Source organism: Papaver somniferum, chromosome 1 (genome assembly GCF_003573695.1).
Source record: "Papaver somniferum cultivar HN1 chromosome 1, ASM357369v1, whole genome shotgun sequence".
Lineage (NCBI taxonomy): Eukaryota > Viridiplantae > Streptophyta > Magnoliopsida > Ranunculales > Papaveraceae > Papaver > Papaver somniferum.
Window position 1 is genome coordinate 13334268 of NC_039358.1, and position 72089 is coordinate 13406356.

General features: G+C 35.8%; 2 protein-coding genes across 13 annotated transcripts; both read right to left on the reverse strand.

The window, feature by feature from the left end:
• Positions 1-20328: 20328 nt before the first annotated feature.
• LOC113279401 (vacuolar-processing enzyme-like) lies at positions 20329-28543 on the reverse strand. Of its 9 annotated transcripts, XM_026528098.1 has the most exons (13): positions 28172-28543; positions 27739-27891; positions 27424-27491; positions 25769-25846; positions 24766-24843; positions 24460-24666; positions 24009-24371; positions 23821-23853; positions 22258-22750; positions 21991-22155; positions 21206-21889; positions 20870-21079; positions 20329-20682 (listed from the first exon to the last, which is right to left on the reverse strand). In XM_026528098.1, the coding sequence occupies exons 8-13, from the start codon at positions 23823-23825 to the stop codon at positions 20515-20517; spliced, it is 1725 nt and encodes a 574-aa protein (XP_026383883.1). In that variant the 5' UTR covers positions 23826-23853; positions 24009-24371; positions 24460-24666; positions 24766-24843; positions 25769-25846; positions 27424-27491; positions 27739-27891; positions 28172-28543; the 3' UTR covers positions 20329-20514. The 9 variants fall into 9 exon arrangements, with proteins under 9 accessions (XP_026383883.1, XP_026383900.1, XP_026383904.1 ...); XM_026528115.1 differs by lacking the exon at positions 27739-27891; XM_026528119.1 differs by lacking the exon at positions 24766-24843 and having other exon boundaries at positions 24460-24659.
• A 10213-nt stretch (positions 28544-38756) lies between these two features.
• On the reverse strand, positions 38757-43029 carry LOC113279436. 4 transcript variants are annotated; one of them, XM_026528133.1, is made up of 7 exons: positions 41632-41668; positions 40979-41504; positions 40123-40879; positions 39909-40016; positions 39597-39763; positions 39446-39508; positions 38757-39332 (listed from the first exon to the last, which is right to left on the reverse strand). In XM_026528133.1, the coding sequence occupies exons 5-7, from the start codon at positions 39681-39683 to the stop codon at positions 38976-38978; spliced, it is 507 nt and encodes a 168-aa protein (XP_026383918.1). In that variant the 5' UTR covers positions 39684-39763; positions 39909-40016; positions 40123-40879; positions 40979-41504; positions 41632-41668; the 3' UTR covers positions 38757-38975. The 4 variants fall into 4 exon arrangements, 1 of the variants encoding a protein (XP_026383918.1); XR_003325659.1 differs by lacking the exons at positions 38757-39332; positions 39446-39508 and adding exons at positions 41777-41852; positions 42723-43029 and having other exon boundaries at positions 39596-39763; positions 40979-41528; positions 41632-41682; XR_003325660.1 differs by lacking the exons at positions 38757-39332; positions 39446-39508 and adding exons at positions 41777-41852; positions 42723-43028 and having other exon boundaries at positions 39596-39763; positions 40979-41501; positions 41632-41682.
• Positions 43030-72089: the final 29060 nt, after the last annotated feature.

A 72089-nucleotide genomic window follows, 5' to 3' on the forward strand; every position in this document is an offset into this window, starting at 1 on the left:
TATCATCTTGAACCTAACTTTCACCATCCTTGCCATCGTCCACAACTCTGAGCTTCGTTCTCCATCATCATCTCTGTGTTTAAAATCTCGAGCTGAACTCCATCGTAACCACCAGAAACAATCACAGCTTCATCAACTCATTACCAGCAGCATCGAAATCATCACGAACATCAGCATCATCAAATCAGGATTCTACCCAAGTTTTCCATCATCTCCATGAACCCAGTGATGTATTCAAATATCACTTCCGCCAAAATCCACCACCTTCATGATCATCAAGATCCGACTGCAATTGCATGTGTGCTGTTTAGGAATAGAGAAGAGGAAGTGCCCTGAGTAATAAGTCAGGTGCCTTTAGTATTATTTAAACTTCGGAAGCTCCTATTGTAAAAGACCTAATTGCCTCTAGAACTTCCCTTTAAAAATGACCATTTTATCCTTTTAGTCTTCTTAGAAATTGCTCAAAATGACTCCGTTATTTCGCTATTGTCTTTGTTTTCTCGTCCTCTACAAAATGAAAAGTAGATATCTTGTACTTGAACGAGTTCGACCACTTGGTCTTTGGCCCTTCTCCACTTGTACCTAGATTCTTTTATTGCACAATTAAGTGCCAATTCACTTCTTTTGGATGATTCACCTAATAAAACACAAATAAGAGAAAACAAGCGTAATATACAATAATTTGGAAGAAAACCAACAAATACCAGTATGAAATTGACACCAAATACATGTGAAATATGCACTTACCAATATACTGTGTTATATCCAATCATGGTTAATTTTTTCTAAACTCTCATTTCAATCATTGTAATATTCTTAGAAGACGGGAATAACTGTCTCACACAAATTATTAACTTCGAAGCAATTTTCAAGTGATCGAATGATCAATACGAAATATTTCGAGTCTACATCAAATGACCGTCTCACACAAATCATGTAAGATGTTACCAGGCGATTTTCACATCATCATCTTTTGACTTTCTTCAAGAATATAAGACGAACTTGGTTAAAGCGAAAGCTTACTGACACATATTTCGAGAAATATGTAAGCGAGTTAAACTCAGCTCGAAATATCAAATGTGTATAAATGAAGTATATATAGCTATACGAATTTTGTCTCAAATAGGAGATAGAGTAGATATACTTTTGAGTGATAGATGAGTTCAGTTCTCCACATACCTTTTGTTGATGAAGTTCCACAAGCTCCACTTACTAGTTCTTCGTCTTCAATCAATGAACGTCGTTAATTCTAAAGCTCAACTACACTTTCTATCCTAATCCGAGACTTAGCTATAAGTAGACTAGAAATCAATGCATATAGTTTTGGCAACTAAACTTGACAAACAAGCTTGAGATAAAAACGCTTGAGAGTTCGAATGACTAGTGCTCTAACAATCTCCCTGTTTGTCAATTTTAGTGACAAAACTATCAATACGTATGGATTACAAAATAAATAAACTTTGTAGCTTCTAATCAAAATGCTTGATTTCCTTGGTTCTTCAATATTACTCAAAATATTCGTCACTTCGAAGTACTCCAGTGATTTTGAACGTGTTCAACTGAACATCAGTGTTGTTGAAGATTCGTAGCCATAACAATGAGAAAATAGTAGCTCTCAATCATTGTTATACTGTGTCATAGTATTATTACACAGCATCAAAGTCCAACTGTATCACAACTTTGACAACAATACTACGGTGATATGTATCCTCTCCCTTAGTCAATACTTCATCTCACAATGAAAACCACTCCCCCTTACATAATGATTTGTAAACCATATGTACTTGTAGTGTGAACTACACATTAATTCTCCCCATTTTTGTCAATATAAATTGGCAAAGATACGAAAACTAGTGGATCATAATGAAATTCTCATAGAGATACTTCAAAACTAAAAGAGAACATATCAACTTTGTTTCGATGATTTCACATAATCGAAACTTAGTGTATTCATCAAGGAGTTTATAAAGATACAGGAAAACTCCTACAATATTCCACAGTCGTACTCTCCATAAAGATTTGGCAATTAAGCACAAGTTCAATTAAGAACTCTCCCCCATATAATGTCACTCCCGAAAGAACAACAAGAACGACCTTAATTTTACAATAAAAGAAGGGTTTCTTTGGACATTAACAAATTACATGAAACATGAATTTGTATCCAGAAAACTCAATTAAATTAACCACAAGAGAACCCATGATTAATTTAATCGGAGATGCTTAACATAAGATAACCTACGGAGCCGCATCATGGTCCTGACTTGCACCAAAGGGCTAAATGAATAACCTCGCTAAATGTATTAATGACTAAAAAGATTTGGGTCCTTAAAGGCCCTATGTAAATATAAATGAATATGAACTAAATTTCATATAAAAGATACATACAAACAAAGCAAAATACTTCATCTAATAAACAATTTTCTTATAAGAAGTCATTTCTTCTCAAGAAACTCATCTAGAGTTGATTCTTATTTCCTTACACCTAAACTGAAATACCACTTGTCCTTATAAGAAGTCATTTCTACTCGTATTGTAGTAAAAACTATTTTATAATGATTACTGCTTGAAATGCCTCTTTTGGTTACATATTTGGTATGACACTAGCTACATCACCTAATTCAGGATCATTCTCATAATTTACTACAAACTCCTTCGTCCACATGAGATTTCATAACCATGACATTCTCATTAAAGTAGTTCAAAAAATATTCGACATACGGTCACATTTCTATTGCGTAAGTGAGTAATGATGGGTTTTTAAATGTGGTTATAGTGATAGTGGTAAGGGATTCGTTTCATACTTGTGAAGGAAATGGAATTTTAGACTTAGTAAAATTATATACAAAAATTATAAACAATGGGCGAGAGGTACTAGTACTAAGGATTTGGCCGATTTCACTATACAAGGTTCATTCATATATTCTTTGACAATTAAAACTCAATAAAATTAATATGGACTCTGATTTTACCAAGATAGATTCTCAAAACATTGATTGTAAGTCCTAAGCATGATGTATGAAAACACCTAAGCTAAGCATACATCTTCAAATTAAATAACAACCAATTAATTCAAATCATATTTCAATTTTAAATTAATGCAAAAGTCACAAAAAGAATAAAATAGATTTACCCATGTATGCAATTCACCCTCCTCCGTTGTCCCGGTGTTGGGTTTAGCTCATCATGGTAAATACACGCTCAAAATATTTATTTATTGCTCAAATGGTGTTTACAATGGAGAGAAAAAAGATAAAATAGTGTAAAACAGGATTTTGCGACCCACAAAAGGCGTCACAAAATGAACGATAACAGATAAGTGTTGTTGGCACTATTCCGCAGTCGCCAGAAAGGTTTTGCAAACTGTCGCTTATATGCGACAGTTTCCAACAACTTTCTGAGACGGGTCGTTGTTCTTCGTGTTCTTCTTCACCACCAGAACTGTTTCATCTCTGCAACTCGATTTTTCTCCATCCATAACCCTTTGTTCGCTCCCCAAACTCTCGACACGCACTCTATGACTCTCGAGCATCCTTTTTATACCCAACAGACCCATCGAATATCTCCATAACTCCACAAATATTTTCTTTTACTCGGTAATATTTTCTTTCCCTTTTTTATAGCAGCACATGAATTCTTCTCCCCTCATGCGTCTGCTAGTACCCAACACACTCCAAACACGCTGAAATCTCTTCTAAGACTGATTCCAACTCGTCGAAGGCATATATATCCACGTATCTTTCAGTAGAATATCGAGTTTTTCTCACGAAATATTACACGTCCCTGTTTTTCCTCCATAACATTATCCAGCCCAACTAAACTCATAGAACACCCATAACGGCATTGTTTAGACATATCCCGTTCATCCCGATCGAAACCAGTGGTTGAGTCTCACTGAAACTCCTCCAAAAATCCGACAGAAAATTACGCAGATGAAAGAACAGTTTCCCGCCAAAACTCGTTTTTGCTGTTTTGCTCCAAATCGCTCACTGTAGCCAAATTCGATCCAATTCAAAGACCTTACCAAGCCTGTTTAACCCAAAGGAAGATACCCATTCAATTTCAGCCATTAAGTCTCACTCGAACACCTCCAAAAGCCCAACCCTAATTCTGCCACCATTTTCCCCACCAAAATTGAAAATTCAAACGAAGAGGATGAATTGCCCTGATCCAAAACTCGAGTGCCTTCATCCACTGGGTTGCCTGGGGGTTCCCTTATCCAAAATGAGGGTGCCTTTAACGCCTTTTCTGGGGTGTTTCCAACACATTTCTGGGACGTCTTCGGTGCATTTCTGGGGTGTCTTTAGTACTTTATCCTGGGGTGTAAAACACCATTTTTCGAGCCAATTTGCCGTATGAGCTTATTTCTCTAAAAATACCTACAAAGACATAAAATAACAAAATAAATCTAAAATCGAGCACTATCAATACATATAATTGAGAAATATTAGACACATAAATGTGTCTATAAAGTAATGACATTAGTTAATTTTTAAATATTTTCTTCTTATTCACCAATTTTGATTCGAAAACATCATAATTATATAAATAAAATACTAAACATATTATCTAAATAAATAAATGACCTCGTAAAACGAATAATTTTTGCGGTCCCCAGTATGTTCATTAATCGAGGTTAGACCGTAAAACCTTGTAATTATGGGTGTCACACCGAAAAACATTATGGGCCTCATAATAAGAGTAACAAATGTCGTTTTTGGGCTTAGTCTAGTTCCCTTGAGATCATTCCATTGCCCAAACTAGCCAGGGTAATAAAAGGTTTTCAAATTCGGTTATTGAAGAAAATCTCTTGCGAATTTTAGCTATCTTTTCATAATTTCCTATCTAGAAGAAGACGATCTGATATCGTTAACCTCTCCCGGATCCTATTCTAGGTAATTTCGCTCTGTGTTGATGTTAGAATGAACAAGTTAGAGTTTGATCAGAACACGTTAACCTATAATGGTTTTAGGAAAAACCTAGGTTAAAGGAGAATTGGTATGTATACTTTCATATATCCATATTTTTAGTAGTTCTATATTTCTCTCTAAATCAATTCGAAACATTCCCAAATAACATCAATGACATATATCACTTTTCCAGACTGTTTTTGAATGATAATCTTGAATCACGATTTAGATTATGAACAATAAATTGTTCTTAACCGAAATTCATTTAGTATGAACAAATGTTCATTAAGCTTAGTCATGTATATTTAGAGAACGAATTACCAAGATAAACTTGACTCGAAATTTTTTATATGCTTGCAATAGTCTAATTAGTCCTGCAACAACCTCTCATAGATAGAAGGATGAATGTAACTTGAGAAATAGGTGGTTCATTATTCACTTACCTTTTGTAGATAAGTTCTTTAAAAGCTTTGGTTGATTTTCGCCTTTAAATGGTAAAACTCAGTGATATCTGATTCTCAACTACACACTTTTATCCCAATCCGAGACTTGACTAATTGTAGACTAGAAATCAAGATATAGTTTTGATCAACTAAATTTGACAACAAGCTTGATATAGCAACACTTGTGAGTTCGACCGAGCAATGCTCTAACAAAATCACTTAATGTCAAATAGATTACCTTTATGAGAAATATTTAGGTACCCCTGTATTTATATATGTAGGTATAAATAATTCTTTTAATGATCCGTTTGATAAGATAGTTGAAAAATAGAAAGGTAAACAATTGAATAAAGCAGGTTGATCTGTGTAGTCTAGCAGTTGTTCAAGCCTAAAGGCTTCGCCCATCTATCAGATGAACACTTTACTATTCCTGATAACATATTATCCACCAAATGGATTAATCCCAAAGGGATTTATGGTATGGTAAAATCAAACCCTGCAGTGTCTACTTGAAGCAGTGGAAAAATATTTGTTCTTATTAACTTCAAGGAGGTCCATGATACCATTGCAAAAATAACGTCCATATAGTTGCCCAAGGCCGGTAGAATTATTTTTTTGTACAAATAGTGCCACCAAATACTACATAATTTCAAAATATATCAGTAAAACTAAAATTTTCTTATTTTACAGTATTTTTTTATTGGCCCAATATTTCTGTTTTTCATTAATATGTTTTTTTTTTGTTTTTCTTGACAAAAAAGTTGAAGTCACTTAAGAAAGAAAAGATACAAATTACCACCACTTTGGGAAAACCTCCCAATGGAATAGGTAGGATGCTTGAAATCAAGATCAGGTGTTTGTATTTGATAGACAAAGTTCAAGCAAATATTAAACATACATTAAGTACATACCAAACTTCAATCTTTAATGAAATATATCGTATATCTTTCTCATGATAGATGTACTTGTAACCTGTTCAACATATCATATCCTATAGCAGCTACACTTGTGAAGATATACATCCCTTATAAATAGCATAATATTCTTATCTTGTAAATAAGATTTATTGGATATAATAGTTAGGAATGGTACATATATTCTTTGCTGCCACATAGGCATATCAATGGATATCCGCTAGCCGTATCTGAATATCCGGAAACCATTAGGTTAACATCCGACATATCGTTAATCGGATATCCGAATCCGATAATATATCGGATATTTTTTTCTTAACGCAACGGTACCGGTTGAGGGAGTTTCCATTAGGTTAATATTTGATATATCATTAACGTATAAACCCAATGTTTCGTTATACCTTTAGCCCATTCACATACTTCATACCCATCAACACAAACTAAGAAGTACGATAGGAAAGTAACGTATTGCTCCAGTCTCACAGTTTGTATATTCTCCTTCTAAATCTTCTTCTTCTGGATCTTCTTATACTCTCATCTCTTCTCTAGTATTAGAAAATGAGTGTTTGTATTATATTTTGTATTGCTATAATGAATCAATCGATGTTTAATTGTTCAATTTCGGGTTCTGTTTAATTGTTCAAATCCTTTGTTATTTCAATTGTTTGTTCTGATTTTCTTATTCAATCGTAATCAATTCAAATTTCAAACCCTTAATGAATCGACCAACTAATTGGTTAATTTTATAAAGCCCCACCAATTTGAGCTTTAATCCTCTGATTGAAGAATTTTGTTAATCACGGGTGTTTTCTTTTCCCAAGTCACTACATATAATGTTCTGCATGTGTTCCTTTTGCTGTAATTTGAGATTTTGAAGATACGGGTATCGCGCAGATTGTGAATCCAGTAGAAGACATGGTTGTTGATCGAAATTGGGGAAGCCAAGTTAGAGTTGGATAAGTTAACAGAAATTAGCAGAAAATATTCGATATCCGACATGTCCAACGTAAAGTTAACATGTATAACAGTGGTATCTATCCTCTCTTTGTGGGAGAGATGTCGGGGGTCAATCGCTAGTAGTGTAGTTTAAGGGGTAGGCGGGTTGGTTTAGGCAGTGGGGACGACCCGACTGACTAGTTTTCGTCGCCGGAGACAACATAAATGAAGGTTTCGTCGTTGGAGAACATCCCTAACCCACATTAATAACCAAGAACCGCCATTAAACCGTAGATAAACCTTCAAAAAGGAGATAAAACCACCATAATGGTGTATATAACTAAAAAACATGATAACAACTAAATTAAACTTGCTAACTAACCTAGAAAGCAAGAAAATAAAGAAATCTGCTCAGATCTAGCCCAAAACAGACTAGATCTGAGCAGAGAGAGAGTTGGAAGATGTGTTTTGCTGGAGAAGAAGAAAGGTGAGAGAAAGGAGATAGTGGATGGTAAATGTGAAATATAATCAGTAATCGAATTTGAGGGTAAATCTGAGAGAGTCGGCAATATACGTGCTTGGTTTTTTCCTTTTGATATTTGAATGAGATTAAATTTGGCCACTAAAAAGTTCATATGCATACGCATCATCTCATCTGGTTTTAGTTGTACATTGATGTAACATTTTCATCTAATTAGGTTCATCCAGGTCCACGCATGTATAACAGTGGTACCTATCCTCTCTTTGTGGGAGAGACGTCGGGGGTCAATCGCTAGTAGTGTTTGTGTGGTTTGGGGTAGGCGGGTCGGTTTGGGAAGTGGGGCCGACCGACTGAGTAGGTTTTGGTGGGCGAAAATTGTTGGATGGTCCAAAAAAACCCAGTCCTACTTATCTTATAGTCCACTCGGAAAAAACAAGTTATCATATAGTCCAAAGCATTTTGAAAACTTAAAATTACTTCTTTATCCATGACCATTCACGTGTGAGAATATCCACATCTTTTCTAAATCAATTTCTTCTTTATAGTTTAGGAACTACTCTGAAAATCAAAACCAACGGCGATAAAAAAAACTAGGGCACGGATTATAATCGAAAAATCAAAAATCAAAACATGAAAATGCATGGGTTCCAAAATACACCACCACCTTTTTCTTAGGAAACCTGTATGAACTAAACCTAAACATAACTCCGAGAGTTCAACTTAATGAATCTCAATCAAGGAATAATATTCAGAGTTATATCTCGATCTCCCACAATTAGAAAGTCTATAGAGGAAAGTCCGTGAACCTGATTTCGAGTCTCGCTCCCTTGATAACATAACACCTTTATCGCCTATATTCTCGAACCTAGAAGGGACGATCTCAGGCCTGACATCAATAGGAGCTTACTTTGTTAGTCAAAGAAAAATTCATGACACATCCATTTATGTTCTTGGTTCTAAGGAACTACTTTAGATTCTTACTACAATATTAGTTCATCCAATATGGGAAGCCAACTATGCTAATCCATCAGATGCTCACTTTAACTAGCTCAAATACTTCACACTGCAAAAGGAGAATACCATGTGTAGAGTACTTGGACCATTCCACAAATAAATATCCAAGAAATATATGTGAATCATGTGAAACATATTCGACTTGGTTTGTATGTGTACAAAGTACGTATACTAGAACCAATTCATGAACGTAATGCCATGGTTTTCAAACCGAGTTCGCATACCTTAAAAGCATTAAGAATTCAGGGACTTTAGTTCTCAAACTGAGTTCGCAAATGAACCTGAGTTCATGAGTATAAACAATTTAGTTTGCATACAGAGTATGCGAACAAGTTGTCATAACTGCCGATTTTAGAACGTAACCACTGAGTTCGCAAACCACAGTTACGGACCCATACAGATAAAACCATTCGCAAACAAGAGTTCCAGACCCATACAGATAAACTCGTTCGCAAGCACAGTTCGCAAACAAGAATTCCGGACCCAACTAGTATTTCACAGTTCGCATACTGGGTACGTATATTGTGTTATATCCATACTTTGGTAGTAGTTCTAAAACTCTAGATAATTAATTTGAAACATCCTTAGAAGAACGAAAATGGTAATATTACACATACCACTAGCATATCAACTTTACTTTAGATGATATCACATAGTCGAAACATAGTGTCTTCATCAAGGAGTTTATTAAGATACAAGTTAACCCCTATATATTCCAAAATCGCTCTCCCCACAAAGATGTAGAAATTAAGCAAAGTTCATTTAAGAACTCTCCCCCATTTGATGTCATTCCCAAGAGAACAACATGAGCGACCTTACTTTTACAAGAAAAAAAGGATCTCTTAATACTTTGATGTTTCACTGATCTATATATATGAAGGATCATTAGGTAGACATATTAAATAACACATGTAATAATACAACTATCAGAAATAAATGCGGAATTTAAAATTTACTGGAATTCAAGCTTTATTTCCCAAAAGACATAGATAAACCCAGGGGCAAAATGCTATCTTAAGTTAATGAACCTAAACAACACCAATAAACTGCCGAAGGTGTTGGAACGTTGTGGTGTCTAGAGGTTTTGTGAGAATGTCGGCCAATTGTTGTTCAGAAGGCACAAATTCCATGTTAATAATACCATTTTCGAAGAGCTATCTTATAAAGTGGTACATTATGTCTATTTGGTTAATTCTTTAGTGCTCAACGGGATTCTAAGTGACTTGAATTGCACTTGAGTTATCACTGAAGATTGTCGTTGTACCAATGTCAATTCCATAATCAGCAAGCATTTTTTTTCATCCATAAAAATTGAGTACAATACGAACCTGTAGGAATGTATTTTGCTTCACATTTCGAAAGAAATTATGAGTTTTGTTCGTTGCTATGCCATGCCACATGATTCAATCCTACATGATTAAAATCCCCCTGATGTGCTTTTTATATATTCCACACATCCTTCCCAATCAGCATCTGAATAAGCAGTAAGATCAGTATTAGTATCATAAGTATAAGATAGAATATAACCAATCGTAGGTTGAATATATCGCATGATCCGTTTTGCAGCAGCAAGATGATATTCCTTGGGATTATCCTGAAATCTAGCACATCAACCAACACTAAAAGAAATATCAGGTCTAGTTGAAGTAAGATATAAAATACTTCCAATGATCGATCGATAAAGTTTCTGATCCACACTGGTTCCATTTAGTACAAAAAATATTTACATTAGAGGGACAGGGTACGAGTTCCCATACATCTTGTATTTGGAATTAATTTAAATCTTCATGCATTGTATTCATCCAGAAGGGATCGCTAAGATCTTCGTCAGTGTTTTTCGGTTCCACTTGCGATAGATAACATCCAAAGTTGCAAATATTTTGAACTTGTCCTCTCGTCTTAGCAGTAGAATTTGTTCCTCCAATAATATTGTTAGTATCGTGATTCCTTTGAACCCATAGATGTCGTGGAGGGACACGTTCAACAGGAATAACCTGATTAGGGATTTTCTCCTCGTCACTAGAGATATCAGGATCTGTAACCGTTGTTATAATTTATACTGATTCTGAAATTTCTTTGACTTTCTCAATTGTCTCCGTTGGAGGCAATTCACTAGGAGGGTGATCATGACGAAAACCTCTCAGATCGTCAATAATAACATTTGTTGATTCCATCATAACATGGGTCCTGAGATTGTATGCTCTAAAACCACGACTGTCAGATGCATAGCCGAGAAAAATGTCTTCATCGCTCTTGGAATCAAATTTTCCTTTTCTGTTCTCGATCTTTTAGAATGTAGCACTTACTACCAAACACTCTGAGATAATGTAAGTTTGGTTTCTTACTGTACCGCACCTCATAAGGAGTATTTAGGGTTTCTAGACCGTAAATAAACACGATTGATCAAATAGCATGCTGTAAAAACAGCTTCTCCCCAAAACTTTAACGATAAGTTTTTGTTATGGAGCATTACCCTTTCCATCTCCTGAATATTCCTATTCTTTCTTTCTGCAACTCCATTTTCTTGTGGAGTAATAGGTGGTGAATATTACAGAATAATCCCCATCTTATCACAGAATTCAAACACTTTGGTTCCCTAGAACTCAGTTCCACGATCGCATCTAAATTTGTTTAGCTTGCGACCTTGTTCATTCTGGATTCCATTAACAATAATCTTAAACTCACTTAAGGTTTCATTTTTCTGAGATAAAAATGAGACCCAAGTGAATTTGGTGTAATCATATACCATAACTAATGCTTACTTCTTTCCAGCAACAATGGGTTGTTGAATGAGATCGAAGACATCCATATGAATTAAATCAAGTGGAACTTTAGTACGAATATCTCGATATGATTTATGTGGAACTCTCGTTTGTTTATCCTTATGACAGGCACCACATACACCATCAATCTTAGCATTTATTTTAGGAACGCCTCTAACAAGTTATTAGTTAATGATCTTAGTTAGAAGACGATAATTGATGTGACCAAAATGCCCATGCCAAAGATGTGTAGACTCCACCTTAATCAAATTGCAACAATTATTAAACTGCGCATCCAAAAGATATCAGTTATTTTTACCACAAATTTCCTGAAAAGTTATTTTTCCAGTATTTTTTATATCACATCCTTCTGCACTGAAGACAACTTTATGGCCTTTGTCACAAGTTTGACTAACAGAAAGAAGATTAGCAGTCATACCTTTTACATATACGACATCATAAATTTTTAAGAACACCGGGTAGTTTGATCATCCCCTTTTTGTTGATATAGCAACAACTCCCATCTCCGAATGTTACAGGTTCTCCTTCAAAATCTTTGTATTCACAAACCATGAAAGGTCACCTACCATATGCCAGATACATCCACTATCAAGAAACCATTGAAAAAGTGATGTTGATTTTAAGGAAAAAGCTCCCATACTAACATTACTTTCCCGTGTGGATTTTCCTGTTAGTTTTGCAAGCCTTTAAGACTAGTAAAAAGTTGATCAACTCTCTTTCATAGAGTACTAGCAACCTTTAAACGTTTCTTAAAGAGTATGCATGTATGTTGATAACGGTCACAAGAGCTACAAAACATACATGAATCAACATATTTAAATTTATTAGAACAATTCTAAGTCACAATAGGTTTTACAAAGACTAAACCTCGTTTATCTCCTGTCCAACGACAATTCTTAAAGGAAGAACTAAAGGAGTTTTTCAAATCCATTGAAGATTCTTTTACAAATTTCAATTTCTTATATTGTGCCGTAGTAGAACTAAATATTGCAATATTTGTAACAAGATTAGTATTGATCTAGATTTGTTCATCTAACTTTTTCTAGAGATCAACTGCCTTCTCAGAGCATTCTTGAAGATCAGAGTCTTTGATGTAACTTTCATAATGAATTCCATCGATTTTCCTTATCAATCGTTGTTTCCGTCAACAAATATTATTGATGATCTTCTTTAGATCAAAACACTCAACATTATCGATGTTTTCTAGAATACACTCGGAATAGGGTAGATTTAAAACTGGTGAAGTGTTGTCAGAAATATAATTGTCCATAATGATCGAATTGCTTCAAACATAAACTTATGAGGTCTTAGCGTGTTTGCCAGCTCTGATACCAATTGAAAACACGGGGGTACAACAACCACACCCAAATTTTTTGTTCGGCAATCTGTATGGACTAAAATCTAATATAATTCTGAGAGTAACAACTTAATGAAAGTAGTAGATCGGGGAAAGATCAATACTGCGGAATTTCTCAAAAAATTCATTCTCTCTTTCCATCATTATATGCATAAAGACATAATAGACTTAATTTTTGGGAACATACGAGAGAATAACACAGTTCACGAACGTAAAGGCACATATATCTCATAAACAATTGCAATATATAAAACCAATAAGATTCAATACTGCAAGTTCATCTTCCAAAAACTTAGAATTTAAATAAATAAATCTAAAAACATTGCAAGATGAAAATTGTTGGAAATAGCTATGTGTAATCACAATATTTTCTATACCAAACCCTAGTTATCCTTCTTAAACATAGGAATAAATTCTCAAAAATAAGTTTCATAGACATTGTACAGCTTTCTCAAGGCATCTACAAAAAATTCCATTATTGAAGAGTTCATTGATGATGATATCATTCAATTCTTCTAAGTCTTCAGATATGTTAGTTAACTCACTAAGCTCTATTCTAAGGTCACACAAGGTGTTCTTTGTCAGAGATAACATTTGTTCATAGTGAGTTATCCTTTCCAGGGATAAAATAATTAGATATTTTAAATCATTTATTTGGATGATAGGATCCTTCACAGCAGACCTAAAGTCATTATGATGATAACAAACAGATAAAAAACAATTAGGGGAAGAACCTTGTTCATCATTTTAAGACTTCTCCTTTTTCTTTCTTCAAGACTTGATTCCTTCACATAGATATACATTAACTGCTTCTACTGCATCCGTTTTTGTGGTACCTATGGTTACAGGAACCATGATTTTGTATCTTTCAGAGGATAAAGAGTGAAAGACATTTTTCACACGAAGAAGGAATATAAATGGAACGACGAAAACAGTAAAAACCCTAAGAAGGTTTTTCGTAAAGGAACCTTGAAAAAGTATTCACGGTACATGATCCATTACTTTGTTTTTGATAATATATTCATTATACAAAACTTAGCTTACATGTATTTATTTAAATTTCTCATGAATGTAGTTTATAAATATCAACATAAGTAAGAACTTATTCTTAGCTAAAGAAACAGAGTTTAAAGCACAAGATATGTTGACACACACATCAAGTCTTTCGGACTGGAACGATGTGCATTATAGTAAGAGTAATACACAACTTTATATATGATTTTGAATATTTGGAGTTCAGCAAACACGTCTTACTGATTATCCATTCATGAGAACACTTAAAGGAATTTCAAGATATATCAAATAAATAAACAAGAAATAAACAAAACTTGAGAAACCTTGATGCAATCCTCATATTCTCAAGTTAATAACGAGGATGCAAACGTCGCTACAATTAGGTAGCAACTGAGTGAGCAGAATGCTCACTTTTTGTGTCATAAGGTGACGTGACAAGTTTTATTGTATAAATTGACCTCTTACCACGTATGGTTCTGATTCTTCGCGAATTCTTCTTGACCTCTATGATTCTATGTTGGTTGCTTAAGGCCAGATTCATCCTCTGCATGCCATTCTGAAGCTTGGCAATTCTTTTTGTTATTCTTCTTGAATTTCCAACACTTACTTTGAACATGATCAGTATTTCCATAAAACAAGCAATTCAGAGAGTATTCTTGTTTTGGCTATTGGCCTCCTGTTTATCACAGCATACTGCATCTACCTTTCCATAATCGGCTGGAACAAAAGAATTGTTTGTCACCACAGTATTTTTTTTGAATCCAATACCATTTATGTTTCCAAAGGATTTCTGACCAAATAACATTACGGAGATCTTGTTAGAATATCACAGGTTGTGCATAAGTTCAATCACAGTTGTTAATTCCGACCTTGATTGTTGGATATTGACTTGATTGACACTTGGACATTGGTCTTTGGTACCATCCAAGTTATTCTCATAACAATCAGTTCATGGATTTCTATCTGTTTGAGTCACTGATTGAATTTAGAAAGAGATAAAGCTCCTTTATATAATTTCTGATTGAGCTCAGTAACTTGGTGCTCTCAATAATTGTATTAGAGTTTGATCCCTACAGATTTCCAAATGAAATAGTTGGGTGTGGTTGTTGTACCCCCCGAGTTTTTAATATAGCAGGCAAACACGATAAGACCTCATAAGTCTATGTTTATAGCAATCTGACTATATGGACAGGAGTGATATATCTGATAAAACGCATCACCAGGAAGAAAAGCGTTGTTTGTATGGAATCTACCAAAGAGAAATATTTTTCTGGCTCTCATATATATGACCATCATGTTCCCGTGAAACAGACCAATATTGATAAGTGTTATCCTTTTTATCTTATTGACGAGTATAAATCTGAAGTAGAAAAGGCCAGCATCTTGTATAATTTGTAAAACGGTTTATGATGAGGGAGTTTAGGTTGGTGTGGGTTGTTAATAAGACGAGATAAATGGTTGTTCCAGGTAGTAGCTGTTGTTGGGCAGTGAAGAAGCATGTACTCTGCTGTTTATGGTTTTGCGTTTCATCAGGGACATTCGTTGGAATTGGTGAGGTTGATACGGTGTAAAATAGAAAAGGTCGGGAGACCTTCATTTATAGCTTTCCACAACAAAAGCTGAATTTTTGGTGGATAGGGTAATTTCCACAAGAATTTGGTGGGTGGGACGGGGTTTAGGTTATAGTGGTTGTCTTGTTGTATCAGAAAATTGTAGCGGTGGCAGCGGTGTATATTTTGGACTTTGAGTGTGGCCATAGGATTTTGTCCGGAGGCAATTTTTGGGGAAGGTGGATGTTTATGATATGTTGGACATCAGCAGGTGGTAATTGATTCGCTTGTTCATGATTCCAAGTATGGGTGAAAGGTTCAATGAGTTCGGCTACTGATTGGATTGGTAGCATTGTGTTGGGTCAAGGTTTTGGGCATGAAGTATCCGATTTTCCTTGATAAGAGTGTCTAAACCGTTTCTGATGCTATAGAAGATGAGTTGTTGTAGGGTAGGTATTAGGGAGGCCATTTGTTTTCATTGTGGTATGGATGAGGAAGGAATGAGTGTATTTTCCTGGAAGATCGGTTTATTTTGAAGACATTTCTCATTATATAATTTGGTGAAAATGGAATTAGGTTGGTCGTGTATGTTCCAGATTCTTTTCACAAGCAAGGCTTTATTGTGATGGCTATTTTTTCTCATAATGAGACCTCCTTTTGATATTGGTTTATTTAGTTTGGTCCATCATAATGGGTGGAGTTTTTAACTGATAAATTGTGGCACCTGAAAAATTCCTAGCGTTCAAATCTGTCTGTTTGTGTATATAGACGGGGAATAACTGTGTTTGCATGAGGGATTTGAGGTTGAAATTAAAGATATTTTTATGAGTACTAACCTTACTACTTGCTTAAGGCATTTGGTCATCCATCCTTGAGCCTTTCGCGCTAACCGATGAAGCAATGATTCAATGGGTGTGATATCACTCTATTTGGAAATTCACAAAGTTTTCTTGGTTCTGTTCTTTATATATGTACGCCAAATCCATCATTAGTTTTCTCGACTTTTCTTCAATGAAGATATGTATAACTCTGTTCATGTCTAAGAATTGATCAATTATCAAGTGTATAAAGACTAGAGCCTTATCAGCTCTAGTATGACATTTATTTACAACCGTCACTAGCACTAGTTGTTCTTTGTTATAGTTAGTTTCGGTTATTTCCCTTCTGCATTTTATTTGTTTCTATTTGTATTGACACCAGTCAGTCATTAGTCTTGGTACATGTTAGTACATGTTACTATTTTGTATTTCATATAAGTGTCTTGTCCTGTAACAACAACTGTATATTTTCTATTCTAAATATCAAAATTTTGTTAACACAAGTTTTCTCATGGTATCAGTCTATTTTTGATTCGCAAAATAATTTCCAGAAACTTTTTTTTATGCAACCTAATCTCACCTTTTAGAAATCACTATTTCTGTAATTTATATTTCCAGAAAGTTTCCTTTATTAAGATATCAAATACTTGGTTATTTGTCGGCTATGGTTCTCAAACATCTACAAAAGGAGGAGGTTATCAAGATATCTACTTCTGAAGGCACTCCTTATTCCCTCCATGTCCATTAGGTAAGCATACTAAACTTCCTTTAGTGTTTCCACTATAATTACTTATAAACCTCTAGAAATTATACATTGTGATACTTGGGGTCTTTCACAAGTACTCTCATGTTCAGGATATAAGTTTTAACGGATATAATTGGATGTATCCTATAAAACTTAGGACAAAAAGTTTAGTTTGCTTCATGTATTTTAAGTCGATTGCATAAAAATTGTTGTCTACTACATTCAAGACCTTTCAAGTTGATGGTGCTTTGGTACTTATCAAGGATTAGTCAGGTGCTTATTTAGATGAATGTGGGATTCTAGTTGCTTTTTCCTGTCCAAAAATACCCCAACAAAATGGTGTGGCTGAAAGGAAACATAGACATGAACATTATAGCCACGGTTCGCAAAAGATTGTATTCTTTAATATATAAATGTATTAGTTCATGAACAAACCGATTTTAGAATATAACCTACTCAAGTATACAAACGGGTACACATACCAAGTGGCCGCACTAAGTTTGGGTTCTCCAGTATGTGAATGGGTACGCATACCTTCCAAACTCAGTTGAATCCCAGAACTTAAAACTCACGTTGGTACGCATGTCGATATGCATACAAAGTTCCCGGAATTTCATTAACCAACCAGTACGCATACGGGTATACATACTATGGTTCCCGGACTTGTAATAACTTGCAACATTTAGCATACAAGTATGCATGTTGTGATATATCCAATCATGGTTATTTGTTCTAAACACCCATTTTAATCATTGAAACATTCTTAGAAGACGACAATAGCTGTCTCACACAAACTATTAGCTTCGAAGCAATTTTCAAGTGATCAAATGATCAATATGAAACATTCCGAGTCTACATCAAATGACTTTCTCACATAAATCATTAAGATGTTACTAGGCGATTTTCACATGATCATCTTTTGTCTTTCGTTAAGAATATAAGATGAACTTGGTTAAACGAAAGCTTACCAACACATATTCGAGAAATATGTAAGCGAGTTAAACTCAGCTTGAAATATCAAATGTTTATAATAGAAGTCTATATAGCTATACGACTTTTGTCTCAAATAGGAGATATAGTAGATAGACTTTTGAGTGATAGATGAGTTCAAGTCTCCACACACCTTTTGTTGATGAAGTTACACAAGCTCCCCTTAGTAGTTCTTCGTCTAAAATTGATGAACGTCGTGGATTCTAATGCTCAACTACACTTTTTATCCTAATCCGAGACTTAGCTATAAGTAGACTATAAATCAAGACTTATAGTTTTGACAACAAGCTTGAGATAGCAACGCTTGCGAGTTCGACCGACCAGTGCTCTAATAGTACACATACCTAAGTATCAGACTTGGTCTGGGTTCGCCAATATGAGAACGGGTGCGCATACCGTCGTACACAACCAAACTCAGTTGAATTCCCAGACTTGAATTGTTACGTCGGTACGCATACGGGTATGCATACTAAGTTCTCAGACTTCAACTATCAAACCAGTACGCATACGTGTATGCATACTATGGTTCCCGGACTTGGAATAACTTGCAACAATTAGCATACAAGTACGCGTATTGTGTTATATCCATTGTTCTAAACTCCCATTTCACTCATTGGAATAGCTGTCTCACACAAACTATTAGATTCAAAGCAATTTTTAAGTGATCGAATGATCAATACGAAACATTTTGAGTCTATATCAAATGACCGTCTTACACAAATCATGTAAGATGTTACCAGGCGATTTTCACATGATCATCTTTTGACTTTCATCAAGAATAAAGATGAAATTAGTTAAAGCGAAAGCTTACCAACACATATTTCTCGAAATATGTAAGTGGGTTAAACTCAGCTCGAAATATCAAATATGTATAAAGTAAAGTCTATATAGCTATACAACTTTTGTCTCAATTGGAGATAGAATAGAAATAGACTTCTGAGCGATAGATGAGTTCAAGTCTCCACATACCTTTTGTTGATGAAGTTCCACAAGCTCTCCTTAGTAGTTCTTCGTCTTCAATCGATGAATGCCGGGAAGTCTAAAGCTTAACTACACATTTTATCCTAATCTGATACATAGCTATAAGTAGACTAGAAATCAACACTTATAGTTTTGACAACTAAAATTGGCAAACAAGCTTGAGATAACAACGCTTGCGAGTTCGAACGAGCAGTGCTCTAACAGCTAGCCTTACAAGTCTACCCATGAGAAACTTCGCCTTTCCTAGGCCAAGGAAAATAAACCTTCTTGTGAGACTATATCATGTAAGCTCATTGGTGTAAGTATTGGTTAGAAAGATGGAAAATTATCTACCGAAAATCTTTGGGAAAATTGAGATTTCCTTATCTAATTGATAGGATTTGTAGATCCTTCAAGATTGCTCTAATTGGTATTTCTCTTGGTACTCCAACTCCCATTTTCAAGTCTACCTTTCGAAGGTTAAGAATGAACGATTACAAAAGGAAAAGAAGCCATTTCCCTTCATCAATGAGTTCTTATGATCCTACCTCATTGAGCCTTTTTCAAGAAGTTTTCAAGAATATTAAAAGGATGGATAACAAGGTAAAGTGTGTGCAGCAACATTTGAGTTCGCTTGCTACAAAATTCCTGAGATCAAGAATGATATGGAAAACATTCAAGCAACATGCATTGACTCTAAAAGTGAAAACGATGCCTGAGTAACATTTATGGAAGTATAGAAATGTCATTATTTTGATATATTTCAAAATATACACCGGATTTTTGTAAAATTTATAGAGAGTCGAAAAACTCTTCGAATTATCTATGTAACACGTACATATAAGAATAGATATTTTTATTTTACGCAAAACGTTTCATTATTTTTACATTGTGTTATTAAATAAGCTCAATGTAAGAAGACATTCATAACAATCGGTATTTATCAGACGTTTGTCAGCCGGTCAATAATTTACTAGAACTTCTTTTCGAATGAGCAACAATCCTAATGTAACCCACTGATTGCTCTTATCCCTACCATCAGGACATGACCTACTACAAGTTGGCAGTAGCGGCCGTTCAAAAGAATGTGCAGCTAATTTGTTGGCCATTCAATCAGTTGAGCCAAACAAATATCAACACCAGTGCCTCAGTGGAAGCTGATCGCAGTTCATTAGTCTTTTGTGCTGATTGCAATAATATCTATGGAACAATGTGTCATCAGGAGAGTCTGGAAACAATAACGAGTCTAAAAATACAATAACTGTGATCAAGCAATTGTGAATTCATATCACGGAAGCAACCATAATGAAGCGCAAAGCATGCCCACGAAACACAATCAAGCACAAAGCAAATGGTGACGACTGAGTAACGACAAGATACTTGAGTATTAAAGAACATTAGCATGTAACAATAACATTAGCATCAAAAGATATAGAGTATTAGCATTAGCACGGTAAGAGTATTAAAAGATATAGCATTAGCATGTAACTAATGCTAACAATAACATTAGCATCAAAAGATATAGAGTATTAAAGAACAGAAGCAGTTACATACCAAGGCAAATCACGGTATTACAAATTTATAAAACACTAAAATTCCTCACTAGATCTCGAGCTGAAGAGGTCTCTTACCAAGGATACTACAAGCATATTCTGCAGCTTTCGCCAAATCTTCTGGCTTAACACCTGCATTACATATGGTTGCTAAAGCACGCAAATCTTCAAGTCCATATGGCGAAAATGGTCCACAAATTTTCTCATACGTTTCCACCTAATAAACACAACAAATAGATGTATATCAGTTCCCAAATATCACCTTGAAACATACCCATTTAAGAAAGGAATGTAAGACAAAGCTCGTGAGACTTGAGTGGACAGTTGAGGATGTCACTTCACGCTTACGATAACCCAATAATTGTACACAGATGACAACCCCCTCAGAATTTAAGATATCTTACCATTGTCTGGTAGCAGTTCCAGTCATCCACAATAGGTTGTCCAGCAGGCCTTACAGCTTCCACCGCAGTAGTAGCTTTCTCCGTTGTACCAAATAAAAACTCACCAATAAGGTCCATACTGGCTTCTATATATATTCTTTGTAGCAGGCCATTTTGGTAAGTTCGCCAAGCTTCTGCTCTTAGTTTGGTTCCCAAGCTATCATTTTGATACTACAAAATTAGGATAGAATGAACATACATGAACCCACAGACAAAGCATAAGAAAATTTAGCTCAATTAACATACATGAACCCACGGGTAAAGCATAAGAAGAGTTGAAGAATCAGTCAACCAAACCTGTTGTTGAAAATATGCGAGACCAATATCAATTCGATTGATATAATTGTGTGAATCTGCTTCATGGCCAGTTTTTGATGAATAATGTACACCACTTCTTGTACTTTTCCCGCCAATATACGTAGACATACTTTGATCACCCAGTTTCTCGATATCGCCGTATCTCGTCACAGAAACTTCTTGATACCGACTTGTTTCTTCTCTGTCGAATTCATAGTGATTATTCAAAGTAACAGTAGTCATGTCAGATATGTGACAGTGCCTCATCCAGATAGCACTATAGAAGTCAGCTACACATATTCCGTATTCGGGAAGCGAAAAACATCCAAAAGACTTTCCAGTTGGATCAGAGGCAGTTGTTGCGTACACATTTAATCCAGGTTTTAAGTGGGTTTGAAACATAGCACCCGCGTAACAAGCTTCAATGTATATCAACATACTTTTATAGCCCTTCGAATAATGCTTAATTTGGAGAGCAAGATTAAACGCCTCTGCGTCTAATCCATCGTCTGGGGAAGGCATACTAAGGCGACTTGGCGCACCATGATCAGCATAATATATAAAAATCGTATCATTTGGGCCGCTAGCCACAACTTTACCGCTTCCCGTCCCAGCTAAAGCATTCTTGTTCCCAAGTAATACATCCCAAAAATTGCTGGAATTTACGTCCTCTCCGACGTAATCCTGAAAAGCATGTCTACGAATAAGAAAACATTTCTGTGGAAACCCTTGACAAATTATAACTTTGATGAAAAGGCAAACTGTTTATATATACCAATGGTTACCTTAGGAACGCCTTGGTAAACATCAGGACCGTTGGGCTCATTAATGAGAATACCAGGTGTAGGATTATTCTCGTCATAGACGATATCACCATACATCATTACCACTATGTTTTCATCATTCAAACCGCCGTCCTTCAGTATCTGGTATGCATGGCACACCGCAGCCTATAGATAAAAATTAACAAGAAAAAAATCCATTTATGAATCAGTTGAAATACAAGTATTAACTATTAAGCGAAGTCAGCTACAAAATAAGCTTGTCATTACCTGATGCCTGTAGTTACCGTAACCTTTCGAACCAGCAATGAGAATAGCCCATCTGGTTCCTTCAGTAGCACCAACCACGGCATCCTGTTTCTTCTCAGGATTTGATTCACATACGTCCCCTGAGACAGCAGGAACAGCTTCAATTCCTCCTTGTTCTTCATAAACGTTCACCAAGACACCACCAATCTTTCTCTCATGTTCTATAACCTCAACCTCGCCACTGGAATTATCAGTCGAATCTTTTCTGATACCACCAAATGATTCAGTAAACACTCCTTCTGTTCCCCATCTTCTGATATTCTCCACTTTCTTGTAAGACCCAAATTTATTAACAATAGACTGCTGAACAAGCATTGGTTTCTTTTCACCTGACTTCAGGATAGCCTCCTCAAAACTAGCATTAACAACTAGTCTAGACACCATGAGCCTGTTAGACTGCCCAATTCGAAGTGCTTGGTTCATTGCTTTATTATCAGCATGTGGAAGAAAACATCTATTCATTGAAGTAGAAGCCATCATAATTACATAAAAGAAAACCAAAAGACACTTTTTGAGTTATAATCAAATAAACCATTAAAAGAAACCAAGAACAGGGAAAGATACTAAAGTAACCCAAACAACAATTTCTATATTATTCTATCCAACTCTGAATATTTAACCAAGCCTTATATAACTTTCACCACAAGGGTTTTTCATGTTTGCATCAGAGATAAGATGGGTTTTGATTTGGGAAAAAAAAGGGGTTGCATCAGAGATAAGAGGGGTTTTGATTTGGGGAAAAAAGGGGGTTTATGATCAAATAAAGTCAAGAAAACACAGGGAAAGAAACTAAGTAACCCAAACAACAAATTCTATCCCATTCAAACTAGTTATGGATATTCAACCAAGCCTTTAATCACATTACATAACTTTCAGCAGCAAGGGTTTTTCATGTTTGCATCAAAAAGGGGTTCAATCATACAACAGGGGTTTTGATTTAGGGTTTATGATAAAATAAAAACAAGAAAATACAGGAAAAGAAACTAAAGTAACTCAAACGAAAAAAACTTTGCTATTCAAACTGAATCTATCTGTTTATCACGAATTTCAAACATAACTTTTTTGATTTTCAAACTTACAAATGCAAGATTAATAACTCTTTAGATCTATTTGATATAGCAAAATCAGAAAAACAAAAAGACTGACCTTAACCATTAATCAATATCCACATTACCTTATCAGAAAGAGAAATGATTCAAACCTTTCTAATCCGAGATAAGAGGGTTTTTGAATCAGAGGTAAGAGGGTTTTTGGTCAGGGAAGAAAAAGGGTGTGTGATTTGGAGAAGAAAGAGAGTTTATGATATGAAAAAGAAAAGAGGCGTTTAGGATTTAAGGAAAAGAGGGGTTTGACACTTTAGTTTGACTTGACTATGTTTGACAACAAATGCCCCTTCTGTTTTCACTCAGGTGCAAGGGAAACTACATATTCCCTGAGGCTGAGACTTTTAAACATTAGCCAGTCAGTTTAATGAGCACTTGAACTGGTGGGATACATGTGGATCTATTAAAAAAGGGAGAGCACCTCATCTACGTCATTGAAACGATCCTTGTATCCCTGAAACAATTGACAACCAGAATTTTTAGCCTAAAACAACTTCTTCCAAGATAAGCAGAGGGCCACATTTAGAGCACATATAATTATGGTAACACTACCAGCAAATATCCACGTGTTAAAATACCATAATTTGATGAATGAAGGAGATTACACACCGGTCACGAAGGTCTGAGCATAACTCCTCAAATTTTTGCCCTTATAAGAGCGGGCTCGATATGCTTGAGCCCGTCAGTTTTTAAGTTGCAAAAAGTTCTCCATGAAACAAACACAGTGTCCATGGCAAATGAGCGCAGGCCACTTATTATCGAATAATGACCATTGATCTTCAGAGAAACCACCGCTTTATCATCTCTGTGTGGGCCTCCCACGAGGCTAAATGTCTTAGCAACATCTCCTGAGGTGGTTGAAACAAAGAGTAAAGGATCTGAGGAATGGAAATGGTAAACTTATTCTTCAAGAGAGAGTAAAAGAACAAAACCCATGAAATAGATGATAAGAGGTCATTCCCCACTCAGTGTCTGAAAGAACAAAAGAAGAATATGTAACAATCAAAATTATATCACAAGTGTCAAAACATTGCAAATTTGCTAAAGATAACACACTCACAGATGCAGATGCTAACACGACCAATGAACGGATAAGCTCACAGAGATGTTCTTGCCTCCCCAGCGTTGCTGCTATTGCCTGCTCTTGTGCTTCTCTAGCAGTTGGCCCGGTCATCTCTTGCAAAGCCAAGTCTTCCTGGCTAGACGTAAATTCGCTCTTCATAGCTTGGCAAGTCCTCGATGTGTAACGACTGATTATACCTGTAAACTAAGATGAGATGAAGTATTTGATGTCATGTCCCTTTTAACCATAACAGAAACCTTGGATGAGCATTTACTATGAAGGAACTTGTGGCCAAATCCATACCAAAACGATCAGGTTTTGCTGTTAAGTTTACACACTATGTTCTGCCAGGATTTTCAGCAATCTCACACTCCGGTTACACTGATTGAAAAAGATGGTTCAAAATAGTTCAGAATATTCTACTGAAGCAAGTGAGAGAAATACAAAACCTAAGATTTTGGTGTGGTAAACGTTCTGACCAAAAAAATCAGCAAAAACATCACCCTCATGTAAGACTTACATGGACCAAGTTTATTTATTATTGGAGCTTGTTTATTAATACTGGTGCAGATGATTGTCTAGTGACATACATACTCTTTGTTAAATCTAAGGAAGGTGATCATAATACTTGGCCCTGGTTGATATTAGGTGAATATATTCAAATATAATTCTAGAATGTCTAAATGAAAGGACAATGAAATCCAATTATATTATCTTCAAATTACCTCACCATGAATCATAGTTTGAAAGAAATATAGTGTGAGTAACCTATCCTAATGCCCAATGATAATAGAAGAAGTCCTATTAGATTCACCATTCGTGACAAGTTCAATAAGATATCCGGGAGTTGTTTTGGAAGATTCACAAGTTCAATTATCGGCCATCTTAAGCATATTTCACCATTATTGTTTGTAAGATCATGATACCAAATAATAATAATGGTATATGGATCATAAAATGTCTTTACCTATGATGATACCATAATCAGACAGAAATAATATGAAATAGATGATTAAACAAAAAGGTTCCTTTCAATATTTTTTTGTTTAGAATTTAAATCTAGAGATGTTCGGAATTATGGAAAAGCCCTAAAACTTCGTATCTGACAGGAAATCGAATTTCACCAGTAAGAAAAAATTAAGTTTTTATTCATGAAAAAGGAAAATCTTAAGAACAAGAAACACATAATTACGACGGAAAATTAGTTAGTAATGAAAACAGGAAACTAACATAGTTTAGGAATCTATTTAAAAAAGAATTGCTTCCAATGAAATTATACATTCACAAATTCAGATTAAAAACAAACCTGTTAAGGGCGAAAGTACAAAAGTTTAGCAGCTATAATAGGAAACTGTCTTCAGCTTAACTTTTACAGAGTAGATTTCTGCAGAGGTATACAAAGATGACGAAGCTCGTTAGGGTTTGGTTAGGTTGTACGATTCCTTTCCTTATTTCCTGAAGAGAGAGAAGAAAATGAGCAAAGCTCCGATCCAATTGGTTGCCTTTCTCCAAAAAAAAAAAAAGTTACTACCAAATTTACCCTCGCTCTGACAATAGCCTAGTTGCCTTGTTTACTGTCAATAGTCAAGTTACTACCAAATTTACCCTCGCTCTGACAATAGCCTAGTTGCCTTGTTTACTGTCAATAGTCTTGGGCAGTTCATTTTTCAAAAATGAATAAGTTACGGCTTTTGAGGCATTACTGCACTACTTTGTCGTGGTGCTAAAATTTTGGCTCCTTTTAATAGATTAAATTTGACCTCTTTCTCTTAGTAATATTAGGATAACACGGATGTGCCGTTGGGCCTGCCATTTCATTCAATAAAACATATCAAACTCTTCATTCAGTAATTTTTCGTTCATATATAAAGAATGTGTTTTTACTCTATATTTTTCATTCATATATTAGTGAAACCGCACGCACATGGATACACGAAAATATGATAAAGCAGCTTCACATCGACACTGTTTTTTCCTTTCAAGGTCTGCTTTTGTTTCATCTGGGTTCTCTTTCATATTAGGTCCTTCAACTTTGTTTGAGGTATGTTGTGGGTCCATACCATGTAGATATTTCTTTTTTCATCCATTTCTCATGTCATAGCTCTGGGCTTCTACATGGTCATATTGTTGACTTCAGTTGTAAGTACCCATCAACTGACGAAGTCGGGCTTGCTAGGATACTCAGGAAAGCAACAGATTCACCGTTGCTAACATACCAAGAGAATCAAAAGGAAACCAAGGAAACAGAGAGTGAAGAAAAAGTCACATACCAAACGATGAAAATAACAACATTAAATTTGTCCATTCAAGTACTGTAATGCATCTTTTCTGATTTCCAAGTAGTTAAAACCTATAATTGACTATGAACTTAGATGGAATTTGAGAAAATATGAGCCATATTACCTGTTTGAAAGTAATTTTCCTGCTGCACTCATATTAGAAGCTTGTCTTTTTAAGAATACTCAATTTCAAAGTGTGTACTAAAGCATGTTTGAACTTAACCCGTATCTAAACTGCAGTTTACTAAGAGCACCCATACTACATAAACTGCCTATAACCTCATGTCCTTAAGTAAACTCAAGTAACAACAAAGGTGCCAAACAACAAAAAAGTAGTCTCGCCTCATCAACCACTACACGACTCAAATGAACCATATCACAAGTAGCCACAAACAAATTAACAATGCTTATACTAAGCAGCCTTATATCATCATCTTGACAATTCTAAAACTAAGTCAACTAACTTCCAGCTTGAACATGGTATAAGTTTTAGCAAATTATCATTAAAGTTCAGGTCCTAAACTTAAGCTTCTAAACACCTAGTTTACAAAGAGTACCAATATGATAAACATCCTAATGCTTCGATGTCGTCAGCACAAACAAAATCCAGCAATCCTCGAAGAAACTATCAAAACCATACAACAAAAAGGCAAGACGACAAAATATTGAAAGAACCTCTAACCTAATCACCATCATCAAGGACCGTCTTGAACAAAAAATCCATTCCGGTTAATCAACAGCTTTGGAAACCTAGCAAACAACAAAATAAACCCTTCAAAATCTAAGAAACCCGAGAATTAGTTAACCAAATTATTGGTAAATTCAAAATGGATACATAACAATTGATTTGCAACATTTGCTAAACAACACTACAGAACATGAAATTTATCATCTGGATATTCATTAAATACAATTATCGATCATAATGACAACAAATTTCTACATGCTTTAAGAATCAAGGAAAATAAAATATCTAGAGAAGTGATTAAACCCTCACTTTAGTGGATGGTAACATGCAACTTATAATGTAATGAAGCTGCAAAGAGTAGCAGCTTTTCCAAACCTTCGTAGACAACACAGATCCACCTGATCAAGTTAGCAACAACTCTTTCCTCCTTGTTTGGAGGGGGGGGGGTTGAAGTCCTGCAATCTACAATTATTCCACATCACAAAACTGGCATGTTCTTAAGTGGTCCACAAAATTATTCCTTCAGCACTAATGTTCTCATGTGGTCCGAAATACCAATTGTTTTTGCACAATAATGGTAGATCATTTTCTAATTTTGCAAACAGTCGAATTATAGTTCAAAGTTTTTCAATGGGGAATTAGTTTCAAGTTCATGTAGAAGAAGATGCAATTGAAACCATTCTATGTCATTCCTGCAATTGAAACAATTCTAAAGGACATGGTAAAGAAAATAAATTTGCACCTGTATTTGTTCGCCAACTTTTAGAAAATTGAACAAATCTTCAGATTATTCCATAAACAGAGTTACCGAGATTTCAATTGGAGGCCTAAGTATTAAATTTAGGCTGGGTGTAAAGTATTTCAACTAAAATTTTGATCGAAACTCTTATGTATTAAACTGATTATTGGATTATTGATTTTCGGGTTTTGTGTGCTGTTAGATTTAGGGATAACGAAGAAAGAAGACAAAATAATTATTGATTCTGGGGTTTTCTGTGTTTGATTTAGGGACGACGAAGAAAGAAGAGGAAATTTTAATTGAAACCCTATCTCCCGAGTTTCTCTGTTGTTCAGTTTTGGATAAAGAAGAAAGAAGAGAAAAGAGATAGGCGGAGAAAACATGAAGTTGTAATTTAGCCCTACTTTTTCTGAAATTAACGAAAAAACCGATGCAGTCCTTAAAAGCAAGGGAGGATTACTTAGTCATTTAATTGTCAACCGGAGAAAAGACGTGTTTTCTTTATATTAGTAAGATTTATAGCTCACAAACTGGGTTAGTGAGTTTGAAAATGCGTGACTTAATGACCCCAAAAGAAACATTTTGTACGTCGTTCTAATAGAATCTTTTTCTTTTTAAAAGGGAAAATCCTCTGCTTTATCAGTTTCTCATTAGACCGGGTCTTACGGGCATGCCCAAGCCCTTCTCATCCAAGAAAAGCGTGCCAAAGGTGGGTCTTCCCGTAAGGGTTTCCTAGTGTGCGGGAATTCCAGCGAAAAAACTCTGGATACGGCTAACCGTTAACCGTTTTGAAAAAGTAGAAAACGGTCAATCATTAACCGTTCTTCTTCATCATAACGGGCAATCGATGTTCGCTCCAACGGCTAATCATCGACCGTTTTTTCTTTCATAGAACGGTTAATAGATGACCTTTTCTTGACCTTTTATCGTTTAAACTCCATGTACACTCATTTGCAATTTATTTTTTGTTTTACAATTAATGGTTACACTCTATTTAAATTCAAGGGATAAATTTTTTTGAGATTTGTTGGAGTAATATTTATATTTATTTTCATTTGTGTTGGATGTACATGTGTAAAGGTGCTTTTACTCACATACGAATCACATTTATTTAAACAAATGTAAAACTACAACTTGTTTACACTCAGACGCAATGTTAGCCTCGGATTCTTATCATTATCAATGCACTGTTATCCTCGGATTCTTATCATTATCAACGCACTGTTAGCATCAGATTCTTATCTTTTATTGATATCTCATTCAGATGGATATCACTTTATCTTTATCAATATCGGGGAAATCTATTATAAATTCAAAAAAAAAATCATACAAATACAATTCATTAACAATTCAAAGAAACACCTACCTTGAAGCATAAAACAATACTCGAAATATACCGAGTCACGAATGAATTCTATCCGCAAAGGAAAACTGATAGTATGTGTTGAGGCAAAACCAAATTTGTCCACTATGTTTTCTCGATGACCATTCTGCAATGTAGTGCCCTTGGATGTATTCCAAGTGCCCACAGAGAGGTTGTACGGGCATCAAAGTGTTACTCGAAACGGAACCAGGACAGAGTAGGTACTTGCGTTGACAATTCGATAATTGTCGTGAAAAAGCACAGTGGTTGGAAGATGCAATCAAGGAAAAAGATGATAGAAAGGTAAAGGAACTCTACAAAAACTTCAAAGACAAAGGGATAATTAAGGTTGAACACGAAAAGGTTGTTGCATGCCCAATCCCTGATTGTAATTTTCTTATGAAACTCTACCGTTCTAAAGATAAGAACACCTACGGTGAACATTTCTGAAAATGTCCCGGGTGTGAGTTGGTGAAATGGGCTGAGTAAGTTTTAATTATGTTTCTATATAATTTTTTTGGGTAGTTATTATATGTTTATGATGTAATTTTTAATTATGTGTTTTAGCTTGTTCAATTCTAGTTTATTAAGTAATGTTTATGTATTATTTCTATGTACCGTTTATGATGTCTATGTACTCTTGATAATTCAATGTCATTGATGTGATACAAATAGTGGGTATGTCTTTAAACAGTTAGTGGCTTTCGTAAAAATGTTTGGACGTTTGTGAACATGAAACCAATTTCGTAAAAAAGTAAGGACGTCTATTTGAAATTTGTTTCAAACTATTATTTTTCTACATTTGAAATCTTATTTTAAAAAAATTGCAGGCTTTTCTTGAAATTTGTCATTGCCTTGTCACACATCAACCAAAAAAGTAAAGTTTGTAAGGACCGACAGTAGCATTATTTTTCTTATATTGAGCAGAACTATTTTGGTATGTGTGGATGGGTTTGATTTTTAGAATGTATATAAACCCAAGTTGTGAAATCGAAAAGCATACACAACATAACTCTAACACACACCCGCTTGAGTTAAAGTATTAGTTTCCTGTGTTGCTAATATAAATTTCTCATTTCTGTGGCTACCCTGTTGTTACAAAAATACCGAAATTTACATTTGAAGAGGATGTCGCTCTTATTGGTGCTTACTGTTTGGTTAGCAGCGAACCCAGAGGAACAATTTATAACAGTACTGAATTTTGGTCCCATGTTCAATCTGAATACCGGACCAAATTGGGAGGTGGGAGGGAGACTAATAGATCTGTTACGACTTTACAACGCAGAGTCTCCTACTTGAAACAAGAAGTTTTGAGATATGTTGGCTGCATTAGACCATACTTTATAAACATGCCGGCCGGATGGAACCCTGAAGATGCAGTGAGTTTATTATAATAATTATTTGTGATATTGTATGAATTTAAAAAAAAATCCTTTACTTTATTTACTTTTTTTTTATGAAATTGTCTGCAGTACCGCGAAGGTCATCTTAAGTATGAAGACAAACAAACCGGTGGAAAAAGATGGACACACGATGCAGTTTTTCATATTTTTTAGGCGCATCAAACAAAATACGATCCAGAGATTATTAATTAAGTTACCAGGGTTTGAGAGTGATTTAAAGTATTATTACGATGTTTAGTGTGGTTGTATGTTTTATTTCAAAAGAAGTAATATTTAGAGTGATTTTATGTTTCAGTTGATAGGTCGTATTAATATCAATTAGCATTATAAATAAGTAACAATGATGCTTAAATAAGTTCATTTTATTCAGATACTTAAATAAAGTAGTACAATTATAACGCCTTTAACAACAGTGAGGAAATAAAACGGATTTGGTTTGTAACAACGATAACTCAAACTTAACGACGACCCATCACAACAACATCAGAATCCGAAGGGATCACCTGTAGAACATAAATGAAGTTAATAATTTTATTTCATATATGTTTATGAAATCACATTTGATCATATATTTGAAACAAACCTTTTCGATATCGGGGAGCGTTATTTTTATATAAAAGTTTTTCTTGCCGGGAGAAAATATTACCACTTTCTTAGAAACTAATACCGCTCCCACCCTTATATGCTTTCCATAGTCAGCATGTTCAACCATTTTGCGGTCGACGTTTGCTGGCATTTTACCACTGGGATCCTGCATTAATATAAAAAATCCAACCATGAGTAGTGGGTTTCAATAATTAATTACGAAATATAAATGATTTACTAAGTGGATAAATCACTTTCACTTTCAAAACATAGTCATCAAGATACTGTCTTTGCTCCTCGACCAGTACAACCAACCTTTCGATTCTTTGGTTTATCGGTTTAATAGATCCCAATGCGGTTCTCCCCTCTGCATAATATTGTTGTGCAAAGAACCAAGGGTTACTTTGGAAATGAAGATCGTTAACACCTTCAATTTCATCCCTCGCTAATCGTTAGAGGACTTCTGTAGATACATCTTCATCTCCCGTTACTCTCCTTCCATGTCTGAGATCTTCTAACTGTTGAAGCTCTCCGCTTGGTCCCGAAATTTTTTTCTGCTGCTAGAGGCACCGCGGGAGTTAGGGGTTAAACACTCTGATTGTTTTACTATTGGACATGGGGTGAGGTCAACGACAATCGATTTACTGCGGTTATCATATGGGTTTGATGTGTTAGCCAGAATGGGTGTGTTTGTTGAGAACTCCATTGAACTTTGTTGGGTGACCTCCGAGTAACTATCTAACATCGCTGCAAGCTCTTCTTCATCAAAAACTTCCCAGGGGTCAGCGTCGTCCATTTGTGGATGATTAATATGTATGGAAATAAATATATTATTTCTGGCTATTGGTTGTCTGAAGCAATTGTGAATCTCATTGTCGACAAGTTTTGGTTTCTATAAGCAAATAAAAGTGAGGTACTGTCATCCACTTGCGTGTGATAAGTTACTACCATCCACTTATTTTAGACAGTGACAAACGAGACAAGACTTGACAACACACCATCTTTTGAAAACTCAAAATGGGTCAGGGGGTCTACGTGAACAGACATCATCATAAATGAATTTTTTTTTTGATTCCCGTAACAATGTAGTACACTTATTACAAATTCGAAGTACAAAAACTTAAACTTAACTCACTGTCGGAGGCAGCACGACTGCACTTAGCATGTGCAGCAAGCCTTTAAACTGTTAAGTAGACGAACGAGTTTTAGTCTCGTGAGGGTTTGTCAAATAGGTATCCCCACAAAACCAAATAACTGTCGGAATTAGTCTTCACCGACTTCACCGATATCATGGTTCTCAAGTGCTAACAGTTGTGTTTCTGGGGAGATATCAAACGACCTTGCTGCAATGTCAGATGTCATTATCCATGGATACTGTATATTTGAAAATAAGTGTCATTGCACATCAACAAACAAACAATGTCAGATGTCATTATTCATCGATACTGTATATTTGAAAAGAAATGTCACTGCACATCAACATACAAACAATGTTAGAAGTTATTATTCATGGATACTATAGATTTGAAAAGAAATGTCACTGCCCGTGAAAATTTAAAATCTATTGTAACAAAGAAAAGCATAAAAGTTTCATACATATTTAAACAGAGTTTCATACATATTATGAAAGAGTTTAATACATATTAAAACAACAACAAAGTCATACAACTATGTTTCTGAGAATAAATCAAACGACCTTTTTTGTGTGTTCTCAACCTGGGTTTCAACAACAAATTCCGTATCTGTATTTAAATCGAAACTACTGTTGAAGTAAGGATTTTATTCTTGACTCAAACTAGGGATTGAGTACTCAGTACTAATACCGGTGTCCCTCACAACTGGGTGATACCCTGTTTCATGATCATCCAAAGTAGAAGTATCTTGACGCTTACGACTATACTCACCAGAACCGCCTAAGCCCAACATACGAAATGTCACGTGCAGAGAATCTTAGTCTTGGGATTGGTCAGTGCTGAAAGCACTAGGAGATGTAACGCCAGTATCGGAAGGGACATACGTAAAACGGTCATACAATAGCTTCTCGAGTGCATCATTCTTTTCAAAACTTTGTTGTGCCAATCCTTTCCACTGATCATGTTATATTATTGATTGGTAAATAAACAGTACATGCATAATTATATTTATACTAATAAATTTAAGAAAATAAGGTGTATTAATAACTAACCTCGGTACCATGGATGTTACTCCAATCATGGCGATGGGTGATATTTGGAAGATGGTGTATTTCGCGTTTCCATCCGAGTTGACATACGGAAATGACCACTCTACCATGGGAAATGTTGATGGCGTCTCTGGTTGGGTATAGACAAATGTTTCTGCAAACTGACTTGGAGCAGGTACATTAAGAACGAAACGAGAGCTTCCAATTTTACCAATACCAACCTCTTCGTGGTTTTGAACATGACTCAAATCTGGAAACAAAGGTCTCATGCTGACAGTTGTCCACCAACCTACATATTCGGTATCATTTGCTAGCAAGTAATGAACCCCTTCTCTTATATCCTCAATTCTAGTGACTGAAAAATCAGGAGGCGGACAAGGAATTGAAATTATACCTAACACCTGCTTCAAACATCTCTCCCTAAGATAAAGGACCTCATCTTTAGTATCGACTACTCCCCTGAAATATATTCTCTTTCGACTAACCTCTCTTGCTAAAACTACTTCCTCATCTTCATAGTGGGCATTGCATACACATGGTTGCCAAACAACTGCTCTAGGTGACACTTTCAGATCCATTTGTCTTTTAGCATTGTTCACAGAATGTTTCCCGGAGTCAGATTGTTGCACACCCTCTTTATGGGTTGATTTAAACATATTAATAGCAGGTTACATTTGTTCCGGTACGAATGATCCAAATTTTAGTAATGGTTGACAATTACGAAAGTAAATATAGTACCAATACTGTAATATCATCCACATTGTTGCCATGTTATTATCAACACCACTAGAAACCTTGTCCAAGTTGTTTGACAGTCTTCCATAAATAAATGAACCCCAATCAAACATACCAAGATTTTGTAAGCTTTCTGAATCTCCCAAAATAACCAACCATGCTTTTGAAGCATTAGAGGAAGTCGTTCCGGTGAATACGTGACCAATAACCCAAAGAAGAAAAATCCTAGTCAATTCCTCTCAGTTCTCAGAGTTTCCATGAGTTTCTTACTGTTTATATAAGATGAAAGGTGAGAGAGACATAAAACTGAGGATTTACTATCCCAGGGTTTTTTATAAGTCTTGGCTTCTCGGGGGGGGGGGGGGGGGGGGGGGGGGGGGGGGGGGCATTGGGCATCATATTCAGTATTTGCAAATGGACTATTTTAGGTTGGTGATCACACCTCTAAAGTACAATTCATCTAAAATTTCATAATATTCTCTGGTTAACCTCTTAGAGTAATTTATAGGCTCACCTTTACCTATAGGAAATCCAGTTAACATTTTTTTTTTTTTTTTTCATTACAAATTCTGAAAGTGTCAATCCTATTTCAAAGCCTGGGAAATGGAAAGTCTTGGTTGTATGCCACCATCTAGCTACTAGAGCATTTGTGAGTTGCACACCTGAATTCTTAAAATTAAACAAAAATATCTTGGAAAACCCACAATTATCTAGTACATGGCGTTCACGTGAATTATTTCATACAACAATAGCATAATAATCCTTAAGGCTTCCCCACCTAGTCCTCATTTTCATCTTCGGTGCATCTTTACCGGATATATGGCCGTCTCTACCCTTTACAGACAATTTTTGGTCCGTCGGGTACTCCGTATCATTATCTAAATGCACCAAACAAACAAATAGAAACGTATGAAAATCAACAAACAAATGTAAACCTCTTGGAGGAAAAACTTAACTATATACTCAAACATATTTTACTAAAAAAAATTCATTCCGACGTTTCTATCAATTGTGTATTATACAAATTACAAGACATGCAACATCATTAGGATAATTTAAAATCAAATGTCACTACAAATCAACCATGTTCATCAATAACTAAACAATCAATCATACTTATCAATAACTAACAAAAATTTATCATGTTAAATTCATTTTAAACAAACACAAAGCAGTAACTAATAGTTGTGGAATTGAATTTATGTTAATAACCTATCAATTTTACCAAATTAATCATAATTGAAAACAAAAATAGAAAGTAGGGTTTAAGGTTAAAATGGTTTACCTTTAGGGATTGAGTGGTTAAAACCCCTTCAAATCACTGGCAAATTTGAATTCACCCTTCCTTCAACAAACCCAAACAAAAAAATGGAGAAAACAATGGTGTTTGATTTTTTATTTAGTGGAAGAAGATGAACTTAAGGGGAAAAAAAGAAAAATGATGAACAACAAAACTCTGTCGAGTTTCTGTAACTTTTAGATGAAATTGTAGAACGATTAATGGTTAGCCGGTTCAACGGAGGTTGACTGGTCAAGATAAGAAGAACGATTAATGAATAATCGTTTTCACTGAAACGGGTGATCACTGGACGTTATAAGAAGAATGGTTGATGACTGACCGTTTTCTTAGCCGTCCCTGGATTTCTCTTGGAAAAACCGCAAGAGCGAGGCCCTTCCCAGACTGAGGTGTAAAGGTGTCTGGGAAGTGGCTGGGAATGCCCACTAGACCCGGTCTTAACAAACAGGTCGAAAGAAATACAAGAGGGGGGAAGCAAAATTCCACCACCCTGTTACATCATTCTTCTTAGCAAATTGAAAAATATTATGAGCCAAAATATTTACACCTTTTCGACAGAAGTAAAAGTCTTCAAAAATAGACGGTTACCTAACAAATACACTCGAACTATGTATTAAACGCAACTCTGAAAGGATCAAAGATTTGATATTTCTTTCAACCCCTAATATTGCTTTGGTGACATTGGAAGTGCCCCCTTCTATGCCAAAATTCAAGCTTTTTGCTAATGTGACTCCCAGCAAAGCAGCTTTACTTTCAACATAGAGAGGAGAAGTTGCATCAAAGTATATGGTACTGCGACCTTTAAAAACATACACATAATTTCAAAAAATTGCACCTACAGCACTTTTGTTGGTATAAAAGTTGCATCGACATTAACTTTGATAAATACATGGTCTAGTAGTTGTCATTGATGAGTCGAAGTATCGATAGCGTCTTCATTCATGAATCTCGCATGTCAAATAAATAATTATTGAAATCCATGTTAATTTTTCTAATCACCATACCTGCTGAAAATGAAGCATTAGAAAAAATCATATCGTTCTTCATTTTCCAAAGATTCCAGAGGATACAAACTCTCATTGGGAATTTATAGATATCACGTTCTTTTAACCAATCTGTTATGATAGTTCTTGCTTCAACTATCAAATTATGGGACATTAGATCCATGGATATATTATCAAAGATTGTCTTTGCCCAAGCACAATTGAAGAATAGATGTCCACTGGTCTATTCATCATGTTTACAGAAGGTGCGGACAAAATCAATACTAGGATTGAATCTTTTGATATTCGCATTAACAGCTAAGCTATTTCCAAGCAAACTGCATTATTTTCGGAGAGATATAGGAAAATGACTAGAACTTTCTCCACAAAAATTCATTATTTGTCAAAAAAGAAGGAATATCATCTAACAGGATCTTGTAACACAACTTAATAGAAAACTTTCCCATAACAGAAGGAGTCCATATGAGAGTATCTTCTTCATTATTGCTATGGTATTTGCGGATAAAAACAGTTTGTTGGTTTTCTGGTAAAAAGTGGTAGTGCGTGCAAGTGCTCGATGAAGCAAATGCTCGAAGAAACAAATCGCTTGAACCTTTAAACAAATGTACTGCTCGGGAGTACTTTGAGTTCGAAAGACTAATCTGTAAGACCCTGGCCTAAACCAAGACAATGATCGTTCTAGTTTCAATTCAGTCACAAGTGGAAGGAGAAGGGTCGGTCTGTAGTGAGGGAAGGATTGTGTGGAGATCGATCATTTGAGGCCATGATGTGTTGAATTGCTTAAACGATAACTTCTCTGTGTCGACGAGAGAAATAATCTGAAGGTGTTTGACAATTGACTATAGGTTTTGCTTACATTTATCCTTGTTAACCTTGGTTGTCTTAAATATCAAATGATATGTTGATGAACCTGTTTATTGTAGCACATCAATCTCCTGTAAGTGGTGATGGTTGAAGGAAGTAGAAGAATGGGGAAACGGAAGAACGTGCAAGAACCACTTGCACTTTGTGTGGAAGACTTGGTTGATTGACCATCCACTATTCCATTTACTCCTTAACTGTCAGCACGACTTACCACAACTCTCATTCATGGATGTACCTCACATCGCACGTGTTGTAGGCCTCCACACCAAAAACCCGGTGATATATCCCCCCCACGTGACATGTATTGATATCTCGTGTGTTTCTCTGCTTTGCAGACGTATTTTACATGGTCAATATTTAACGTAATTAGACGATGAGTCTTAATGGACGAACTGAGAGTCGAAGTTCATAATGATGAATGAAGGATAAAATTCACTACGTGAAAAATAGCGATCAACCACACGCAAAAAGAGTTGTCGTACATCTACGTAGACGTTCATCGAAAGGTTGCACAAGGAGGGGGGGCGGTTGTATAAAGTCCTCAAATATATACAACTCTTCAGATAGTGTCGTAAACATAGTTGTAATATAATTTTGTACAATGCTTTTTTCAGTTGTCAAAGTCTTTCGAAATTTGCTCTTATTTCCTAACGCAACTCTTACTTGGGTTGTGAAAATAACTCCTACACTACACTTTCTTATTTCCTAACGCAACTCTTACTTGGGTTGTGAAAATAACTCCTACACTACACTTTTTTGGGTTGTAGAACATTCGTCGACAACAATGGTTAAGTTGTATGTTAATTCTTTGACGACTATGGGAAGAGTTGTATGACAATTATTTGACGACAATGGGAAGGGTTGTATGTCATTTCTTTGACAACTATGAGAAAGGTTGTATGTCAATTCTTTGACAACCATGGAAAGAGTTGTATGTCACTTGCTTGACAACCATGGGAAGAGTTGTATGTCATATCCTTGACAACCATGGGAAGAGTTGTAAGTCATTGATAACAAGTATTGTTAGAGTTGTATTCCATATGTTTGACAAGCTATGGGTAGTAGTAATATGTATTACAGTCCACTTACAAGCCATCATAATTGTTGTGGTTCTTTATAATTTGCGAAGAAAAAATTTTGAAATTGGCCACAACATTCAAATATACTAGCATTCATTAAGATGCAAACCATTAAAATGTTACAACATTGAAACACTTAAACCATTCAAACACTTAACCAGTTTTAGATCATTCAAACATTTTAACCATTCAACCATTCCAGAAATCCAATGACCATAAAAATGTTTTGTCTACTTGCAGAGCAACAAAAAAAGAACAAAGTTTCCCGAAACTCTCCTAAAGAAGATTAAGAAGGCTAGTCAAGCAATATTAGATCCTTGGCCCATGAGATGTAAGTTCCTAAAGCGTCTTGGATATACTTCAACTCATTGGTTTGCCTGTAGAGAAGAGCATCATCCACAAGAGAAGCTGTCACAGATACCTTGTAAGCTCCAAATCCCATTGGCATTCCATGGATTAACTTCTTCGGATCATTATCAGCAATAACTGCTTCAACCACAATCTCGCCCTCGACGTACCAAATGAGTAACTTGCAAGATCTAATCTTCCCTGAAACTCCCACTGGTTGTTGCACCACATTTGTTATCCTCAATGAACTGCCATTGTCACGGACCAGGCTAGTGCTAACATGGTTGTTACTAGCATTTCCAGACTACAGAAAAAAATACCACAGTTACAAGAGAAAATGACATAAGGCAAAAACAAAAAATGGCATAATGCAAAGAAGAAAATTTGGCAAGTATAGAAACATGTAAACTGACTTACATTTGGACTGGCCTTTTTCAAATGTGATCCATTTTGGAAGTAGACACATATCGAGGTCTTTTCCTACACAAAGACCAAACCGGAAGTATAAGGGGCAAGTTTAAATTCATAAACTAAGAAAAGAAAACTAAACAAATAATAAAATTTTCACCTCTAACATCTTAAGTCTCCCATTCAATTCCACCATATTTTCCCGACACTCGTTAATGATATTCTTGTAATGGGACTTGACAACCATCTTTGTCTTTGTAGCTCCAAACCCTATTCCTTTGAGTCGACCTGGTTTGTCATCACCAAGACCTTTGACAAGAAGATCATCTGTCACAGATGATCCAACATCAACACCACCCTCTTATTCATCTCTTGCAATTTTCTCATGTATTAGTGTGTAACAGAATTAGTCACATTTATGAATTAAATATTCAAACACATAAACAAATAAAAAATAAGTTTGAGTCCTCACAAAAGCCTCAACAACCCCCGGATGTGGTTCCTTTCCTTCCTTCTGCTTGTGACCCACTTTCCACAATTCAACTCTATCAATCTCTTCAGCTGTGTTATGCTTCTTTTGCTGCAAAGAAAATATAAATCCATTTAGTTAAAATATCCACAACTGGTTTTTAAATAATCATACCAGCAAACACATAATGAACTAAATTATGTTCTGTAGAACATACCATTTCCGCCTCCAGTCGAGCGTAACCTTTCCAACTGATAGTGTGTGGGGTAGTATGATGTTGCCAAATTTCCTGCATTTGGAGCCTTTTTGACTGACAAAGTAGTGAAATGCCGTTAAGTAACAAGATATCACTAACAACATTGACTGTACAAGGGACTTAATGTAAAAAATTACAAGATACAAAAACTTAGTCTGAATTCCTCCGAGCAAACATTTTTCACGAACTCTTATCACTCATTGTCTGACATGTTTTGTGGTTTAAGTGCTTTCAACCTCTTCTCTCTTTCTTCTTCTTCCAACTCATCTAGGGAGAGTATCTTACCGGCTTTCTTAGACCCAGCCTCTTTAAGATAACAACCCATCTTCCCGTAATAGTAGTCCTTGTAAAAATCATCAACAATGAACCTCATATGCAAATAACAGTAAAGGAGTTAAGTTAATATTGAAGGTTAAAAGAGATAAAGATGTAAAGAGTTTAAGAGTTAAGAAATTACCTTGATAATCTTCCAAACATTAGCTTTGGCTTCTTTAGGGACCGTTCTCCCATCCTTGAATGTTAATGGAATGTTCCGCCTTACTAAAACTCCCAACTCACTTGCAAGTTGGACGGAAGGGTCACCAATGGGATGATCTTTATTGTTAAAGCTAACAGTGGCTTTGTCTGGCTTTTGGGATTTGTCGCCTGTTAGCCCTAGTGAATCCATCCGCATTGGGCCATGTGGAACATGATTTCTTTTCTCTTTTCCTTCAACAACCTAAGTGTTTTCAAAGTTAATAAGCAAAAGAGTTAAAGAAGGATTTAAAAACTAATATAAAAAAAACTTCACTTAAATCAGCGACATAAAGAATTATACCTCATCTCTTGTTTCATTTTAATTTGCTGTATGTCATTCTCTGTATCATTCTCCATTTCCTTGTCTTCAGCAGCAACACCATTCTCCAGTTCCGGTTCCTCTTCATATTCTTCAGCTTGTTCAACCATATCAGAGAAGGTATCATTTGGATTCCTGATTTGGACATTTGGACATGGGCCTGATTGGTATAATTTCCGCTTTACTATCTTTTGCTTCTGAATAACTTCTTTGGAGTGTGCAGTTTGAGATGCTTCTGATATGGACTGGAATGGTTGAGTTTATGAGTCGCTTTCCGGTTCAACTACACTTTTCTTTTCCTAAGTGATGATCGTGTTGGAGTACTCTTTTCAACAGTATGGTCTCTTTCCTCTGACCTATTCTTAAACCTAGGTGATGTCCGTCTTGGTGGATTTTCACATTCAGTTAGTGATTGACTTGGAGTTTTTTGGATTGCAGGTTGCTCTGAACTTTTCTTCTTGCTAGGAGTTGTTTGTTTGATTTCAGACTTTGTAGACTGAGAACTCTGCTTCTTTTTCAAAATGATTTGTAACTAAAATAAGTTAATAATAACAGTTTGGTAAATAAATTGAGTTATATAAATAAAAGAAACTGAATCAAGATAGTTTGGAAAACTATAAGAGATGTCTTAGTACCTTATTCTTTAGTAATGGGACAGACTGGACGGTTTTGGCTTCCTTGCTAATCTGTGACATGAACTAGAATAGGTCAAACAAAATAAGATGGTAAATAAAATCATTACACTAAACAAAGAATGATATGCTCACGATAAGTCTTTACCTTCTTCTTGGGAGTTGGAACAGAGTTTTTGGTCTTGGCTTCCTTGGTAACCCGCAACAAATTGTTCTTCACCATTCTTGAATCATGCAAACATCAAGAAAATAATTTGAATCATGCAAACATCAAAATTCTTCATACATAATTTATCAGGCATAATTGGAACACCCACATATAATCTAGCAAACATCAAGAAAATATTGTCATGATACCAAATTAGAAGAATTTCTAAATGAACTAGTGCACTCACTATCTTATGAGTAAGTCGAGCTTAAGAGTGAAGCAATTGTCTCGCTCATAAGATAGAGAGTGATCTAGCTCTCATCAATCCTTAACCACCAAATTTCACATACATATATCTATCAAAATAATACAAAATCAAACAACAGGTAACCACCAAATAACTGATAACCTAAGGTTGGAATACCGAAGCCTACATAAATTTCAGTTGAGAATGAGTCAGGGGTTCAGAACTCGAACCCCCAGACGTTATAGAGTTACTTGATAGCTTATAAGAGACATGCTCAAAAATCAAAATCTAAATCATGTTAAGAATATTAACTTCTGTAAATAACTCTTAACTCTAAATCAATCAACATATGAATCGGTTCATTAAAAATCAAGCTCTAAACAATCCACCTATGAATCGGTTCTGTCAAAAAACCTAACTCGGCCAAAAAATAAAACCCTAACAGGAAATAACTCTAAATCAAACTCTAAATCATACAAAAAGAAAAATATCAAACTCTAAATCAAAATCGCATATGAATCGGTTTCATAAAAAACCCTAACTCCGCTAAGAAAAACCGTAATCAAGAAATAACTCTAAAATCAAACTATACATCAAACACAAAGCATATGAAAAACTCTAAATGAAACTCTAGATGAAAAACTAATCAGAAATCAAACAGAAATTGAAAAAAAAAAACTAATCAGGTGAGATTTATACTTGATGTTGAAGCTGAGCCTTCTAGGTTAGACGTGAAGTTATTTAACTCTTAGGGTTTCAATTGAACTCTCGAACTTCAATTTTCAGGCGAGATTTCAATTTTTTCAGATCAATTGGTTTTGGGATTTTGTGATTTCAATTTTCAGTTTTGGGATTTTTTTTTCTTCAGATTTTAGTTTCTTCTGGGTAAGAGGTGAAGTTGGGGTTTGGTACGAATCAATTAAGGGTTAGGTTTACTTTCTTCTGGGTTGCAGAGCAAAACCAAAGAGACGAAGAGAAAGAAATGAAATGGAAAGGATAAAAAAATGTTTTGGATAAAAAAATATTTTGGATAGTTCGGTTTATTTTTCTCTGGCGGAGAAAAAAATGTTTTGGTCAATAGTCAAAATCTAGAAGGATGTGCGAAAATTGGGCGGGATTTTTTGGTGGGAAACACATAATCCACATGATATAGATCTTGGCCTTTAGATTAAAAATGGGACATTCTCATTGGTTTAAAAAGAAAGTGACTCCGAGATCGAAACCTGGCCGAGAATGGGATATTATAAGTCAGAAACTTCTTCAGAACGACGAATTTGAGCCTCTCCAGGTAAGATTCCGCCGGAATATCCTTTGAAACCTTAAAGAAACCCTAAATCCATCGACTTCAAGAAAGAAAGTGACTCCGAGATCGAAACCTGGACGACAATGGGCTACTATAAGTCGGAAACTTTGTCAGAACGACGAATCCGAGCCTCTCCAGGTAATATTCAGCCGGAATATCCTCTGAAACCTTAAAGAAACCCTAAATTCATCGACTTCGGAAAAAAAGTGACTCCGAGATTGAAACCTGAAGGGGAATGGACTCTGGGCATTTGCTGAAACTCGTGGAAAGAATCTTTACAACGAATATTTGATCTAGAGTTACTTTACAAAGAATTTTTATATAAGTCTGAAACTTCGTCAGAACGACGAATCCGAGCCTCTCTAGGTAAGATTCCGCCGGAATATCCTCCGAAACCTTAAAGAACCCTAAATTCGTCGACTTCGAGAAAGAAAGTGATTCTGAGATCGAAACCTAGACGGGAACGGGCTACTATAAGTTGGAAACTTCGTCAGAACGACGAATCCGAGCCTCTCCAGATAAGATTCCGCCGGAATATCCTCTGAAACCTTAAAGAAACCCTAAATTCATCGACTTCGAGAAAGAAGGTGACTCCGAGATCAAAACCTGGACGGGAATGGGCTAATTTAAGTGGGAAACTTCGTCGGAACGACGAATCCGAGCCTCTCTAGGTAAGATTCCGCCGGAATATTCTCTGAAACCTTAGAAACCCTAAATTCGTCGACTTCGAGAAAGAAAGTGACCCCGAGATTGAAACCTGAATAGGAATGGGCTACTATAAGTCGGAAATTTCGTCAGAACAACAAATCCAAGCCTCTCTAGATAAGATCCTGTTGGAATATGCTCTGAAACCTTAAAGAAACCCTAAATTCATCGACTTCGAGAAACAAGGTGACTCCAAGATCGAAACCTAGACGGGAATGAACTCTGGGCATTTGCTGAAATTCGTGGAAAGAATCTTTACAACGAATATTTGAGCTAGAGTTACTTTACAAAGAATATTTATATAAGTCAGAAACTTCGTCAAAACAACGAATACGAACCTCTCCAGGTAATATTCCGCCAAAATATCCTCTGAAACCTTAAAGAAACCCTAAATTCGTCGACTTCGAGAAAGAAAGTGACTCTGATACCGAAACTTGGACGGGAATGGGCTACTATAAGTCGAAAAATTCGTCAGAACGACGAATCCGAGCCTCTCTATGTAAGATTCCACTGGAATATTCTTCGAAACCTAAAAGAAACTCTAAATTCATCGACTTCGAGAAAGAAAGTGACTACGAGATCGAAAATTTAGCAGAAGTGAAAAAATTTAGCAAAAGTGAAAAATCCCTAGGACGACGTTTATTAATTGTTGTGAAAGGTTATGTAAAAAATCTTTCATCACAACCATCCATTTCAATCTCTGACCGTCCATTGTTTTAAATTTTTTTTCCTTTTTATCCTTATCTTTTCTATCTTTAGCCATTTTCGTCCACTTCTTTTTTATTCTTTGTATCTCCAGCAGCACCACCACCTCCTTCATCCATTCTTCCTCAAAACCACCAATATCAAAAGCTCACCGTCATCAGAACCACCATCAATAACAACTCATCATTATCAACAAATCTCTATCATTATAACCACCACCATCAACATATTACAATCACTCAAACCACCATCAACATATCGAGTGGATGAAGATTTTTCACCAACAGATTGAGTTGAAGACTTACAACCATCAACAGATCGAGGTAGCTGAAGACTTATACAGGTTTGTAACTCGGGTTTCTCGATCTGTTTAGGATTTTAATTCAAAAAAAATTTGATACTCGATTTGCAACTCGTTTGACGATTTTATGATTTTTATATTTTTTTTCAATCATTGGATTTAATTCGTTTGATGAATGGGTGTAGTCAATCATTGGATTTAATTCGTTTGATGAATGGGTGTAGTCAATCATTGGATTTAATTCAGTTAATCATTGAATTTAATTTTAGGGTTTTTTGAATTCATGTTTGCATTAAATTCATGTAGTAGTTGCATTTAATTCAAATGATTGGAATTTTTGCATTAGATTCAGGTGTTTAATTTGTATTAAATTATATTTATATTGATTAAAATCTGAATTATTTTGCAGGACTTGCTTCAATTTGGTCTTCAAATCAGTTTAGGAGTTCAATAGAACTTCATGTACACATACTTGGCTGAAGTGAAGAGAAACCGAGCTTAATTTTAGAGAATATTTCAAAGGTATATGCATTTTGGAGCTCTTTGTTTAATGTGGGTGTGTGTGTGTGTGCATGTTTTACTTGTTGTTAGAAGCAATCAAATGTGGCAGGACATGCATTACTGACTAGCTTATGCATATTATTTGTAGTGTAGATCAGTCATGGGTGGAGGTGTGAAAGACTCCCCAAGTAGCAGTAGTACCTGCAACAACAACAACAACAGTAAGATGAGAATGAAAAAAATCCTAACTGAGTGTGCTATGTGTGAACAAGGGAACCATGAGAGAAAAGTGTGTCCTTGGCTCTATTCTAGGTGCAAGCATGTTCCTTGTAATGGTGCGAGAGCGTTCCTACGATCTACAACAACTGAAACCTATCGAAAAATGTTCTTCAAGTGCACCATAGCTACCTGCACCTACTTTGAATAGTTTCATGATGCTTATGACCCTTGCAAAGCCAAGTTATTGTTGTTACCATCAGAGAAAAGATGTAATACTTGTGGAGGAGATGATCACTCTTATAAAAAATTGTCCACTACACAATCACTTGTGCTTCTCTTCTACCTGCAACTACAAACTCACTTTAAAAATATGCAACAGTCGACACAATAAGCACATAGCTTACCTTGTATGTGAACAATGTGGAGATTTTACATGGGCTTCATATGCTATCTTTATTGCTAGAAAAGAAAAGGTTAGAGTTTATACAAATCAAATGGTTGATCTAATTAAAAATCTAGGGAAAAGTCTTCATATATAATAAGATCTTATTTTATGTGTAAGACCTGATTTAAAAGAAATATAAACTTCTTTGTCTTTGTAAAAGTCTGCTGGTTTTTTCCGAATCATTTTCTGGTTCTTTGAAGTAGATGGAGCTGCAGATTTTGTCTGAATCATATTCCTCTAACTCTTCTTTTTTCTGTTGCAGATTCAAGTGGTAGGTAGATTTAACTCGGTCCAAATGATGAATAAAAATTGGGTTCATTGGCCAAGGTTAATGTCCTTCTAACTCGGTCCAGATTTAAGTCATTCTATATATTATATTTTCTACTTTGGTTTGCTATACTATGTTAGTTACACGGTGTTTAAATTTATCAATCTTTCATGTAGGGATGGTTGTGCATACCAGGATGAAGTGAAAAAGTTCGTAGATATGGCTTGCGAGAAACTTGGAAATCCTCATAAGTTTAGTTTTTCGTGTGTTGATTACAAGAATCTTGTTGAGCCACTTCCTTCGGGTACAATACATCTTCACTTGCTAAAACAAGGAATGGATCCTACTTACACATAGTGGGTTCTTCACGACGAGAAGGATAGTAGTTCGAATGATGTTCATGAAGAGGGAGCAAGGCGTACTTTTTATCAGATGTGGACAGAAGCTAATGTTGAAGGTTATTCTCCGATTGATAAGGGTCATGAAACTAGGCAGGACGAAGGGTTGGCGAACGAGATAATAGAGACTGACTTCCCATTATACCCTGGTTGTACTACACACACAAATCTATCTATCACTGTTGAGTTGTATAGGCACAAGACGGTAAATGGTGTATCTCGGAAAGCTTTTGGGGAACTTCTCAAGACAACTGGATCAATGTTCCACCATGTCATTGTCTTCCTAAATCAACATATGAAGTGAAAAAGTTGCGGAAGGCTTTTAAAATGACTTATGAGAAAATACACGCATGTGAGAATGATTGTTGTTTGTTCAGAAAGAAGTTGAAAGATGCAAATGAATGTCCTAAATGTCACTGTTCTAGGTGTCAGTAAGACATATCTAACATGGAAGATGATGACATAATAGACAGGTCCAAAAGAAGATACCGGTAAAGGTGCTTAGATACTTCCCCATTGTGTCGAGATTAAAGTGATTGTATGAATCAGCAGAGCTGGATCAGCAGTTGATATGGTACGCGACACATAAAAGTAAAGATGAAAAGATACGTCATCCGTCAGATTCTTTGGCTTGGAAGCACATAGACACAAAGTTCCCCGAGTTTGCTCCAGAATCGCATAATTTGTGTCTTGGGCTTGTTGCAGATGGATTTAACCCGTTTGGAGATCTTTCCACATCTCACAGTTGTTGGTCGGTGTTTTTTGTGGTATATAATCTTCCACCTCAACTGTGTATGCAAGGCGAGAATATTATTTTAAGCTTGCTGATTTTAAAAAAGAAACAACCAGTTAGAGACGTCGATATATACTTGCAACCACTGATTGATGATATGATTGAGTTGTGGAATAACACAGAGGAGGTTTATGATTCGTTTAGTAAGACAATGTTCAAATTTAAGGCATTGTTGATGTAGACGATAAATGATTTTCCTGCTTATGGCAATCTATCTGGATGTATGTATAAAGGTAGGGCAACATACCCTCTTTGTGGTGATAATACTCTTTCAAACTGGTTGTCGTTTAGTCGTAAAACTGTTTACATGAATCATATGAGATTTCTACCGTGTAATCATCCTCCTCGATCGGAATAAGAAAGCCTTGTTTAATGGAGAGATTGAGAGCAAGGAAAAGCCACCTACTATATCTGGTGATATGGCCTTTGAACGTCAGAGCGGTATTGTGAATGATTTTGGGAAAGCGAAGCAGAACGAGGTGGAGAAAAGGAAAGATAAAGAGGAAAAGAATAAGAATAACAAGAATAAGCAGAAAAAGGGTCGGAGTAGTGCGACAATAGGTGTAAATGACGGTAAATCTAAGTGTGGGAAGCGGAAAAGAGCAATTGCTACTGATGTCGGTACGAGTGATGCTGCTAGTTCTGGTGCACAGGATGATGACCATCTGATATTCAACAAACGGTCAATATGTTTCGACTTGCCTTACTGGAAGGTAAGTTCTAACCTCAAATTATCTTCTTTTCACTCTTAAATTCCTATACGCATTGTAAATATTAGTGCTAGTTCTGTTAACACATTAAGCACATTGCTATACTAAAACAAATGCATGTTGGAATGTTTGAATATGTAAATAGACTTTTTCTTAGTGTTTGTATAGTCAAAATATTATCACATGAGATACATAAGGTTAGCCAGCACTATCTTCAGTGAAATTAATTAGAAATGTAAATAAACTCTATGCCTGACATGCTGCAATAATAAACCTATCATTTTTAACTACACTCGATGTACATGTAGTATCACTTATGAAATCTTTATAACACGTACGACTAAAGTTTATTTCTCATACCTTTTATTTTATGTTTCTTCCTTCCTAGGATTTGTTACTACGACATAATATTGATGTTATGCGCACGGAAAAAGAACATCTGTGAGAGTGTCATTGGTACTATATTGAATATAAAGTTTAAAACAAAAGATGGCTTAAATTCCCGTAATGATATGAAAAGTATGGGAATCAAAGAAGAATTTCATCCGCAAGAGAAAAATGGAAAAACATGGCTTCCACCAGCACAATATACATTAAATGATAAGGGAAAGGCTAGATTTTATAATAGGATGAGAAATTTGAAGGTTCCGTATGGGTATAGTTCTGATCTTAGGAGGCATTTCTCTAAAGATAGTTGCTTGGGTGTCATTAAGGCTCATGATTACTATTTCTTATGCAAAAAATATTACTTGTAGCTTTGAAGGGGCAAGTACTGCGATTAATCGTTTCTGTTCTTATTTTAACGAAATATGCCAAAGGGAAGTTGTTATCGGTAGATTACTAGAACTTGAAGAAGAAATTGTTGAGACTTTGTGTATGTTGGAGATGTACTTCCCTCTATCATTTTTTGATGTGATGGTACACTTGACAATTCACCTAGATCGAGAAGTGCGTTTATGTGGACCCATACAATATCGTTGGATGTATCCATTTGAAAGGTATTACTCGTTCAATTAGTATTAATACTTCTGTTTTCAAAGACTATGTAAAAATTAAAGGTTTGGTCTGTCGCAGGTATATGAAGATATTGAAAGAAAATGTAAAAAATTATGCACAACTTGAAGAAAGTATAGCAGAGTGTTACCTAGGTATGGAGTGTGTTAGGTTTTGTAAAGTTAATGCGGACAAATTTAAAGCAGATGAAAGAGGAGTAAATTAGAGCCGTAATGAAGACAAAGCAGATGAATGAGGAGTAAATCAGAGCTGTAATGAAGATGTTCAACATGATTCCACACCGGCAGGGCGTCCTCTTTCTAAAGGTGTTCAAGTGTGTATTATAGTGATTTGATAAAGATAGCTCAGAGATACGTGTTTTTTAACACAATAATAATTGACCAATATAAAACATAAGTATGACATTATATGTTCATTTCAAATTCTTATCAGTTAATACCTTTACGAATCTTTTTCAAATTACATTTTTTTTATTAGAATGCTTATAGATGAGTTAAGATCTTCCAATACTGCCAGTGAAGACCAAGTCCTTACCATACACTCAGACATATTTGTAGATTGGATACGGGAAAAGGTATGTGCACTACCATTTGGTCATTTGTTACATGTTTGCAGTTTAGATTCATTTTTCCTGGGTAGTACCTCTTTTTTTGCATTAACCACAAAACAAGTTATATTTCACTATTAGAAATGATTCTGTCATTCACTTGTTATCTTTTACCAAGACAAAACATAAAGCTAATGCCCATTATGCTAACTAAATTATATTATAGGTTAAAATGCAAATTCTTCAAGGCATATCAGTATCACATACAATAGAGTGGTTGGCATATGGTCCTTTAGAAAAATGTGTATCATATAAAGTCTTGGAAATAATTGGGTCAAGGTTTATTACAAAGGATATTCAAAAAGTTACACAGGACAATGGTGTTTTAATTGAATCAAAATCTTTAGTTGCAGGACAGTCACAAATAAGTGTTTTTTATGGTGTTTTAGAATAAATTCTCATGTTGGACTACAACATATGTTTCAAATTCCCATACTCAAATGTGTCTGGGCTCACGCCTATTTTGGTGTCAAGCTAGAAAAAGGTTTTACATTGGTCAACTTACGTCAGCATAAGAAATAATATCATAATGATCCATTCATTTTAGTGTCACAAGCCAGACAAGTTTTCTATTCTCGAGAGTCAGATGCATCTAATTGGTTTGTGATGTTGAAACCACCGCCTAGGTGTTTTCATGAATTAGAGGAATACAATGAACAGGAAGACACAAGTTTCCAACCAGTGGATCCTTAAACTCTTGGCTTACAAATGGATGATGAGACCGGGAGTTATGCAAGAACTGATGCTGAACCTATCTTAGTGGTTCCGACAAAGAAAAAGAACAAGAAGAATAAGAAAAAGAAGTGCCTCTGATGGTGGGTTTACTCTTTTCATTTCTACTAAATTTGAGTATCTTTTTCCTTTCATTTTGCTTCTGATTGTATTTTGGACTTATTATCGTTAAAACGACATGCTATGATATGTTTTTCTTTATAACTTATAATATTGTTGGTATGATATGCTATCTGTTTATCTTGAGATGAACCCCACTTTTTAACTCCGCCATTGAAATGATATATCATTTTATTACCGGTCTCAATCTCGGATAAATGAGGAGAGAAAAGGGATTTATTGAGTTCTAAATGCAGATTTTCTGAAGTTATGATTGCAGAAATTGGATATTTAATGTATGTGTTGGTCTCAACTTCTGCAGTTGGCGAGAAATACAGGTAAGACATGCCTACAAACTCTGAAACTTTCACAAAACATATTGTCAATTGCAAAATTATGCAAAATCTCTTTTGAGTAGTTTCATTTCACTTGCGAGTGTTAATGCAAGTCATTGTTCAATCATTGTTCATCACTTTAGTCATTGTCATTGGAACAATATGTATTGTGATTGATGATTGAAATGGGTTACAGGCCTTGTATGTTTCATAGAATGCCTTGTATGTTTCAGGCAGAGTGGCATATTTGTTAGCTTTTTTTTAAGGCTCGGTTAAAATTTTTCTTACATATAAAAGTAGATGTAAATATAATCATACATGTAAATGTGGAAGGATGGTTGGAATCCGATACTTGGACGGAGGAGGATCGGGTTCGACTCACCTCGGTCTTATTTTTTTTCAAAAATAATATTTATTTTTACAACTCTTATAGGGGTTGTTATTATGAATGACAAAAAAAAACTACCAATATTGTGAATCCGGGAGGATGGTTGATAGCTTGTGCAAACACACATTAGGATTGTGTTATATTCTCTCTTTTTTTTTTTGATAAAAAAGAGAATTTTATTAAGCAATGACAGGCGCAATATGCCTGCCTAAGAGAGTTTCAAAACAACTTGGAACATTGTGTAGTTCCTCCACAAAATAATTATCTAACCTCACTTTCTTAGCAGTACTATTATTATCTCTAAGTCATTATTATCTCTTATGATGTGTTTAAAACTCCAGAAATTAAAGGAATTTAACAGCAACTTAATATCTCTAACTATTTTCCTGTATTCCCATCTGAGAAAGAGTTTGTCACAATTAATCGAATTGACAACATTCTGTGCATCAGCTATAACGTTTTGTGTGACCCAAAGCTTTAACTCATCTCACTTCTTCTAAAATAGCTGCGCATTCTCCTTCATATGAACCTTTTATTCTATCTACATAGGAGCCTTTGAATCCTGTGAGTTCACATGTAGTAGAAACCAGCACCATACCAGTGCCACATTTATTAGAATCATAATTAAAAGATGCATCAACGTAAATAGTAAATGCGTTAGCATCAGCATGCATATTTTGGTTAAAAGTTTCTATGAACTAAGCTAGCCTGACTATTTGAGTTTTGACTTGGAAGACTTGAAAAGCTGGTCAACTGGTATTTTAGCATGGCTGCAGTATTAAGAGTTTTATCCTCAAAGACACATTCGCATCTTTCCTTCCATATAATCCAACACGCCACCATGAGAGTTTTCCTCCATATATCCAGTTCTTCGGAGTTTGAATTATTGACATTAGTGAACCACGAAATGATCCAGTCTTGAATGTTATGACAATTCATGATAACTTGATCAATATCGATACTCAGCAATCTCCAGACAGCCTTGGCATGGTTGCAAGTAAGCAACAAATGATAAGGAGTTTCTTCTTCAGCTTGACATATACTGCAATGATGCTCTATAGAATGATTGTGTTGAGCCAGTATTTCTCTAGTAGGAATGGCATTCTTGAGGCATTTCCATGTAAAAAGAATAACGTTGTGTGGTAATTTCATCTTCCATAAGCACTTACACACAATTTTGGGAACAGAACTAACAATGACTTGATGCTGAATTCTTTTCTCTGTGATCTTATCATAAGCAATTTAGACTGAAAAAACTCCATCTTTTGCAGGAGACCATATGAGTTTATCTTCTTTAGATTGTGAGATCTGCATTAACTTAATTCTTCAGATTCTCTCCAACATCATTTTTTCAAAAGATATATTTTTTTCTTCAACAACCCTTAAGAATGTTGTTATACAAATATTCACTACCTTTACGATATCAGTTGTCAAAGTCTAAAGGTGGCCACTCCTATACGGAACTCTTTTCACACAAAGCGTTGTGGTTTTTATTCTCGTCACTACTCTTTGGTTCTCTTTCCACCTAAGAATTTGATGTTTTTTACTTTGACAACTCTTTGTTTGGAAAAAGTAGTAAAACATACCCCCTTTTACGACTTTAAAAATACGAGTTGTAAAGCTACAGTTGTAGATAACAATTTTTCCCATAATGGTTGTTTGATAGAATAACAACATTCCTTATGGATCATGGACATTGAACTAGGTCACTGATGTCCGTGACATATCATTATGCTAGTTGAATCAATAATGATAGTCAAATAACTTGGATCGACTATCATAAGTTAATGAGATTGCTAAATCCATCATTAACTATTATATTGATGCGTCGAGCATTTGACAGAAAGTCATGTGAAAAATAGACATTGAGTGATTATTAAAGTTATCTGTAATCCATAAGTCATGAGTCAATTGGATAACGAACAAAAAATTATAATATTAAAATAATGGTCGACTAACGAACCAACTGACCGATGAGTCAATATAAATACTGATAGTTTAATCAGGTATGAAATTCTCGAATGTTGATGGTTGAATCAACACGATAAATATTGCTTTGTCGAGCAATTGACAGTTCAATCAATAAAATATTGATTAAATAAATATAAAAAGAGTGCACTTTATTAAAGAATTACAATCAATATGACCGAATATTAATTAATTATGTAAATATTTGATGAGGTAGGATCCATGGACATTCTTAGATGGACAAGGTCAAACAAGATTTGCACCATTTTCTCCGCAAAACCCAAACGACAATGAATTTAGGTGTAATATATTGATGATATGTTCCTATTATGAGACTCCACCTTCCTACAAAAAAATAAAATAAACACAATTCGAGACAGTAAACTTCACCATCTACCAATCTTAATTTCAACCATTAAATTTGAACGACTGATATTCAAATGGGTAGATGGTCGTTTTATACATCTCGTATTGTGTCCATTTTTTGTAGGAATATAGAGTCTTATAAGAGGAACATATCATCCAAATATTACACTTAAATTCATCGTCGTTTGGGTTTTGCGGAGAAATTGGTGCAAATCTTTTCTGACCTTATCCATGGATCCTCCCTCAATATTTATTGCTAGATCAATATGAAAAATAATGGTGTTTGAAAATGTTCAGAATTATGCTCGACGGAGCATTAGGTTCAAAGCCCTAATTTTGGTCGGTGAATGATCAATGGATGCTTAACTGAAAATCAACCACTTAATAAGAGGGGAACCGACCACATGAGGTCATGGACTGACCATATGATTTGTTAGTGCTCAGTTGATCACTTACCTAACTCCTTTGCAGAGCAGTTGGTGAAAGAATGATTAATTAGTGTTTAATTATAATTAAAATAGTTTTCTTTTAAGCATTAAGTGGTAAAACCTAGTTATGGAAAGATAATGACCGACCAAGGGGGTATGAAATCGTCCCTAGGTAGTTGTGGGACCAACTGATTCGATGGATCAATTTCCAAGTTGGTTGGCTAGAGTTTGAACCAAATATGGACTATAGATGATTAATTAGGTCATTAATCAATGATAATGGTGAGACCGACATAGATATGAATGGAAATAAAATATCTTTACATAGCAGTAGTAGGTAGCCGAGCAACAATCTGGGCGTCGAACTCTTATTATTCCTTATTATTATTTACTTTATTATTATTATAAACAAAAAAACAAGGTCTCTACACAATGTTGGTAGGTAGCCTAGCAATAATCTTGGCACTGACACCTTTTTGAATAATAACGTCTAACCTATGGAAGAGTAGACTGCCTATTTTATAGTTAGCATTGTGGCTAGATAGGAAGTTACTCAATGGTGTGTTTTCAATTTTATTGTAGTAATAGGTTCGTTGAGACTTGTGAAAGCAATCGAATTTAGACTTAATAAAACTAAAAATAAAGAAAACTTAATTCCAAATTTGATTTCAAGGTATTGAAAATAACCAAGACACTAGATTCCACTATTACACATGAATGAATGATGGTAAAAATTCCAAAACTCTAATTATCTTTTAAGTCCCTTATTTCTTAACTCACAAATAATCAGGCATATTCTCAGATATTAAGTGTATTCCCTAAGCACAGATTATCAGTTGACTAAACAAAGTATAACCTATCTAATTGAATTACAACTAATTGAGAAACTTATGCACAAAATTTAAAACTCTGCAAAAGTAGTGATTGAGTGAACTATAAAATATAAATTAGAGAAAATAAAATAGTTACCAATTATTCATGCATAAATAGCTTCCTTCGTTGCCTTGGTTACGCGAGAATTAGCTTATCATCATGGAAACACACTCAAAAGTTGATTTCATTGCTCAAAGTGTTTGCAAACGATAAAAAAAATGGGTGAAAATGATTAAAACCGGGTTTGTAACAATTATATTTGTTACAAACCGAACCGTTACACTGAACGATAAATGGTAGCTGTCACGATTATTGTAGCAATACGACCCTCGTGGCACTGTGTCGCTGTCACTGTTGGTAAACAACAGTTCTACGACATCTTATGTTCTTCGTGTTCTTCACAGCAGCAGCAAAAATATTCTTCCCGCAACTCTGATTTTCTCGCTCTGTAATGTTCCAAACTCTCTGTAAACGTTCTTAGCAACTAGAGCAACCTATTTATATCCAACAACACCAAAAAATCTCGATCATTCACTCCATATAATCCTCCGTAACTCTGCCAGACACGGGAATATAATCTTCCATTTTTCTTCTCCTGCACGCGTTTTACAGCTGATAAAATCTCCTTATTTATCCCCGTCACCTTCCAAATGGTGGTTAGAGTCTTCTTAGCATGCGCAAACTCTCTCCAACTCATGCAAATCCTGTGAACATCTCCATCCATTAACGTGCTCCCCTGTTTATGAATATTACGTGAAATATTCTCTTCCTTTCATATTTAACTCGTGAAACAGGGTCATCTCAACCAAATCCAACGAAAATATTTCAATAAATATCGTTCAGAAGAAAAGCTCGCAAACATTCATCTGAATATTTTCCCGCCAAAATGAATTTTCAAACAAAGAAGGAGGGATGCCCCTTATCCGTCTGTGAGGTGCGAATAGCAGATGTCCAACTGAGATGCCTCCTTAGCCAAAACTGGGGTCCGTATAGAAAATGTCCTTCAAGGTGTCCCGGATAATTTTTCGAGCCGAATTTTCCAAAAATGTTTATTTTCCAAAAATACATAAAAACACAATATTAGTACAAACATCGAGTTCCAACAATACAGACATTGAGGACAATTCAGGCACAAAAATGTGTATCAAATACCCCCAAACTTATTATTTGCTAGTCCTCGAGCAAATCTAATCTAGAAAATAAAACCCTAACTCACTGTCTACACTTAACACGTGCATCAAGCCGTTAAACCGCTAGGTGGCCCTAGCGGACGAGTGTTGTCTCAGGAGGGTTTACCAGAGGTGTACCCACAAAACTACTCCATACCCTAACTGTCTAAAAGGAACCTTGGAAGGCACTAAAGAATCTCCTTGGTCGGCATACTCTAATTGATTACAGGAGGAAGTACCCTGATACAAAATTCCAATTGATGTATGCGAGTTTGCACTCAAGCATACTGAAATTCATATATAAGTGACCGAGATATACTCAGATAGTCACACTATGGACATCATTATCCGGAGTCAAACCAATCACATGAAAAGATCAAGAAGATGGATATAGAGAAAACATAGACGGTTTTAAGGTAAACGATGTTTCCCATATCTGTCTGAAGGCCTCTGCCAAGATGAACCTATCCTAATGGACTGAGATACCAGTCTGACTAATATCAAGACAACTGGCATATACAAGGGGACCAGCGGTCGATAATCCTAACTCTAGGTCAACACAACTGGCATATACAAGGTAACAAGCAGTCGACTTTATTGAATTTATTCCGGTTGGTCTGATGGTCTGGTCTTTTTTTTTTTAAGTATCTCAATTACTTTATTTAACCCTAGCAGTGGTAAAAACTTGATTCGTGTGCCCCACCAAATCACTTAAAAGAAAAATAAAAACAGAAGGTGAAAAGGACTCAACGAGATATGGCGAAACTACCATGTTATTTCTAATACCTGAGCTCTGTGCTTTTATGAATAGACTCTATAGATGTTTCCATCCATTCATACTGGTTCCTCAACTCCTACAACCAAGATGCTTCCATCCACTTAGATTGGTTAGTGCCAACCTTAATAAGCATAAATTTCTAGGCTCTGGAGTTTATTTATTGAACCTAAAAGCTAACAAAAAGTTTCTTCCCCGCCCCAAACTTAAATCTAACATTGTCCTCAATGTTTCTAATGAAAGAGAAATACCAAAAAGTAAAGTAATATGAGGAATCAGTAAAGAGAGCATTCGGAAAGATAGTACTTGGTGAAGAGAGAAATCAAAAACTAAGATATAACATACAATCGCCTCGGTGGTCAATCAAGGGTAAGCAGGGACCTCCAGAGGGACCTCCTCAACATCACCTGTAGGAAAAGGTTCTAAAAAGGGTTTCAATCTCTGACCGTTAACCTTAGAAGAACTACTACCATCCGGTGTCTCGATCTCAACATCTCCATGAGGAAAAACAGTACAGACCACAAAAGGACCGGTCGACCGAGAACGTAACTTCCCAGGGAAGAGATGCAAGCGAGTTATAATTAGTGATGGAGGGTCGCACTTTTGTAATGGACCTTTTAGGATTTTGATGAAGAAATATGGTATTGCACACAAGGTAGCTACCCGTATCATCCACAGACTAGTGGTCAAGTTGAGGTTTCCAATAAGGATATAAACGTATATTAGAGAAAACATTTAATCCTAATCGGAAAGACTGGTCGCCGAGGCTTACTGATGCCTTATGGGCTTACCGTAATGCATTGAAGAACCCAATTGGAATGTCACCTTATCGACTTGTATATGGCAAGGCTTTCACTTACCTGTTAAGTTAGAACATAGAGCATATTGGGTTGTTAAGCAACTAAATTTTTCACTTGACAAGACAGGAGCCCATAGGAAACTCCAGCTCAATGAGTTGGAAGAGATTCGTGGATATGCTTACAATAGTGCTAAGGAGTATAAGAACAAAATCAAAATGACTTTCTTAAAATATTTCTATCATGTATAAGTTTAATTTTGTTCTTATACTCCTTAGCACTATCGTAAGTATCTCTACGAATCTCTTCCAACTCATTGAGCTGGAGTTTACTATGGGATCCTGCCTTGTCAAGTGAAAAATTTAGTTTCTTAACATCCCAATATGCTCTATGTTCTAACTCAAAAGGTAAGTGACAAGCCTTTCCATACACAAGTCGTTAAGGTGACATTCCAATGGGGTCTTAAACGCAATATGGTATGCCCATAAGGCATTAGTAAGCCTCAACGACCAGTCTTTCCGATTAGGATTAACTGTTTTCTCTAATATATGTTTTATCTCTCTATTGGAAACCTCAGCTTGACCACTAGTCCGTGGATGATACGGGGTAGCTACCGTATGTGTAATACCATATTTCTTCATTAAAAGCCTAAAAGGTCCATTAGAAAAGTACGACCCTCAATCGCTAATTATAGCTCGCGGTGTATCAAAACGTCTAAGTATATTATCTTTCAAAAACTCAATCACAACCCTATGGTCATTGGTTTTACACGCAACCGCCTTAATCCACTTAGAGACATAGTCTACAATAACAAGGATATATAGATTCCCTAAAGAATTAGGAAACGGACCCATAAAGTCAATACCCCACACATCAAAGAACTCAACAACTAAAATAGGATTCAAGGGCATCATGTTCCTACGAGAAATGGTTCCTAATTTCTGGCAACGCTCACAAGTAACACAATAACTGCGGGAATCTTTAAACAATGAGGGCCAATAGAATCCACACTGCAATATCTTAGCAGTAGTCTTCTTAGCACTAAAGTGACCCCCACAAGCATGATCATGACAAAAGGAGATAATACTGGACTAGTCACTCTCAGGTATACACCTCCTAATAAATTGGTCTGGACAATACTTAAACAAATAAGGATCATACCAAAATAAGTGCTTAACCTCGACTAAAAACCTAGAACGATCTTTTTTACCTCAATGTTGGGGTATTCGACCAGTAATAAGATAGTTCACTATATTCGCATACCAAGGTGATATGGTAACAAAGAACAGTTGTTCATCAAGAAAATTGTCCCTAACATGAGGAGAATCATCAAGGGTATCCGCAACAAGCCTAGACAAGTGGTCTTCTACTACATTTTCTGCACCTTTTTTGTCTCTAATGTCTAAGGAAAATTCCTGTAACAAAAGGATCCATCTAATCAATATAGGTTTAGTGTCCTTCTTGGAAAGAAGATAATTTAAAGCAGCATGATCGGTAAAGATTATGACCTTAGAACCTAAGAGATAGGGTCTGAACGTGTCTAAGGCGAACGCAATGGATAATAGTTCCTGCTATGTAGTGATATAGTTCAACTGGGACTCATTCAAAGTTTTGCTAGCATAGTAAATCAAATAGAGTAATTTGTTTCTCGCTGACCTAGCACAACACCAATAGCATAATATGAAGCATCACACGTGATCTCAAAGGGCAGGTTCCAGTTGGGTGCCTGGACGACGAGGGAAGTAGTGAGTAAAGTCTTAAGCTTCTCAAAAGCCTCTAAACAAGCATCATCAAAGATAAATCTAACATCTTCTGCTAGAAAATTGCAAAGAGGTCTAGAAATCAAGCTAAAATCTTAATGAATCGACGATAAAAACCTGCATGCCCTAAGAATGACCTAATATCTCTTACGGTTTTTGGGACCTGTAAAGTTTTAATAAGGTCAACTTTGGCTTTATCTACCTCTATACCCTTATAAGATACGATATGCCCTAAACAATTCCTGAACGAACCATGAAATGACATTTCTCCCAATTAAGTGGTGAAATTTTTAAGGTGTTGTAGAATGGTTCGTACAAGACTTGTGAAAGCAGAATTTTTTAGACTTAATTTTTATAAATAAAAATAACAAACTCAATTAAAAAGGTGTTGTAAAAATCATGGAGAGACTGGGGCTAGGATTTCACCATTGATCGATATTAGTGATATAATAAAACAATAATTATGCAACTTCAACATTTAAATTGATTCTAATAGTTTTGCTAGACATGTAGATTTTCAAAAGAATAGATGTTAATACAAGCATAGAATATCAAAACCCTAAAGCAAGCATATTTTATTAAAAGAAAATGCATCTAACTAATCAAAATCATATAACCCATTCTTAGTTTGATGCAAAAATCATAATAAAATTGTAATAATTAATTTAAAATAGAAATGTATCACCTCTACCGAAACAATGGCTTCCTCCAAACCCCCAAGGATTGGGTTTATCTCCTCATGTTGGAAAACCTCTCAAAAGAATTCATTTATGCTAACAAGTGTTTTACAATTGATGAAAAGGAGAAAAAATGATGAAAATCGGGTGTTTGCAACGTTTATGATGTTGCAAAACACTGTTAAAAAGAACGATAACAAATATGCGTCACTGTAATTGTAGCAATACGACCCTGCGTGCACTGTCGTTGACACTGTTGAAGAACGACGGTGTTTGTTCTTCGTCTTCCACAACAACAGAAAAATATTCTCCGCAACTCGACTTTCTCGATTCTTTGATGCTCCTAACTTCTCCCAAAACTCTCCAAACTCTCAACCCCCGAGTCTAACCACCCTAAACCATTTATATAGCCTCCAGCACTAAGAATAATCCTTCATAACTCAAAATATCCCCCATTAATTCCGATTATTTTCTATTTCCATTCACGGGAAAATTTTCCTTTTTTAGCTTTTTGACGCGTCTGCAGACTTCCACTCCAATGAAACATGTCGGGTACACGGTTTTATAGAGTAATACGATGTCTATCCACACGCTAAATTCCCAAATATAATGTAGAACTCTAAAAAATATCTCTCGGGAATGTGTTTTACCCTGTTTTGTCCAAGTAGATTATAAAGCCAATTTCAGTTGATCCAAAGCCCCGAACCAAGCATGTTATGCTCAAACAATATCATCCATTGAATCTCTCTGAATCACGCACAAAATCTAACCCTAAAATTGTTTATAAGCTGCCATATTTTTCCCGCCAGTTTGAAATTTGAATTTTGGAGAAGAAAAGGGGTTGCCCCTATCCAACCAGGGGTGCGAATAGCGCTTGTCCTTGGGTTCCTTCAGTATTTTTTGGGGTGCATTTAGTAATTTTTCAGGGGTGTTTTCAACATTTTTTTCTGGGTTCCTCTGGCGCATTTCTGGGGTGCCTTTAGTATTTCATCATGGGGTGTAAAACACCACTTTTCGAGCCAATTTCGCCGCAAGAGCTTATTTCTCTAAAAGTACCTACAAAGACATAAAATAACCAAATAAGTATAAAATCGAGCACTAACAATGTAGATAATTGAGGATAACTTAGACAAAAAAATATGTTCATCATTAAGTACTAAGTTCTTTTCCTTACACCTAGTCAGCACTAATGACAAATGACACAAGCACCCATCGAAAGACGAACCAAATACTGAAAAATCATCCAGAAAGACCTCTAAGAACCGTTCTACCATGTCAAAAAATATGCTCATCATACAACGTTGAAAAGTCGCAAGGGCATTACATAGTCCGAAAGCCATGCGTCTATATACAAAGGTACCAAAGGGACAGGTAAAAGTAGTTTTCTCCTGGTCTTCTGGGGCAATAACGATCTGATTATAGCCAGAGTATCCATCTAAAAAGAAATATTGACTATGACTTGATAATCGCTCTAGCTTCTGGTGGATGAAAAGAAGGGGAAAGTGGTCCTTCAATTTCTTATAGTCAATACAAATACGCTAACCCGTGGTCACTCGGTTGGGATTAACTCATTGATCTCATTCTGGAATACAGTAATACCGGATTTCTTGGGGACAACCTGAACGGGGCTGACCCACTTACTGTCTGAAATAGGGTAGATAATGCCTGCATCTAACAACTTAAGGACCTCTGTTCGAACTACTTCTTTCATATTAGGGTTTAGTCGGCGTTGCATCTTTCTAAAAGGTTTGGTATCTTCATCTAAATAAATCTGATGCATACAAACAGTAGGACTTATACCCTTAATGTCTGCAATGGTCCATCCTAAAGCTTCCTTATTGTTCTGAAGGACAGTCACTAGCCCACTTTCCTGATCACTATCCAAGTCGGATACTATAATCACAGGTGAAGTTTTAGATGGGCCTAAAAACACATATTTCATGGTATCTGGTAGTTGTTTAAGGTCAAACTTAGGAGGCTCTTCTATCGAAGGAACTAGGGTAGACTTAGAAACTGGTAGTTGTTCGAACTTAGGTTCCCATCCATTACTAGTGCCTATCAAAGGGGTTGAATCTAACAAAGTATTCACCTCAATAATCACATTATCATCATCAAAATCAATCCCAAAGTGAGCTAGGCATTTCTCTAATGGATCTTCTAACAAAGTATTTGGTAATGACTCATCGACTAATATTCCTATCATGTTTACCTCTTGTATGCTCGAGTCATCTAGTTCGGAGGGTAGCTTACTAATATTAAAAATGTTCAACTCGATGGTGATGTTACCAAAATACAAATTCATAATACCATTTGGACAGTTGATGATCGCATTGGATGTAGCTAAAAACGGGCGACCTAAAATAACTGGTATTTTGGTTCTCTGGGTCAGGGATAGGTTGATTATCTAGGATAACAAAATCCACTGGATAAATAAACTTGTCGACCTCAATAAGAACATCCTCAATCACACCACGAGTAATTTTAACGGACCTATTAGCTAACTAAAGTGTCATCTGGGTAGGTTTCATCTCACCAAATCCTAGCTTAAGATACACATGGTACGGTAGTAGGTTCACACTGGCTCCTAAGTAAAGCAACGCTTTCTCAACACGACATTTACCTATTATACAAGAAATGGTAGGGGACCCTGGGTCTTTATACTTAATAGTAGTGGTATTCTGAATAATAGAACTCATGTGACTAGCTAGAAATGCCTTCTTCTGTACACTAAGTTTTCGCTTTCGCGTACACAAATCCTTAAGAAACTTGGCATAAGAAGGAATCTTCTTAGTTGCATCTAATAATGGAAGTTTGATAGTTACCTTCTTAAAAACCTCCAAAATATCATTAAAGTTGGACTCCCTCTTAGTTGAAACTAGCAGCGGGGGGAATGTGGCTCTGGGAACAAAGCCGGACTCATTAGGATCCTTATTGGTCTCTTTAGAGACTCTATCAGTCTCTTCATTTTTTGTCTCAGAAGGGTGAACTACATCATGTTCACTGTCAGGCATGGCAACCTTATTGTCAACGTTCTTTCCACTCCTAAGGGTTGTAACAGAATTCACATTGTACGATTTCTCTCCTTTGGGATTAGGATCAGTATGACTAGGGAACCTTCCGTTATCTTTCTCACTTAGATTCTTAGCTATTTGACCTACTTGAAGTTCTAACTTAGCAAGAGTCTTGGAATTTTTTGAAAATTCTGCTTGGTTTCTTCTTGAAAACTAACATGGCTCTTTACTAACATTTCCTGGCTCTGTGCTAACATATCATGGATCTTTCTTAATATGCTAAGAGATTCCTCTAATCTAGTCATTCTATTCTCAGAAGGGTTCTGAAACTGGGCTTGACCTGAAGAGTTCTTGGTATAACCAAAACCTGGGGAGGCTGAGAATTACTAGAATGACCTTGATTCTGGCACTTAAACCAAGAAAAATTAGGATGGTTTCTCCAACCAGGGTTGTAGGTTTCTGAGTATGGGTCAAACTTATGACAGTTTTCAAACCTAGCATTGTTATAGACAGCATGGGCTTGCTCTTCACTAAACTGACCTTCCCAAAACGAGTTATTGGGGTCTACTGCACAACTAGAGACTTGAGAGGCTTTAATCATATCATCAGGTTCAACAAAAGACATATGTTTAGACTAATTCAATTCCAAAGATTCTAACCTTCTAGACAAAGTAGTAAACTTAGCATCTGACCCAAAGCTTGTATCCACCACATTGGTTCTACTTCTACTGACCAAGAGTCTTTTAGGGGGTTCAACACAAGACTCCCACTGTTGGGATTTTTCAGCGACAACTTCTAAGAAGCAAAATGCTTCGTCAGCATTTTTACTAGTGAACTCACCAACGCACAAAGACTCGACCATGGCTTTGGTCAAATACTCTAAACCATCATAAAGAATATCTACTAGTTTCATTTTCTCAAACCCATGGTGAGGACATTGGGATAGGATATCATTGAATCTCTCTAAAAACCTATAAAGAGAAGCTCCCTCTTGTTGAACACTAGCATTAATTTTCTGCATAACAGTTGCAGTTTTATGCTTAGGGTAGAATTTCAAATAGAATGCAACAATAAGTTCCTGCCATGTTTCTATGAATTCAGATGGTAGGTTGTTCAGCCAGGTCTTGGCTTTATCTCTAAAGGAAAAGGGGAACATTCTAAGTTTCAAGACTTCATCACTAAGGTCTTTAATATTAATTGTTCCACAAATTTCTTCAAAGTCCCTAACGTGAAAGTAAGGGTTTTCATCATCTTTTCCTAAGAATATAGGGATCATCTGAAGAATACCAGGTTTTAACTCATAATTATCCGTAGAGGCTGGAAACTTAATGCACGATGGTCGGTTGGTTTGGGTACATGTACTCCTTCAAAGTTGTCATTGTTGGCACAGTAAAAATCCTAGGGGTGAATTCCTCACTAAGACTTAAATTCTCAAAACTGAAGTTTCCAAAAAAAGGGCTCTCCAAAGAAGAGTCTTCAAGCTCCCCGTTTACAAAAGAATAACTTCTAGGCTCGTCACTAATCAAACGGCCAAAAGTATCTCTTTTCCAAGCACGCTCACTAATGTACTCCAGCGATTTTGGCATACACTAACAAAAAATTAAAAATTAAAATCCTAAGGAAGGGAGGTTCTAAGCAAACACACATCAGGCTGACTCCACCGAAGCAAACCTAAAGATTTCTACCAAACAACAAGCATGATGGCTCCACATAGATTGTTTCTAGACCAACTTCTGCTCTTTCGAAAGGCAATTCGTTATAATTTAAGCAAACCTCTCTGGAATCAATCTGAGTTAAAGTAAGTTTAGTAGAGATAAGGGAAGCTCAATGGAGCTTTGACACCCAGGCATCACTGGCAAAACATTCACTTGCGTTACAAGGCGGCACGATCAACTTATATTAACCATAATGAACTTCAAAGTATGCTTAAAAGAGCAACCAACATTTTTCGAACGACTTTCCTATTAAGCTCGTTACCCTATAGGTCTCCTTCTAGTCAATATTTTAAGCATGGGTTCGCCTTTGGTATCCTTTTCCTAAGGCGAGCAAGAAGATAACGGTGATGAAATTTGAATCCTCATCTTGTATGGCCAGGCCTTGCCCTTTACTAGAAAATTAAACCATTTTCAGTTCCTTGACATATATGCAAATGAAGGAAGACAGTAAACCCGCTGACAAGGGATTCGCGTGGCTTAGACAAACTTACCTCTCGTTCCAGACGGGGGATAAAACGTTGTAGTCGACTCGGGCCACGACTCATATGTCATGTACGAACCCGAGGGGCCGAGGCAATATCGTAAATTCCATCCTTCTCTGAAAATAGTTTATATTTAATTTTACCCTTCCTTAGGGTTTAAAAATAAAAAATACTGTCCCAGTCCAAAGTCCAAAAGAAAAAAAAATTACAAAAATAAAAGATATCCTAATACAATTTCTAAAAAGAAAATCTAATAAAATCTAGAAAAAATAAAAAATTTCTTTGTCTTTTTTCCTTTTCTTTTAGATTTTACATTTGACTCCAAGTCTTTTAGTCATCAAAGTCTTTGGCTCAATCCCTTTTCGATCCAAACTCCAAACCTGTAGCACAAAGAAAAATACCCAAAGAAACGTAAAATAGAACAAAGAGAAAATAATAAAAATAAAAATCTAAAAAATAAATCTAAAAACTTTAACTTAAAAACAAGTCCGCGTCGGCGGCAGCAAAAATTGGTGTATTTTCAACTTTGTTGTAGTAATAGGTTCGTTGAGACTTGTGAAAGCAATCGATTTTAGACTTAATAAAACTAAAAACAAAAAAACTTAATTCCAAATTTGATTTCAAGGTATTGAAAATAACCAAGACACTAGATTCCTCTATTACACATGAATGAATGATGGTAAAAATTCCAAAACTTTAATTATCTTTTAAGTCCCTTATTTCTTAATTCACAAACAATCAGGCATATTCGAAAATATTAATTGTATTCCCTAAGCATAGATTATCAATTGACTAAACAAAGTATAACCTATCTAATTGAATCACAACTAATTAAGAAACTTATGCAAACAATTTAAAACTCTACAAAAGCAGTGATTGAGTGAATTATAAAATATAAATTAGAGAAAATAAAATAGTTACCAATCATTCATTCATAAATAGTTTCCCTCGTTGCCTTGGTTACGCGAGAATTAGCTCATCATCATGGAAACACGCTCAAAAGTTGATTTCAATTATGAAAGTGTTTATAAATGATGAAAAATGGGAAAAAATGATTAAAAACGGGTTTGTAACAATTATGTTTGTTACAAACCGAACTGTTACAGAGAACGCTAAATGGCAACTGTCACAGTTACTGTAATACGACCCTCATGGCACTGTGCCGCTATCACTGTTGGTAAATGACAATTCTACGTCGTCTTATGTTCTTCGTGTTCTTCATAGAAGCAGCGAAAATATTCTTCCTGCAACTCTGATTTTCTCGCTCTGTAATGTTCTAAACTCTCCCTAACTCCCGGTAAACGTTCTTAGCAACCAGAGCAACCTATTTATATCCAACAACACCGAAAAAATCTCGCTCATTCACTCCATATGATCCTCCATAACTCTTCTAGACACGAGAATATATTCTTCCCTTTACTTCTCATGCACGCGTTTTACAGCTGATGAAATCTCCTTATTTATCCCCTTCACCTTCCAAATGGTTGTTAGAGTCTTCTTAGCATGCTCAAACTCTCTCCAACTCATGCAAATCCCGTGAATATCTCCATTCATTAACGTGCTCCCCTGTTTATGAATATTACGTGAAATCTTATCTTCCTTCCATATTTAACTCGTAAACCTTCCCTGTTTTGATAAAACAGGGTCATCTCAACCAAATCCAACTAAAATATTTTAATAAATCTCGTACAGAAGAAAAGCTCGCAAACATTCAGCTGAATATTTCCCCCCCAAAATGAATTTTCAAACAAAGAAGGAGGGATGCCCCTTATCCGTTTGTGGGGTGCGAATAGCAGATGTCCAACTAAGATGCCCCCTTAGGCAAAACTGGGGTCCGTATAGCAAATGTCCTTCAGGGTGTCCCGGGTAATTTTTCGAGCCGAATTTTCCAAAAATGTTTATTTTCCAAAAATACATAAAAAACACAATATTATTACAAAAATCGAGCTCCAACAATACAGACATTGAGGAAAATTCAAACACAAAAACGTGTATTCACTCAACCTTGTCAAAAAAACAATAAAATCTTCACTCAATACTCCAAAAGTGGTGAAAGCCAAAACACCAAGACCGTAACGTTGGAGATACGCATGTCTAAATATTTGTGTTTTTTACGTATAACTGCAGCAGTGATAACTTGTCCAGGTGTGAAAGAGAGAGTTCTAGCGCTTGTGAATGGAGAAACATCAGTGACATCGAAACAGACAGTTTTCCCATTTTCCCCAGTTATACACTAAATATCAGCATGTTTAAGGTTATTTGCATTGTTAGATAAGAAATCCAGCGAAACCTCTTTTCGTGCAGCAACACCGGCCTTCAAACACATAACGTGGAAACCGTCTCTAACCATATCATCTCTGAATTTAAGGCCCACATCTTTAGCACAATGCACAACATGATCTCCATAAATGTCCATTGGTTTGATGCAGCTCGAACATGCGGTAATAGCAGTAAACATATGCATGGCCAGGCAATATTGGAGAACAACACGAAACTGATCTGGGCCAACCGCTTGATTGAGACCATCGATTGGGATAGCCTTCAAGAATTCCATAGCGTGTACATTCCTATTACACTGCCAGATGAATGACTCGCGTTCATTCACGGTGAATCTTGAGGGTATAGAATCCTTGACAACACCAAAGTAAATTACTGCCAATGACTTCATGAAATGGGGGGCAGTGTCGTTGATGTTGAACTCGTACTGCGATAAACCACATGCTTGTGCGAATGCTTGCAGTGCATGGTCAAAACTGCGGCTCGAAACGTCTAAAGGGGGAAGTTGAAACATTGTGTTCTGTAAGTGCTTGGTTTGAGCAAAGGAAGCTAGGTAACAATAGTGTTGGTTTCAACCATTGTAACTACACCTAGTCCACCATCTTTAATGGGCAGAGTGGCAAGCCGCTGCTGCACCGGACCAAACCCTGCTCCATCTCCGGCAATGATCTGTCTCAGATAATCGAGTAAATGTTTATCAAAGTGTACAGTAGTAGCATGTGAGGCATGAGGGATGGTTGTCCTGAGTGTGAAGTAGAGCTTTTGGACACCGACACAATTGCGAAGTAAGAGAATTTTACATTGAGGGTCGTGTAATTTCTGTATCTGCTGCATCAATGCAATGGTTTTTTTGACTCTGTTAAGCACCATGTTACTGTTGTACTCATTGTCTAGGCTGACAAGACCTCCCAGCAATTTAACCTCTGATGTAGGTTTGATGATGTTCATAGGAAACACACCTACTGTGTTGCTTCTAGTGTCAATGATAGGCCAGAAGATTTCGGTCGTGCTGATCTTTAGGTGTAAACCCCTTTTAAGTCCTTCTTTTTCAATAATGTCCAAAGCTTTTGCGACTTATAAAGTGTCACCAGCAATTGTACCATCATCTAGATACCAATAGTTTAGATCAAGGTTACATTATGAGGCAATCTGCAGGACAAGTGGGTGTAGAGCAAGAGCAAATAAAAGGGGACCTAATGGATCACCCTGTTGAACCCCTTTAGCAAAAGATATGACAACATCATTGTAATATATGCAAGCAGGATTAGGGTAGCGAAATTTGACCCATTTGGCGATGCTTGGGAAGTGTGTACGAACCTCATGGATCAAAGTGGACCTATCTACCAAGTTAAAAGCATTGGAAAAATCAACCAGCATCATGGTAAGAGTGTTACAATTACCTTTTAACTCAAGCAGTCGATTAGCAGCATGTAGGATGGCTTCACCTCCACAAGGAACCCCTACTCCAAATTGATGTGTACCAAGGTAAGGTACCATGTCCTTGCAGACTGACATGGCAACAGTATTAGAACAAAGACGCCTCCGGATTGTACCTACCGCTATAGGCCTTAAACAGTCATCTAGTTTGAGCAGAGGAGTTAGATGTGCGCTGGAGATATACTCACCAAGAATGGGAGGGAATGCACTAGACATCCATATGTTGAATACGCATGCTATTTACTGAAGCAAATCATCTGCAACAACAACGATATTTCCACTCAATGTGTCGAGAAGGTGTTGAGCTCTAAGTCCATCTCTACCGCATGACATGCCTTTGGGAAAGCTTTTCGACGCAGTTAGAACAGCCTTTGCATCCACATATAAAGAAGGGGAAGAGATGGATTCAACAGGTGTGTGTAGTGCTGAGCCATATGGGTGTTTTTGCTGAAGTTGGTATATAGTATTTGGGTTGTGGGGAGCAATGCCATTGTAAGAAGGATCCTAATGGCAACATTGTAGTGGTCATAACTAAGTTTCTTCCTACAGGCTGCAATGTTGGCTGTGACTTTCTTCTTCTTTATCGTGCTATATTGTCTATGATTGTTGTTTTGTTGTGTAAGTTCCAGCACTTTCTCAATCAAAGAGACACAACCATTAGGCTCGCACTATTTGTTCAATGCCTGATTAATTGCAGTTGTCTTCAGTTTCCATTTTGAAAAGACGAGGGTACCCAAATATACCTCAATCTTTTATTTTGATCATAACCTATACAGGACCCACTGTGTATAAACCTCTTGGAGAAACAATCACTCAAGGAATATTTCAATACAGTGTCCACTTGATATAGGATTAGTCCGAACTGGCCTATCTCGTGAATTAAATATCAAAGGCAAGTAGAGAAAACCAATACACTTTGTGTGATTGTTTATGGATATGAAATCGAGACAATGTGACAACAAAGTGACCACTTGATAAAAGGTACGGTAATGACCGAAACCAATGGAATCAATATTAAGTGTCATGTTAACGTACAAAGTGCAATTTACTTTAATTATAATAAAACAATTATAATGCGGAAATTAAAAGTAAATGGCACAACAAGATTTTGTTAACGAGGAAACCACAAATGCAAAAAAAAAAACGGGACCTTGTCTAGAATTTAATACTCTCAGGATTAAGCCGTTATACAAAATCTAAACCAACTTCGTATAATTGAGACCAAACAACTAAACTTACAGTTCACCTAGTTCCGTCTTTATCCCTACGCCTCCAACTTGTTAATAAGTCACGCACTTGGAAAAATTCCTTTGGTTCATATTCCAAACAGTAAAGGAACAACAAATCTATTCGGTAACAACTCTTTTCAATCAAGTGATATGAGTTCGACAAAAGGCTCTTCCGTTTATCCCAATAAACTCATTTGTCATGTCCTTAGATCTATCCTATCAACAACTAGCAAAGTAAATGTTAAGATTTTGCAATCAATACTTTGAATCAAAAAGAATTGTATTGATGCCGATTTACTCAAGTAATCAATCAAATATATCACAAAGATAAACTGATATGGTTGGATCCTTTTCAGCCGAAACAAGAATTGTGCACACCAAAGATTATGAACCCAAATCATAAATCTTCTTCGTCTTTAAATCTTCTTAGATAATCAATAAACACTTGCACACAATCAACTTGAATCTCTTGTGATAATCACTCATAGAACGGAGTCTGTTAACAAACTAGGTGCAATCAAAGTTCAACAACCGTTAGTCAATCAAATCAATTGAAAACTAATAATAAACCGCAATTATCTAGCTTCCCACCAACGGTACTAATAAAGATTCTCAATCCCAAAGAAGTCTTTAAACTGAGCGGCCATAAGAGATTTCACCTAATAAGGATACTTTCCTCTCCGAATAGGCGGCTCCACCAGTAACAACACAACTAGGTAGTTTTGCTGGCTCTGAGGATTAGTTTGCTAGAAATGAAAACTTTGATATTTATAGACCAAGGAAGTTTGGACACCAAGGAATTTTCAAAACCGAAAATATTCTCAATATATGCAATATATTCCAAATTCGGTTTCTATAATTCCTGGAGATGCTTTGTCCAAACATTGACCGAAAATCTCTTAGAAAATCTCCAACTAGTAAATGCACATTACTAATTTTCATTTTCCAAAAATAAAATTAAAAACCTTAATTAAAAGATTCCCAATTATTTTTCGATCCTGGATTTTCCTTTAGTTATTAAGGAATATCTTTGAACAATAAAAGATAAGCGTTACTGCACATGTTCAAAGTATATCGACATCTTAACTTAGTAAATCATCTTTCATATTTACTATCTTGGGATCGCTTTGCCACACTTCCAAACAAGTTCAGAATTGGTTCATCTAACTTTCAAGAACTATGTGATTGATTAAGAACACTCAATCACCAATTATGGGTTTCGCGGTTCTGCCAAAAAAAAAATTCGGTTCTACCTCCATGTGAGTACTGGATTTAGTCACACTAGCTTTCCAAAAATTCGGTTGACTAAGTACTAGGATAGATTCCCACATATATATGGTATCTAACTTGTATTTGTTGCACATGTCCATAGGATCTAGTCAAACAAGTTTAGAATTGGTTCATCTGACTTCCACGAACTATGTGATTGAATATCTTATCAAATTACTAAAAATGGGTTTTACGGTTCTACCAAAACAAGTTTCGGTTCTACCTCCATGTGGGTACTAGAATTAGTCACGCTAGTTACCAAACTTGGTTGACTAGATACTAGGATCGGTTCCCACATATATATGGTAGC

Excerpts from the sequence above, each read along its gene's own strand:
- LOC113279436 (XM_026528133.1), bottom strand. The coding sequence starts at position 39,683 with ATGGTTGTCAAGTCCCATTACAAGAATATCATTAACGAGTGTCGGGAA. Across the intron at positions 39,509-39,596 it reads GGAGACTTAAGATGTTAGAG|GAAAAGACCTCGATATGTGT; the intron begins GTGAAAATTTTA and ends GTCTTTGTGTAG. Across the intron at positions 39,333-39,445 it reads TGAAAAAGGCCAGTCCAAAT|TCTGGAAATGCTAGTAACAA; the intron begins GTAAGTCAGTTT and ends TTTTTTCTGTAG.
- LOC113279401 (XM_026528095.1), bottom strand. The coding sequence starts at position 22,776 with ATGATGGCTTCTACTTCAATGAATAGATGTTTTCTTCCACATGCTGAT. Across the intron at positions 21,890-21,990 it reads TTTACCAAGGCGTTCCTAAG|GATTACGTCGGAGAGGACGT; the intron begins GTAACCATTGGT and ends CATGCTTTTCAG. Across the intron at positions 20,683-20,869 it reads GGAACTGCTACCAGACAATG|GTGGAAACGTATGAGAAAAT; the intron begins GTAAGATATCTT and ends TGTGTTTATTAG.